The 72,089-nt window shown below is 45.8% G+C and overlaps 3 protein-coding genes across 5 annotated transcripts in view; 1 reads left to right on the top strand and 2 right to left on the bottom strand.

Moving 5' to 3' along the window:
* Positions 1 to 23,948: 23,948 nt before the first annotated feature.
* Positions 23,949 to 61,908, bottom strand: TM9SF4 (transmembrane 9 superfamily protein member 4). 3 transcript variants are annotated; one of them, XM_070540217.1, is made up of 17 exons: positions 61,786 to 61,908; positions 57,336 to 57,603; positions 54,998 to 55,175; positions 53,757 to 53,859; positions 51,649 to 51,701; positions 50,340 to 50,381; positions 46,511 to 46,752; positions 44,819 to 44,889; positions 42,926 to 43,058; positions 41,722 to 41,803; positions 39,971 to 40,046; positions 37,016 to 37,099; positions 35,800 to 35,975; positions 32,388 to 32,451; positions 32,153 to 32,272; positions 29,986 to 30,075; positions 23,949 to 27,558 (listed from the first exon to the last, which is right to left on the bottom strand). In XM_070540217.1, exons 1-17 carry the CDS (start codon positions 61,810 to 61,812, stop codon positions 27,409 to 27,411), a joined length of 1,959 nt encoding a protein of 652 aa, XP_070396318.1. In that variant the 5' UTR covers positions 61,813 to 61,908; the 3' UTR covers positions 23,949 to 27,408. The 3 variants fall into 3 exon arrangements, with proteins under 3 accessions (XP_070396318.1, XP_070396319.1, XP_070396320.1); XM_070540218.1 differs by having other exon boundaries at positions 61,680 to 61,810; XM_070540219.1 differs by lacking the exon at positions 61,786 to 61,908 and adding an exon at positions 61,349 to 61,636.
* Positions 61,909 to 62,183: 275 nt separating this feature from the next.
* On the top strand, positions 62,184 to 67,283 carry RpS20 (ribosomal protein S20). The gene is made up of 4 exons (XM_070540220.1): positions 62,184 to 62,342; positions 62,541 to 62,643; positions 63,933 to 64,132; positions 67,164 to 67,283. Exons 1-4 carry the CDS (start codon positions 62,340 to 62,342, stop codon positions 67,218 to 67,220), a joined length of 363 nt encoding a protein of 120 aa, XP_070396321.1. The 5' UTR covers positions 62,184 to 62,339; the 3' UTR covers positions 67,221 to 67,283.
* A 1,423-nt stretch (positions 67,284 to 68,706) lies between these two features.
* Positions 68,707 to 72,089, bottom strand: part of LOC139060910 (uncharacterized) — a 138,024-nt gene continuing 134,641 nt past the window's right edge. The window contains exon 6 of the mRNA XM_070540216.1: positions 68,707 to 72,089. This exon is cut by the window's right edge and continues 1,076 nt beyond it. The gene's annotated coding sequence lies outside the window, so the exon portion shown is untranslated.

The raw sequence follows: 72,089 nt of genomic DNA, 5'->3' as shown, positions 1-72,089 counted from the left end.
AATCTTGCAATGCATAAGAACAACCAAATCATAGCGTTCTTTATAAAAAACTGTTCTTCGCTGCTGCGCAGCGTTATAGAAGTCTCGCTGATACATGCGCGCCATTCTGGCTGATATAAAAAGCTTCCATTAACTCCCACGCAAGCGTTACTCCTCTCTTACCCAAGTGTAGGACGTAGTTCTTTTTTTGTAACGTATTTAGTTAGTTGAATGCTGCATATCTGAACAGGCGCTATTGCAGACGCACCTGCCGAGGCATGTCGCGTCAGCTGTCGGCATCAAAGGGTCCACCGCGAAGGCGGGCCCACCGCAACATGCAACAAATCGACGGCTTAGGGCTGTGGGTCAGACTCGGGGACGGACATGACTCAAGATCAAGCCTCCATCAGGGGCCACGATGCATCAAAACGAATCTTGACGCCTACACGACGGATGGCTCACGCATCCATCCACGAAGGAGGGGGCTTCCGGCTTTGTTCGGTGAGGCCCCACTTGACTCTTGGCTGTCGGCTTGGCCTCCGAACATAAATCGATACTTCTCCCCGTCGTCATGTTCGTGACAGCTTGATCACGTGACTAATCCTCGTTTAACGAGGCGCCTGGATGTGGTCCGTGGGTTCTAATTAGACCGAGTCACGCCACCACACTGGCTCAAGCCGTTCGCTCCGCAATCGAACGAGGGGTGGAAGAAGCCAATTGACTTCCGCGACAGAATGGCAGCTAATTGCGCTTGCTTTAGGCTCTACCCTGTTCGTTAGCATAAATCGTGCATCGTGGTCTTAGTAGATTAATGCGTACTAGGCTACGCCTTGGGAAGAAAGCTTGAGCTGTGTTCTTCCAATGGACGAACGTATGAGGTCATTTTTCGATAACGGTTAGGTGTAATCAAATTGCTTGTGGATGCGAAGACGGCTAGCGCACCAGACGGCTAGTTTTGGCAGTCGTGAATGATTTCAGCCAGGTGGCATTCATCCTTCGCCGGTGCTAATGGAGCAAGATTTCCTGATGGCTCCGTATCGTGCGGCAGGCATGAAGTTGGCACGGACGTCTACCGGTTGCGCGAAGTACTTGGGTAGTCTGGTAAAACCAACAATATTTCATGACATCGGATATATTTGCGCACTATTTTCTAAAAGTGTTAAGTAAAAACACTGTCAGACTAGATAATTCACAGAACAAACGGCTTTTGAAACGGTTACAAGCTCATATTGTGTATCGGATGTTGATGGTGATTTTTTCCAGGCACTATGTCAGTCTTCGACGAATTTTGCAGTGTTTGACTATTCGTTTACTGTTCCTCACATTGACACTGCAGACGCAGTAGTCTAGCCGGCTGTGCAACCTCCGACGTCGTTTTGATCGAGCTGTTACTAATATGAATGTATATCAACTCGCCCAACTTTCCACTTTAATACAGGAATTCATATGTCGGATGTGACTTGATCGTATAGAAGGTCATAGCTGCCACCCTTGGGCCATGTAGATATATGTAACATGAAATGTAAAGCTATCGCGGAGGACTGGTATCCATCATATTTATAGTGAACGGAAATCCTGAATATTGGTTGCTAACTGAAGCTGTTCGAAAACTGCTATCATTAACTTTTCAGTGTTATCGATAACGATGGTCTGCACCTGCTGGATAAACTCTACCATCCGGAGCACGCCTCGCAGCTGGCGGTGGTTTTTGAAGACAAGGTTTTATCTGCTGACTTCTGCGTGTTTAGCGTATCTGTGACCTAGGTATCTTGTAACCACTTTCAATAAAAAGCTTCCTTTTCACGCCTCCAGAGCGTCGTAGCGAGTTACAACGTGTAGCAAAGTTTAGGCTCAACAAGAGACAAGAAGCGATAATTAGTCGCAGAGTACGTAAAGTTAACGGTACGAGCGCATTAGTAGCCAGTATGGGTGAAAATTAACATTGCACTATACCCTTGTAAAGGGTGCACCGCCGTAGGTATTGACGTGCTGAGGCAAAGCCACTGTACGGCATACTTTTCGAAAATTACGTGAGTTTGTTTGGACTAAGCAGGGCTCGAGCAAAGGAATAATGTCTGGAAGGCGGCTTCCGCGGTGCCTTTGAAAAAGCGAGAATTAGTCGCAGATTAGGTAAAATTAGGATGTAATTAGCGTCAATATAGCCTAAAGTTAACCACATTGTTCCATAGACTGCACTATCTCCGGGATCGAGCCACCTGGCGTCATGGTCAAAAAAGAACGGGTAAACCAAGTGTTGATGCTAAAGAAGACGAGCTCGACGTAATTGCCAGTGATATACGATACGAATAATATTAGAAATTAGTGGACAATGAACATGAAGAAGAGCCAGAATAGAGACATAATCAGCGTTTAATCAGCGAAACATTTGAAACACCATGTGCGTCGACCTTGTGTGCTTTAGCGTCAACACTTGGTTCACACTTTCTCTTTTAGTCGAAAGCCAATATTCCTAACTAGTATCTGTTGCAAGACGCTTGAACATGTTCTTTGCACTAATATATATTTTTTTCACCTTCAGGATAATAACTTTGTCGATTTTCAGCATGACTTTCGTTCAGGTCATTCCTGTGTAACACAGTTCCTTGGATTTACCCGTGTTAGTCTTCTGGTTATTCGACAGCGGCTTACAAATCGACTGTTCACTACTTCAATTACCATAGTCGAAGCCATTCAAAAATCGCACTGCCCGTTTCCTGACTGCGAACTATTTCGCGCCAAGCAGTATCGCTGCCGTGAAACGGTGCCTGAATTGGTCTGAGCTCACCGCTCGTCGAAAACACTTTCGCGCCACAATTTTTTTTTACTAGTATTTTGCTTGATCGCACCGTCCTCAATGAAGATAAATATTTGCAGCCGTCAACTTACTCGTCAAAATGTTACGACCAGCCCTTCAAGATAAAGTATTTCCTTTTTTTTTTTTTTGCACGTGCGCTACTACATACCGGGAGTCTTTTTTTCTTCGTGCGCTATCGCATTATGAATTCATTGCCCACCGAATTCGTGCAGGCTGTATCGAAGGACACATTATCGGATCTTCTGCGTCCCCGTTTGTAGACTAATAAAGTGTTAACTTGGGCCGGTTGGTACAAGTCTGACAAAAAAAAAAAAGCTAATAACGGCTTATAAGCAACGAGACGTGCAAACTTAGACAGACGAAGCGCTGTGTCGAGTAGACTGAAAGTTTGGCCTGTAAGTGTTTTCTTTATTTCACCGGCTTCCAACGTAAATGTTATCTATGACTCTGTACTGTATACTATAATCAGTTTAGACGTGTTCTCGTTTTGCAATTCACCAGTGTTTCGTTCGTTGTGCTGTTGTACCTTTGTTTGCCTAGGCACCTCTTGTATACGCTTCATATTCCATTTCTTTCTTTTTACCTGTCACTAAGCTGTATATGATGACAGGATGTATATATACTGCATGTTTCTGCGAAGACTATAAGCTACCTTTGAAAAATTCCGTGGGCCAGATAGCACAATTCTAGTCCTTGAGCTGGTCTCTACTTAAAGAGGCGGACATTATTACTTGTACGAGAAACCGAAATACATAATCGACTCAATAACGAAAATTCAATGATTAGGTTTTTAGCTAATTTCCTTACGGTACATATTGCAATTTACAAATTGTATCTGGGAAGTTAGCAAGGCGGACCAACTATGAACGAATCCTCAGGATGGCATCAGTTTCGAGATATTAATTCCCGGACTTTTCAAAGATACAGGTGTATTACATTGGCGGTTTTTCGACGAAACGACGTTAAAGAAAAGTAACTGGAACGACAGTGCATTTTTACCACAAGTTCGAAGGCACATATCTCGAAAAGTGGTGTCACCCGCACAATTATTTTTCAAGTGGACGGGACTTGCAGGCTCACCGGTTACAATTTGTAAGTTGCATTACGTGCCGTAAGTTTGTTAATTAAAAGCTTAATTTGTGATATTTTAATTAGTCGATTATGCTTTTTCCCTTTCTCGTGCAGGTAATGTCCACCTCCTACAGTTGACCAGTTCAGGGACTAGAATTGTGCTATCTGACAAGGCGATATTTCAAAACTGCCTAAAGTCTTCGCAGAGACACCTGGTAGATCATTGATGTTGTTGTCGTGGCCAGTGTTCATCCATATATTAGGTGCATACTTCGAGTTACATCATTAAGTAACTCCCCCCTCCCCCCCTCCCCCCCCCTATCGCTACTGTAATGCCCGTGTGGGCGAAATATATACCTATACTAATGAAAATAAATAAAATTGCCCTCACCGCAGCTTACTTTCAATTTATGGCGCCCTGCACAGCCCTGCGCAGCCGCGGCCGTGCTAGAGGAGGAGACGCTCATTGCACCGATCCGTAGCCCCGAGCCAGCAGCGTTGCCACATAGCCACTGCGGTATACACGCGAACGCAAAAGGACGGGATATAATTATATTCAGTCCGCCTAAAAGGGGCACTATATAAATAAAAACACTATGCCAGATTAGACTGTTAAGGTATATTCTTTCAAAACTCCATTTAAGTTCATTTCTGAGCAACATGTTGATTATTAGGAGAGAAAATTGAAACTCGCTTTGCTGTTTCTTTCTGGATTTCGTACCGAAATCCCAGCGCTAATGCGTCGGTGTTGACGCCACGGATTTCAAAGTATTCTTTTCGTATATGGCCCGGTGCGGCGCAGTAAAAGGTCTCGAAGCTTTACGTTTGCTCCTTTATAGTACAAATAGTACGTTTGCTCCTTTATAGTACGCCGTCGAAATTCATGACGTCAAGGTGAGCTGGTGCGGGAACTTCGAGGCGGCGGCGCCACCAGTCCTTTCTCGCTTACCAAGCCTCTCCTCGCATTAAGAGTGAACTTTTTGGCGTTGCGCAAGGGTTACCTATAATACAGCTCAGATTGCTTTTCTTTCTTATGGAGGAACTGGACGATAGTCCAGAATAACACCCAAACGAGAGAGAGAGTGAGAGAGAGAGAGAGTTTAAGGCGTCAGTATTAGGAGTGTCAAAGCAGAAAAAAAGTGTACGGGTGTGAAAAAAATTAATTCTGGAGGTTTTGCTTGCCAACACCGCCATCTGATTACGAGACGCGCCGTAGTGGGCGTCTCCGGAAATTTCGACCACCTGGGGTTCTTTTAACGTGACCTAAATCTATGTACACGGGTGTTTTCGCCCCCGTCGAAATGGGGCCTCCGTGGCCGGGATTCGATCCCGCACCTCGTGCTCAGCAGCCTAACACCATAGCCACTGAGCAACCACGGCGGGTGAAGTGTGGGAAGCCGGTCACATCGTACAGAGGCAATATATGTATATATACATATAATGCAACTGACGGTGGTGTGCTAGGAAACACTTTCCGCTGCAATTGGCAGGCAGGACGTTTGTCGAGTGCGCTCCCGAACACTTTGCAATGCGGTGAACGCGGCTTAAATCACGGATTCGTACGCAATGCTAACGCATTTCTCTCATCGCCGCCGAATGTTTTGCATGTCAGCCTGCGCGCTGCCTCGAAACAAGTGCGCAGGTGCGAGTGGTTCTCGCGCGCGCACCGATGTCGACCACGGCCGACCGCAAACATCGACGTGCACCGCTTCGAGTGGACGGGCGAGTTCACACTGCAGCCAACACTGTGAAATAGACTCGCGCTGGCTCTCGGCTTAATCCTAGGCTAGCGACCGCCGTTCTCGGGCTTTTGGGGCCAACAGGCGGGCACCTCTCGGTCACGATTCGGCAATTAGGCCTTCGCAATTAACGCTGTTTCGGAGGGGGTGAGCGAGCACCTCACGTCAAGGCTCTCTCTCTCTCTCTCTCTGTCTCCCTTTCTACGCGTTGCTTGGAGTGAGCACCTGTATTCTTCACCAAGCGATCACGTGATCAGGTCGTAACTTGGGCGAAAGGGGGGAGAGGGGGGTTGTAAAACGTGCTGCAGGATTCTCAGGCTCCGTCGCACACGCAGCTGCGCGATGAGCTTTTAGCTTGTTCATGAGCGGCATTTCCGCTATCACATTACCGTAATGGCCACGGATGATTTCGGGGAACCGCTGAAGCGTCGCTGTCACGCACTGTTAACACGCGCGCCTCCTGAGACTGTAATTATACCGACGCGCGCGGTATCCCGGTGGCTCATTCTCGAGCGTCGGAAGGGCTTCGGTTTCTGGAGCGTTGGAATCGCGTCGGACGTTCGGAGATTCGCGTGCGCTGCGTTTTGACGTCTGTCGTCGGTAACGCATAACGAAAACGTGCTGGCTTCCAGCCCAGTGACGGAGCAACCCTCTAGACAACAAAAGGCATGGCACCGATTGTCAGTTAATTAAATTAAATTGCGAGTTTTAGCGCTGCGAACATAAACAGCGGGCTATAAGGGGACGCCGTAGTGGACTGTCGCCGGATTAATTTTCACCGCCTGAGGTTCTTTAACGCGCACCCAACGCGCAGTACACAGACGCTTTTGCATTTCATCCCCTCAACGAAATGCGGCCACCGCGGCCGGAATTCGGTTTCGCATCCTCGGGCTCAGCAGTGCAACGCCAAAAGTCACTACGCCACCTCGGCGGGTCGGGTCAAGACTTGGACGTTAAGAAAAATAAGTCCATGACGACACATCCGAACTCAAGTTCACCGGCGCCGTCTGTCGTACGACACGTCTCAGGCGCCCTCCCATTAACTCATTGTGCAAGAGGGAACGTAGCGATGGCGTAATTTTGATGCGAAAACATCAAATGTGAGCGAAAAAGCCGACGTCTGTAGCAGCGAAACGGCACCTAAATTCCCATTGGCTGCGAGGCCACGTCACGTGCGCGCCTTGACGAAGCAGAGTGGGCGAAAGGGCTAGAGCCCTTTCGCCCACTCTGCGACTCAACCGACTCAACCGAAGCAGAGCGGGCGAAAGGGCTAGAGCCCTCTCGCCCACTCTGCTTCGGTTGAGTCGTTCTACTTGGTTGAGTCGTTGGGCAAACGTCTCAACCAATGTCTCCGAGATAGCACAGAGGCCGGTGCACTTCGATCCATGACGTCATGGTACCTTGCCCGACTGCCATATAATCTAATGGGGACGCTCCCGGAGTAAGCCGCGGTGATTTTGACGTCACAGCTTTCGTCACGCCGGGCTTGGCAATGGAAATTTCGGTCCGAGTAGCATGATGTCGTAAAGCAGAGTGCACAGGCCAGCTATCCAGGTGGTGCTGTCTCAGCGCGCTCGCTTGCCCCCCGCGAGGAATTCACAACCCCAAGGACCGCTCAGCGGCGTTCAGTTGAAGATTAATGCTTTCGCATTTACAACTCATAAGAAGTGCTTAGGTGTCCTCAGATTTTTCATTCTTGATATATTGCTCGCATGCATACAGTCAGAAAGTAAAAACAAAAGTACGGGCGAATATCTGAAGTATTGAATGCGATTCGAATATTACAAGCTAGCCATTCATTTTCGTATTCGAAAATGGACTAATTGGTATTTTCGAATATTGTGAGAGGTTACTTTCCTCCGTCTGCTAAACAAGGTATCGCCAATTGGCAGAAGTGAAACAACGACAAATGTTTTCGGAGCAATGTGGCACGCAGCTAATTGACGCAAAGTGAGTAGCCATGAACCTTACGGGACTATGAGTCATTGCATTTTTTGTTTGCTTAAGGGGGTATGAGCCATTGCTAACGGGGGTATGAGCAATTCACGATGAAGGTTTTCTACACGCTGTTATGTGTGTTGTATGCGTGATTAGAAAGAATTTAAGCGCTGTTCGCTTCACTTTGCTGAGCGCATGTAGCCTCTGCCTTACGGGGCTATGAGCCATTACATTTTTTGCTTGCTTACGGGAGCATGAATGCTTAAGGGGGTATGAGCCATTGCGGGTGACAGTTTTTGTTCACGGAGTACGAAAATGCCCGGAACCCTAGCCATATACAGCTTCGCTGTAAACGTTTCTGACTGCGCCACTGCCACTTGATATGCGCAGCTCTTCAAAGAACCTCTTTCACGCCAACTTGCATCGCTTGGTATGTGCCACCGGGTATGCGCCTCTCTTAAACGAATTTCTTTGACGCCAACGGGGTCACGGCTATGTCAACGTCAATACGATTAGCATTAGTGTGCATTGAGCGAGGAGCGTTCAGCTATAGAGAAATTCAGAAGATGTCGGTAACAGAAAATTGAAGTAGTCGGCGACGCAGAAGTGAAGAATTTGGCAATAAAGTGTGTCACTTCAACGCTAAGCGCACCATGCATCGTGTGGTGGGTGTTGGAAGAATTTTTTTTTTTGCATTTGTTTCACTCTTCCCCAAAATGTCCATTGTTTTAGCAATACCTAAACGTCTTTTCCAATGCCACCCAGCTCTTGACCTATCTCCAGTCTTCTATTATATGTTATTCAAATCATGCACCAACAAGCCCAAAAAGCTACGCTGCTGCATTACATCTCCACGGAGGGTGTGCGCCATTAGTAAAGGAAAACCCCTCTAAACCAAAGCAGAAGAAGAAGCGCGCTCGTTGGAGGCATAAGAAGAAGAAGAAGCAGGTCCGCGGACGCTCACCGCTTTGCCTACGAGCGCCGCGTAACACAGGGTCGTCTTCGGCTCGCCACAGCAGCCGCGGCCATACTCGCGGCTCCCACTGTAACGGCAGACCGGACGCCATGGCCGAAGCGTTCGCCTTCCGCGGCAAGGCCGCGAGCCCCGAAAGCACGGCACGCAGCCCCTTCGGCAGGCGGACCTGGCTCGTCGTCGGGCTTATGACCTCTGCCATGCTGCTAATGTGTGCTTCGGTGGCGTTGTTCCAGCGGCGCTTCGACCTGGCCAGCTACTTCCGCCGCCAGCCCGTAGCCGCAGCCCCGGCCGACGAAGACTGGGGCCGGAACGTGTCGGTCAACGGGACGAAGGGCAAGATCCACGAGGAGCTCAAACGGGAACCGCGAAGTGACGCCCACAGCACCGTTGCTGTTTCGGAAATCAAGACGCGCGAGCCACTGCAGACGAAGACCAAGCGAAAGGCTCGCACGAAGTCCGCGTCGCGGCAGGGAGCCGAGAACGGTTCTCAGAGTAAAGTCACTGCGGTTCGTAAGGCGTCTACGACGAGAGGCGCGCAGCGGCTTCGAGACGGCACCACGGTCGTTGACGTCGACCGAGAGCTCGAGCTCCTGCGGCTACCCTTCGCCGATAGACCCGCGGCAACGGACGACGCTTCGCCGACGATCAACGGTGGCGACAGGCCGGACACGAAGAAGGCACTGCCCGTCCCGGGGACTGAAGGGACCGCACCGAAGTCCGAGGCTCGCTTCGGTTCTTCCGTGGGAAGCAAGTCCGCAGAAGCCTCGCGCAGCACTCAACCTAGTAGCGGCAACATCACAGAGTCTCCAGACTCCCGTAAGAAAAACGAAGAGTCAATTCCTAATCACCCTCCGGCGGACCTCGCGATTTCTTCGGCCGACAGCAACCACGGCTTCCCTGTGCCGCACAAAGGCTTCCGCATGGTGAAGAGAAGGCGGAAGCTCAGGAGGCTCGTCACACTTCCGGCCTCGACGTCAAGCACTAACTCGCTAAGCAGCTTGGCGGTTCCGGCTGGAAACGTGACTGGTGCAGGACCGCACACTGATAATACAGAGGAAGCTCGCGCGGAGGAGGAGGTCGTCATAAAGAAAAGAGAGCACCAGGATGCTCTGAACAACCAGGTGAATTCAGTTTCCAAACTGGCGACGGGGCTAAGCTCTGAGGGCCCGACGACAAGTATGGGACGCGCGGCAGTTACTGATGTCGGCAGTTCCAAAGCTTCCAGGGGCAATATAAGTTCAAACAGTACTACTGCACAAGTATACTCATCTAGCCCGTCTGTAAACACTGCCACATTGAGCACAGCACGTGACTTCACAGGAACATTAGTAAGTAAAAAGCCAGCGTCTTCAAAGGGAACTGTAGTTGGCTTCATCGGGTCCACAGCAAGTCTTGCTGTTGCTGACACAGCAAGCTCGTCCTCCAAAAACAAGTCAAGCAAACCGGAGAGCAGTTCCATAACCACTAGAAGTAATAACGGGACAGTTAACAGCGCGTCGAACAAACACGATTTAACCATTGGAACATCAAACGCTTCGCTCGGTGAATTTGTTTCTAGCGCGAAATCATCATCACAGCAACGGACCTCGCTTTCGACTCGAAGCGCTCTCCTCAGCACCGAGAATACGCAAACGACACGGGTGGACACGACGCCAGCCGATGCGAACCTCGTCGACATCGTGGCTGAAGGGGTCAACAAATCCGCGGAGGAGGTCCTCAAGAAGATTTTTGATAAAGCAACGAAAGACGAACGAAACAACTCCGGGAAGTTACCAAAAGGTGCCGCAGGGACGGTCGAAACTTCGGGAGGCGTCGTTGTCGGACGCGTGACGTGGGCGAACGGAGGAGGTGACGCCAGTTCATCGGTCGCGGAAGCAAGCGCGTACAGTCGGCCTGCTTCTCAGTCTGCAGAACTGACTCGAGTTCCCAGTGCGTCTTCGATAGATCAGAATCAATCAAAATCGACAGGAGTCGCGGAAGGTAGGGCCTTTTTGTCGGCAAGGACGACTGCACGGCATCAGTCATCGACGCAGTCTTCAACTGCAGCACCTTCGACTACGCAGCTCTTCACTATACAACCGTCTGAGGAGGGTTTCACGACTCGGATGGCGGCAAAAGAGTTCGCTGCGAAGCGGCAACCCATGGAGGGCTCTCCGGAGGGGCCGAAGTCGGCGGCCAGTACATCGCTGCGAACGTCTACAACAACGGCTTCCACTTCAGAAGAGACAGCTGAAGAGGTTGTCGTATCAACAGAGACCAGCTCAGCAGCCCCTCCTGACGAGATCATCCCCGAAACGGAAGCGCCATCCACTACGTCCTCCACCGAAGAGACGTCCTCTCCAGAGACGACGACTGTAACGATTTCCTACTACACCGGGCAGGACGAGTGGATTCCGGAAGCCAGCGGTGGTTACATGAACACGCTTGGCGGCTATCCTAATAGGCTGAACATTCGACGCCGAGGCAAGGCACCGCCCGTGCACGTTACGCCGGCGAAGAAGAAGGCGCCGGCGAAGAAGAAGAAGGAAAAGACGCTTTCCGGCGACCGCTCGAGTCACCAAACCAGGCGTGGCGCAGCCACTAGTTTCGGCAGGATGATTGGCGAACCTGAGCGTCCGGAAACGCGAAAAATAACATCAGCTGAAGCACTTCCTAGAGTTCAGCATCAGGCCGCGAAGGCCTACGTGAAAGCCGAAATGCGCGATCTTTACTCCTCGCTGAACGCGGCGATACAGGAGGAAAGCAAACATGACTTGGCACAGAGCAACCAAGAAATGCTCGACTACGGCGTCGTGCCGCACGACGTGCCCGTAAGCAGCGTGGCCGCGGAAACTCGGCATGACTCTCTGAGAGCGCAGAATGCTTTTAGCGTGCCAAGGCTGGGGCCCGACGTCAGAAACGGGCCGAGGGAGACGGGTACAGTGACGCCATTGGAGCACCGACGCGGTTCTGTCAGTATAAAGGTGGTCACGCATCCACGCAATGAAAACCGCTCTGCCGGGTGGAACAAGTCGACGAACGCGAATCCCGGGCCTTTCGCGATCAACACCGCCGATGAAAGCGTCCAGGCGCGCACGTTCAAGACACGTTCTACGAATGCGAAGCAGGGCACGTCAAAAATAGGCATAACATTGGTTGTTATGAACAGGAACAACGAGGGAAAGCAATCTAAAAGGATGAACGCTTTACCATCGACGCGGCACTCTCTTGTGGCCGAGTTAACGACAAGATCTCCAAGTCCCGCGGCCGAAATCCTGGGAAAAGACAACTTTTCGTTTTCTCATACCACCAGCAGGGAGACAAATAGGGCCCGTACTGGCTACACAGTTTCCTACACTGAGAAACGCAAGCTGGAGCGCAGTAGTCAATTACCTCCTAATCCACTAGACATCGAGACAGATTTACAAGAAACTGAATCACCGAGCGGTCGAGACAAACCCGACGCTCGCCCCTTGGCTGACGATTACGCTAGTGCTCCTACCGATGGTAGCACGAAAAGCAGCGCCACTCCTTGGTACGTCCAAACCAGTACCGATATCAAAGACGGCAACTCGGAAAAACCTCGTCGACACTCACCTTCCGGACACCTGGCCGAAGAGGCAATGGAAAACGCAGACAACCCGATTCCGACGCGTACTCCACAAGCGACCGAAGCGACGACTCTGCACTCCGTCGTGGGAATCCACGAGGTCGTAACCACGGCAAGAGGAATCGAACGTAAAACGAGGTCCTCCGTACCCAACGTCAAGAGACCAGGGGTCGTGTGCGTGTACAGGAAGAATCATGCCGGCTGGGTGACCGGAAACACGTCGTACGGCCTCGAGTCTCTGCCCTACGAGTACTGCGCTTCGGTGGTGTACTGCTGCTTGAGTATGCGCGAGGATTTCGCGATCGAAGGCCTCGGAAACCACAATGACTTCAAACAGCTGGCCCAGATGAAGAGCCTGAACCCTGGCCTAGAGACTTTCGTGGTCATCGAAGCGAACGAATCAACTGCGCCATCGTTCAAGCGCTTAATATCCAAGACAGTACATCAGGACATCTTCCTGTTGCTCGCGGTGCACTGGATGAGGACCAGGGTTATCGACGGAGCCTACCTTTACTGGCCTCAGATGGAAGACAAAGACGGGGACGGAATGGTGAACGCCTTCCGTTACCTTCTCGACAGCTTCGCCAAGTCCAATCTCAAGTTCGGCCTCATCCTGCCCGCTGGAACTCGGTACCTCGCCAAGACGTCCGCTCTGAAAGCCCTGACCGAGGGCCTAGACGGCTCCTACGCCGCCATCTTGCTGTCTCCATTGGAAATGGACGACTCGGCGTTCACGGGAACACTTTCCAGCCCCACAAAAGCGCTAGCCGAGGAGTACAAGAAGTACCCCGACGACATCGTCTCCACTGCTTCTGTCTGCCCGATGATACCTTTCTGGGGCAAGACCTTCAAGATGCAGGCGGTGCTCCAGGACACCGGTCTGGCACTCAGGCCCGTCGGTCGCGGAGGAGCGAGGCAGACCAGCCGGGAACCAGGCAAGCTGGCCTTCTTCGAGTTCTGCCGCGAGCTCGGCAAGAGCCTGTTCGTGTTCCCCAGTCGGGAGAACGCCATGATCGGCGACGAGTACGTGACGTTCCTGACACCGGCGTCGCTGGAGAAGGCCCTGTCGTCCACCGCGTCGCGCACCTCCTGGCGATGCTTCGGATCCTGGGGCCCCGAGTGGGACGACTTCGACGGTCACTGCGGAATGGGGCGCTACCCGCTGCTGAAGACGTTGTATGAGTTCCAGATGAAGCACGCAGTAAATGTGCCGGCAGGATTCGGCGAGGCTGGTCAAAGTTGAAGAAGCAAAAGGAGTCGGTGTCTTTTTGTGGACGGCACATACAGAGCTGCGTTTAGCACTGCATGGTAACTTATACAGACCCAAACTAGAGTAAACACAACTCTAACGTAAATCACCCGACTAGGAGCGCAATCATGAGCTTGCACGTGCCGCAGGACCACGTGTCCAGGAACGGCGCGCCCCTCGGCGCCTTGGCGTCGTTTCTCATAGTCCTTGGCCGGCCTTCATAGATCGGTCTCGCATGCCAGATCATGCCTCGTATAGCTTCCACTTAAGTGAAACTATAGCCTCTGGGATCTTAGCGCGCACGGGGTAACAAGGCTTGTACTGAAAATCGCGCGGGTCGTGGTGAAATGGTCCATTGGGTTCGTTGCATGACATCGGCGCGGCGAGCGCCCCCTTTAGCGCTGTCACGGTTGCATACACACCAGCTGATAGCAACGGCATTGTGTAACTCAAGGTTATCTCTTTTTCGCCGATCACGACATACGTAATGCGTCCTGGGGGGCATTCGCACTCAAGTAAGAGAACATTATGGAGTTTAGAAATAACGCGCCCAAGTGTCTTTGCGTGCCCAAAGGCCCACTACAGCTTACTTGCATTAGTAAAAAAAAAAAAAAAACAAGCGCCGGCGTCTTAGGGCTAGAACCACAATTTCACTATGAGGCACGCCGTAGTGGGGATAATCCCTGGATCTATTTTAATGAAATTCGTTGCATTTGAGAGAGAAAGCTAAATTATAGTGACTGTTGGAAGCGGAATTTCGATTTGGGGCCTGAATTTTGTAAAAAAATTTCAAAAATCGAAAGGTCGGAAGAAATAGACGCACAAAGTTTACAAATTAATAGCTCTGCATCAAGAACAGATATCGCGGTTCTGTAAGCGGCAACCATTAGATCATTGAAAGCGGACAAATTCGCTATGTCAATTTAAATCTTGCATGAATTCGTTAGGTTGTGTACAAGGGCTCTGCAAAAGCTGTATTTCCATATTACTAAATTTTTTAGATTAATGTGTAACATATCAATTTTGTCCGCTTTAGATGTACTATTAGACGAAATTCGCCGAATTGTGATATCATTTTTCATTGCTGAGCTCCAGAGTTGCAAACTTGAAAGTTTCGTTCTCTAAATTTTTTTTTGCCAATTTTTAATAAAATATTGACAACCTAAAAGAAAAATTCGAAACCAACAGTCACTACAATTAAAGTTTTTCTTTAAAATCCAACATACCTCGTCAAATTTGGTGCAGTGGTTGCCGAGAACAACGAATTCTCGTTTTACATGTTTTTAGATTGGAGCACCCGAGATAAAGCTTCCTCTTAAGGTGATAACTTAGAGAAGTCCTCCTGCTTTCGCATTCAAATCACGTAAGGATAATTAGGTGACTGTCAATTTTTGTTCAAGCGCCGGCCGTAGCGGACGGCACAAGGCAACCACGTGGCGGCAGTGAGCATTTGTGAAACTTTACTGCAACTAAATAATTTCCGTTGTCGAAAAACAGAACAGCTAGCAGGAGCGCGCACGTATGTACTATGTACGTGTGCATGTGTTTAACATATATTCGGAAGCCTGAATATAGGCACGAGATGAAGGAATTACTCCTGCCCTGTGTTTGTTTTTCTCTTATCTCATGATTCATAGCCACTCGGCGGGATTGGCCAAAGATAAGCTGGATAAGGCATACGACCATAAAGTTCCCCTCTAAACGGCTGTCCCATGATTAGATCGTGGTTTTGACACGTAAAACCCAGACATTTTTGTTAGTTTTTAATTTTAAAGAGGTCGTATAGATAGTTTTCATGTGACGTCACGGACGCACCTCTCACTGCGCTAGTACCCAAAGATGACGGCCACGATGACGTCGATGCACTGTATTATCACGCGCGCATCGTTTTGCTTATTGACGGTGACTATTTTTCACCGGTTTATCACTGTTATCGCTTTGTCTTTCGGCATAAGATGGGCCCATCGGGCTGTCATGCTGTCACATTATTTTATTACACTCCTTCCCGACGTGCTAGTACCTAAAGATGGCGTTGGCGATGACGTCTGTGCAAACTATCTATAGTATCGCTCCGCGAAGAAAGACGGCGAAAATCGCTTGTTTACGGGAGCATTGCTGGAATGTCGAAACCCTCTCCACGTTTTCTTTTTCTTCTTCTTTTTTTTTTCGAGAGCTCGCCCATCAGCGCCACCAGCTCGACCGGGAGAGTGCTACAGCCACGGTACGCGCATTGCAGCTCCTAATGAACGCGATAGTAGAACCTTAGAAAAACTACTGCCAAACGCCGCGGAGGAGCACCCCAAACACTGCACTACTGGTGTGGCAAACCACTGCACTACTTGGTGTGGCAAACCTAGTCCGGTGGACGCGCTGTGACGTCATGATACACCGGCTATAGCTCAAGTACCTGCGGCTGCCGCACACGAGCACAGACAGGGTGAACGCGCCCACCACTCTTGTTTATTATTTTTTTTTTCAATGAACAACGTCACGATACGTGGCTTTCTTGCTACAGGACGTCACCAAACTTTGTTCTCTATCACGACGTCACGATCGGTGCCAATGACGCCAAGTGAGGCACCTCGAGACCAACTTTTGTATTAAATTAAGATATCCTGTGTGTTTCCCGACCTTCGTACTCGGGGTCATTCTTTTTTTACATGTAGACGCAAGTTGTAGAAGAGCGTCTGCAATTTCGAAAGCGCACGTCGGTATACTTCATCGATAGACACGCGGCGGTTCATCTTCACGTCAGGTTCAATCTGGCGGAGTAACGGGCGGCCTGGCTTGTCAGCGGGCGCGAATCAACGCACAAATATCCCCACCGCCGCTTCAGTACAAGAGACGCGCCTTGTAGGCGACAACACGCCAACGTCCGATGGATGGATGGATGTTATGAGCGTCCCCTTTGGAACGGGGCGGTGGGTTGCGCCACCAAGCTCTTGCTATTATACTGCCTAATGTTCTACCTGGGTTAAAAAAGAAAGAAATAAAAAAAACAATATGAACTCCCATAACCAAATTTTCTGACCAACTACTGCGAACTTTGCTTTTGTACGCCACCGTTTTCTATCGTTTCCCCACTTTTCTTCCGCCTGTTTTCCAATCGCCTGTTACTAATCTCTATTGCGGACATGTTTACTTTTCCCCTGCTCTCGATGAACCGAAGGGCTTCAAGGAGGCCAGTCGGCGCGGATTCGTAAGCGCCTCCACGCGCGTAACGATTTAAGCGTTCGCGAAAGCTGGCTTCTCCACAACGCGAGGCTTCTTGCGGGGTAGCCCGCTTTATTATTAAATTTATTAGTTTCGCAGGTCCTAAGCGCTGTGACAATCGCAAGAAGGACGTCAGTCATGATCGAACCCCGGTCCATCGCAACTTGCGAGGCTGGCGTTCAACCAAGGAGGTTTAATCAAGTTCTCGTTCCACCAAGAGCACCGTCAAGTGCTATAGGTTGCACCGCATGTGGTTGCAGCGGCATTAGGCGGAACGCATTTCAGGCGCACATTTGCAGCGCAGCACCTTTCGGCATTGGCACGTCCGTCTTCAGTTGCGCTGTCAAATCACTGTCGCAGTCGAAATGCTGTTCGCGTTGTTTCCTGGCAAGAAAAATATTCTCTAAAAACCATCGCCAATGATCATCAGACAGCGGGATTTTCTATTTTTTTTTTACAGCGAAGTTGTTTATGGCTAGGGCTCCATGGGTTTTTCGTGTCCGTCAACAAATCTGCGGGTGCGAAAACTCAGCTACCGAATTTGATGCAAACTCGCTTCATTCTGTGCAAAAGCTTGTACGTCTCATCAGTCGGATGTGCATTTTCAGTAGATTAGTTGTCAATAGGCACCATTTTTAATATCAGTAGACTCTTTGGCAGAGAGAGAGAGAGAGAATTAAGTTTTATTTAAGTAACCGGCAGATCGGCATGAGGGGGGAGGGGAGGCAACCTGATAGATAATACTTCAAAGGCGAAAGCTTTAGATCTCTAAAAATTAAATTATGGGATTTTACGTGAGTGACAAAACCACGATCTCATCACGAGGCATACCGTAGTGGGGGACTCCGGAAATGTGGACCACCTGGGGCTCTTTAACGTGCACCTAAATCTAAGTACACGGTTTTTTTTTCGCATTTCACCCCCATCGAAATGCGCCCGCCGTGGACTGGATTCGATCCCTCAACCTTATTATGCTAAGCATCCCAACACCATAGCCAAGATCGTGCCACTGCTCGCGCGTTCGTCTTCTTTCACATCGATGCCACTAATCATTCAAAGAAAAAGGCACAGTCAATATACCTAATCAAGGCACTCGAACCCACGACCTATGGTGTTAATTAGGGCCAAGTTGATTAAGACACAGTTAATTAATGTGGCCTTAATTAAGACAGTCGAACCTACGACCTTTAATGGGAGAAAACATGCAATAACTAACAACGCATTCGAACGAGAATGTCAAGTACTTTAATTGACCTCTCATGAGCGCGCAGGGTTTCGCCTTCACCCTGTTTGGCGTATGCTAAAGTGACTGTCAATTTTTTTGCTTCCTTACGGGAGTATGAGCCCTTCATTGCCTTACGTGACGGACGAATTTCTCGTTGGGTAGGCATAGAAATGCTTACGCATTTAATAGGAGGCGATACGAGATGTGTACACGTGCGTACCTATCGTCACGATTACCACCGATCAGGGCAATGAATGCGTTCGTGCCTTTGCTCAAAATTCCGTCACCTCTGTGTCGTGTGCTAAACACTTCGCTGGTCATCAACCTTCACGGAGAGGAACGGCTCACGATTCTTATTTTTTATAGTTTGCGACTTCAGCACGCAACTTTCTGTCGCTTCCCCCCCACCGACTCCTGCTCACTGTCATCCTCTCACGCAATATTTCAGAACTTGCGCCCCATACCCCTCAAAATTCGTTTACAGGTGCGATCGGCCCATTTTTCATTGCACCATCTTCGGGATATCGTCCCAGTTTGGTCGGCGAGAAACAAACCTCTCAGACGCGCCATAACACGGGGATGAAGCCAAAGCTTCGCTTGACTAAAGGAATCATACGCTCGAAGTCGTCTATTGGTTGCAGTAGGGATAATTATGTACCATTTATTGTTTCACTGCGTAGTTCGACAGAGAACAGAGCCGGTCACCGGCACACCTTTAAGGGTAGCACATATGAAAGCCGGTTTGTTATAATGTGTTGTTGCGACGATTCCTCCAACAGTCCTTCCCCCTTCACCCTGCTCCTCTTACTGTTTATTGCGACGGTAATTATATGAACACTCCAGGCTCATTCATTTCCGCCGTCGCCGTAATGTTCCGCATAAAGTCTAAGTGCGATAACATCGGGGCGGCGCGCTGTATGCTGTATTTGCGAGTGAAAGCTTGCGAGGTTGAGCCGAGGATGGTGGCTAGAGCTCGCGCGCGGAAGGAACGGAGTCAGGGAGGAAGCGCACCGTCTTCCATCGCGAGCGACACATCGGAGGAGGGGAGGGACTTTCTACGCCCGCGGCGCCTGCGAATGGCGCGGCCGAGTGCGGGTCGTATTTTCAAAGCGACCTGTCATGGAGACAGTATATCTGCGCGCAGCGCGCGCAAGGGAGGGAGGCGGGGAGGAAGCGCGCTGTCTTCCATCGCGAGTGAGACACCGGAGGTGGGGAGAGGCCTTCTACGCCGGCGGCGCCTGCGAATGGTGCGGCCGAGTGCGGGTCGTATTTTGAAAGCGATCTGCCATGGAGACAGTATAGCTGCGCGCGAGGGAAGCGGGGAGGAAGCGCACCGTCTTCCATCGCGAGCGAAACACCTGAGGAGGGGAGGGACCTTCTATGCCAGCGGCGCCTGAGAATGGCGCGGCTGAGTGCGGGTCGTATATTGAAAGCGATCTGCCATGGAGACAGTATAGCTGCGAGAGGGAGGGCGGCGGAAAGCGCGCCGTCTTCCATCGCGAGCGACACACCGCCGGAGGAGGGGGGACGTTCTACGCCGGCGGCGCCTGCGAATGGCGCGGCCGAGTGCGGGTCGTATATTAACGCGATAGCGTTAAGGAGCTCGTGTCGCAGAAAAGCCGGTGTCGTCGGCGTCGGTGTCGGCGGCGTTGACCGTGAGCGATAAATCACGGCAGGCGCTTCATAAATAAAAAGCAACTTCCAAGATTGGCCCGGTGGGAATCGAACCCGGGTCTCCGGAGTGTGAGACGGAGACGCTACCACTCAGCCACGAGTTCGATGCTTCCAAGCGGTGCAAACGCGCCTCTAGTGAATGCGGTGTTGCCTTCGAAACGAGCCGTGGAAAGTTATACTGCGGTGTATATCGGTAATTATGAACATGTAACGTACAGAAGTCACAATTACACGAGTTGCGAAGTGCGTTTCCGCTGCATTTCTTCTGCGCTTTCCGCACACGCAGAGCCATCTTGCGGCAAACACAGAAGACCCCCTCCTCTCAATGTACGGCGCTGCCCCGACAGGAAGCGCGCCGCGCGCGCATTGGGACCGCTGCCAGGCGCGTCGCGGGACTCCCTCTCCCCTGACGACGCTTCGCCGTGCTCCCGGTTTAATTACTATCTATCTCTCTGCCCGTGCCGATCACGACGTTTGGCTGGCGTAGATCGTTTCCTCTCCGAGACACCGAGTTCTTTGGTTCGTTTCGTTCGCTCAGGCGCACGTTTCGTTGCCGCGCCGAACGCTGCGTTGCTCGACGCTCACCGCGTGATAGGTGGGCGCTAAGTCCGATGCGGGGCGCATCGTAAGTGATTGCTGTGCCGTAGCGCATTGTCTTATACCCCTTGGCGGGTCGACGGGAACGCTGTCGCGTCCCACTCTTGAAGGCGAAGCTTAAGCGTCCTCCAATTTTTTGAAAGCGATCTGCCATGGAGACAGTATCGCTGCGCGAAAGGAAGGAAGCGCACCGTTTTCCATCGCGACTGACACGCCAGCGGCGCCTGTGAATGGCGCGGCTGAGTGCGGGTCGTATTTTGAAAGCGATCTGCCATGGAGACAGTAAGCTGCGCGCAAAGGAGGGAGGCGGGGAGGAAGCGCACCGTCTTCTATCGCGAGCGACACACCGAATGTGGGGACCTTCTACGCCGGCGGCGCCTGCGAATGGCGCGGCCGAGTGCGGGTCGTATTTTGAAAGCGCTCCGTCATGGAGACAGCATAGCTGCGCGCTGCGCGCGCGAGGGAGGCGGGAGGAAGCGCGCCGTCTTCCATCGCGAGCGAGACACCGGAGGTGGGGAGGGGTCTTCTACGCCGGCGGCGCCTGCGAATGGCGCGGCTGAGTGCGGGTCGTATATTGAAAGCGATCTGCCATGGAGACAGTATGGCTGCGAGAGGGAGGGCGGCGGAAAGCGCGCCGTCTTCCATCGCGAGCGACACACCGCCGGAGGAGGGGGGACGTTCTACGCCGGCGGCGCCTGCGAATGGCGCGGCCGAGTGCGGGTCGTATATTGAAAGCGATCTGCCATGGAGACAGTATCGCTGCGCGAAAGGAAGGAAGCGCACCGTTTTCCATCGCGACTGACACGCCAGCGGCGCCTGTGAATGGCGCGGCTGAGTGCGGGTCGTATTTTGAAAGCGATCTGCCATGGAGACAGTAAGCTGCGCGCAAAGGAGGGAGGCGGGGAGGAAGCGCACCGTCTTCTATCGCGAGCGACACACCGAATGTGGGGACCTTCTACGCCGGCGGCGCCTGCGAATGGCGCGGCCGAGTGCGGGTCGTATTTTGAAAGCGCTCCGTCATGGAGACAGTATAGCTGCGCGCGCGAGGGAGGCGGGAGGAAGCGCGCCGTCTTCCATCGCGAGCGAGACACCGGAGGTGGGGAGGGGTCTTCTACGCCGGCGGCGCCTGCGAATGGCGCGGCTGAGTGCGGGTCGTATTTTGTAAGCGATCTGCCATGGAGACAGTATGGCTGGCGCGCAAGGGAGGAAGCGCACCATCTTCCATCGCGACACACCGGAGGCGGGCCTTCTACGCAGACGGCGCCTGCGCGGCTGAGCGCGGGTGCTATTTTGAAAGCGATCTGCCATGGAGACAGTATAGGTTAGTCCACCGCTTAGTTCGTGTTGGAGCGAGAGGCTGCTGGGAGGTCGATTCACTTGGTGCCGCTGCCACGCCTTCTCACGCAAGCGTTTTGACAGCAAGTGCCCGTGGTCATCGAGCGAGACGTGTTCCGAACTGGTGCGAAATAGATGTGCTACAACCACGCTTTCCTTCCGTGGTTGCTGTGCGTCTACTTCGCACCAGTTATGTACCAAGTAGCCCAGCAGCAAGTTTCACTAAGATGTGTTTACGTTTGTGTGTAGGTGCGTGACACCATGCTTAACTTAGTAAGCGAGCGTTCACAAGTTTATGAGGACGATTAAACCACTACCTTTACTTCGTATAGCTGTCTAATAATTTGCTATCGCAATTGATGCTTCGCCTTTTGGCCGAAACTGTGACTTGTTCAACGACGTCCTTCACCACATCTCTTTTACGCCACCGTCAGCACCTCGGCACATTTAACATGCAGCCTTTCGAAGCAACGGTTCATTGACTAAAGGATTGGATCGCCGCAGTTTGCAAACCACACCGCTCTTGTCGTGCTTTTCTAGAAGGGGTTGGTACAACGCTATGCAAGTATACCAGCTGTACCAGCTAATACGGAGCACCGTTTACAATAAAGCAGCCTTTTGGGTGGATGTGACCACCTGTATATTATTAGCAATCGCCTAAAGAAGACATATTTGGAAGAAAAGGCCTTCTTAGCTGACTTCACAAAGGTAAGGCGTATCTAGGGTATCTTGTAAGCACTTCTAGAAAACACACACACACATTTAGCGCGTCTCGATCGTCGTAGAGAATCGGAAGAGGTATCAAAATGTAGGTGTCAACGAGGCAAGCGATAATTAGTCGCAGAGTAAGCGAAACTAATGGCACTGAAGTAAATATCGCGAGTATAGTAAACATTAACTACTCTGTATTCCACTACTGTAAAGGGTGCACCGCCGTAAATATAGAGACGTCAAAGACGCCCTATGGCACACTTTTCGGAAATGAAGTGAGCTCGCTTGGACTAAGCAGGGCTTGTGCAAGGCAACCGTCTGGAAGACGGCTTCAGCGTTGCCCACAAGAAGCGAGAATTAGTCGCAGAGTAGGTAAAATGAACGATACAAGTGTAATTAGTGCCAATATAATTAAAAATTAACCCAATTGCACCAAAAACTGCTCCATCTCCGGGATCGGCTCACCTGGCTTATTGAGTTAAAGAAGAAGCAAACAAGTATTCACGCTAAGAAAGAGGTAGACACAATTGCACGTGAAATACAATACAAATAAGATACGAAATGAACGAATAATGAACATGCAAAAGAGATAGAAAGCGATAGAATAATGAGGTATAATCAACGTTTAAACATAGAATCATTTGAACCTCCACGCAAGTCGACCTCGTCTTCTTCAGCTTCGACCCTTTCCTTTAGTATGCGTGTTGTGTTGAGTAATAAATAGCCATCATATTTACGACCACAATGTCAATCATGGTTTGCAGAGCACTTTCATCTGTTAGCGAAGTGTTTGCGCAGCTCCTTTTGATGCACTTAAGCCGCTGTGGCACACAAGCAGTGGCTTTTTAAAGGTTTTGGTGGTTTCCCTTGAAGCGCAGAGAGAGCTACGCAAACGGTAAATCGTCGCGAACAATTTAAAGCGCTGTTTTCAAATGTAGACTTTTTATTGACATTGTGGCAAGGAAATTAATTGGAGAATTGTTAATCATTATTAATTACTAAATTAAAAACGAGAATGGAGGCTTCTTGGGAGGTTGCTTATAGTTGGCCTCATCTGCAGAGAAAGCTTCACTTTCTTTTTTTTAAACTTGCTGGGTAGGGACTACACATTACAGAAGATCCAGCTTACTAGCCTACGCTTGCTGACAGGCAAAGAAGGACATGCTGCAGTGGGGCAGCAAGCACCACAGACACGTAACACTTCCTGAACGCAACGTCGCGAAACCACCAAGCAGCTGCAACTGTCGAGGTCACCACTCCAAGATGCATGGGCTGATCTCGGAGTCTGTGCAATACAGGGCTGCCTCACAGCAATTATAATTGCTTTATTACAATGCGAAGTGATGTGAAGCTTTCTGATGCTTCAGAATGCGGATGGTCTTATTCTAGGTTTCTTTGTGTACGTGTTGGATACCCGGCGATGCCCAAGCCTGAAGAGGCTGTCTCCAGAGGTACATTCAATGTGGTTGCCACTCAACTCCTGACGGCGGAAAATGCTGAGTGATCATCGACAATTGTAGTGCTGCGCGGAGAAACAGTGAGGTGAAATGCACGCTTCCCGCACATTTTCTGCCCATTTCTAAGTGCTCGTTACATTACACTCATCAACATGCGGCGTTGAAATCTCTCCCTGAGGTCACCACTGTCAGTTTGTAATAGTACGCTTCACGAAACTCACTGCAGAGTGCAGCGCCATGTGCCCCCTTGTTCATTCCCTCTCTGCAATGATGTACTCTACTGCCCACCATGCAATCGCTGTACCTGGGTCAGTCCTCTTTACTCAGTTGACAGGTCTTATTGCTCTTTCAAATGAACTATTGAGGCGTCACAATCCATATCATGTTTGGTGCTGCCACTTTAGCCAAAGAACATTCCTCAAACACACCCCTGTGAGATAGAATCAAGTTCTCCACATCTGTGCGACATGCTAGGAATGAGCAACGCTTGACAACAAAAAACGCTTGTTCTGAAAACTGGAAACATTGTCGTCATTGCAAAGAAGGCTGACATGAAACGGCTGTAACCATGGTGACCACAGCGGTCAAAAGTTAGAAGACACCTGCCTCGAGGCTCAAACTTTCTTGGCATGGTGATTGCATGAAAACTTTCTTTGCCATGGCGTTGCATGAAACTGAAGTGAAACATTCTTGCTATGGTGACTGCATACAATTGACCTTGCATGTGAAACAAATAGACAGTTCTCATCGAGTTCATGGCACACTGGTGAGCATAGCAAGCGGAAGCACTTTCAAGAAAGTCATGTAATGGTTGCCTTGATTTCAGAAGTAGTAGTGTGTTTAATATTCAATACATGTTTCAAAGATTGCTTACCCTCAAGGCATGTACACTAACATGAGAAATTGATGCTTTGGTTGTGTGGAATTCCACAAACTTCCGGGGCTTTTGCCTTACCCGACATAAGTGCCATAAGTTATAGAAGTGGAGCATGCAATGAAAGCATACAATCTTAGTCAAAAGTTTCGAAGCCACTTCATGAGTTATCACGAAGTTCTGTTGCTGCCCACTTGTCACACAGCCAATGCTCTAAAGCTCAATAATTGCCACTCAGTCTCTGGGATTTTGAGCGGCAAAATTTCTGAGATCCCTCTGGGTGGACAGACCATAGGTCTGGTCATGTACACATTGGCTTCTAAACTTTTGACAAAAACTTCCCATGATAACATCATTAGGATAATTCGCTCCCACATTTTTAAGCGACAAGTGATCTGTTGTATGGCTTAGAGAAGTAACAAAACTCACAAGGGAATCAGAAGTTCTCCTTGATACAAAGCAATATGTACATCATAAATTACAAAGTACAGAAGTCGATGCGTGTGAATGGTAATGAGGTTCCACAAGTAAGCAGGACCAGGGACAAACACGCTGACTAAATCTGCAAAATAATGGACAATTGGAAAATATACACCAATAGTGCATTGAAGATTTTCTTGACAAGATGTTTGGAGATTAAAGGTTGCTTACTGTACCTGGGATTTAGTTCAGAGACCAATGCCGTTAGGTCACCGATTACTACAGCTTGCTGGAAATAGCTCCAAGCACCTTGCAATCTTATCAGAAGTGTGCCAGAACTGAATTCTGGGCATCAAACTAAAAGCCATGCTACATCTTGAGTCCTTTGACAGCTGTACTCTGCTCAAGCACTTTCTTTGGCCCATGGAGCTGCTCAAAGTTCTCAGCATTACGTCATCATGTCCTAAGCCGAGACGAACCATCTCAAGACACCCACATGTTGCTAAGGGTGCATACTCATTTACCCTACAGATAGGCACTTGAAAGCAAAAACAACAAAAGTACCTAACTTATGACCACACAAGTCCCCGCAACTCACAGTATAAACATGCAGTTTCAAACACTAGGGCACTACGAACAGTGCGTGAAAAGAGACACTAGCAGACTAAGCACAGAAGTGCAGATAACTATTTTGGTAGAAATGCCATTCAGAATAATATAGTGCTGCTTTCCCAGATGGGCACAAGAATCAATAAGAATGCACACTTTTTCATGGTTACTTTTCAGTTAATGCAGTCGCACAACGAGTTACAGGCAAGTTCGAGCCTGGAAATGTTGATGACAGAAACAACACAACTTGGTAAAATGGATTCAATGACAGAATAAAACATGCTCAACCATGACAACTTGGGAAGTGGCATGGTGCATAAGAAACAGCAGGCAATGTTCACTGCCCTGCAAGTTTACAATTGCCTAAAGTGTAACAGGACCTGGGAATGACCAAAGCAAGGGTAACAGTACAAACTACATTTCATCTATGATGTTGGGGCCATGAATGTGTGCGACATCACTTGGACCTTTTTTGGGGCGAATTTAGTATTAAACTGAACAATCAATTCGTCCATATTCAGCTGCATCAGATACGTCCATTGAATCCTGGCCACAGAGTTGTGTTTTCAGTTATCAACTCACTAGCTGCCAAAAACACATTCAATTGCAACAACGCGGGAAACAATATCAAACAGTGAAGTGTCAAGTCTAGCAGTAAAATTCCACAGAGAATAAACTGCAGTTAGGTCGCACCTGAATGAAGGTGGCAGCTGGCAACATTGTAAATGCTGCTGACTTGAGGTCAGACACAAGTTATGAGCTAATTTGGCAAGAGAAAACTCATCTCAAAGATGGTTAATGACAGTCTTGTCACAATGAACTAGTCTATAAAGCATAACTAGTGCAAACTAACTATGTGAAAGCTGTCAAGCACAAACCTAATGGCAGTGAAACGGCAGCCATTTTTTTTTACGGCCTTCTTGTGCATCAATCGAGTCTCCAAAGCTGCATCTGGGAAAGCAGGAATCAGACACTACAGCAAACCGACAGAACATTCCAGGTGAGGCATCCTGTGGCACCATCAACAGGAACATCCATATCACTGCCCACATATGCATCCTCCCTAAAGCAGAACACAGATCCCTTAATTATGTAAAGCCATGCGTGCTCAAAGTCCATCCACTAGTGCGTTCATTATTAGACACTTGCATGTTCTCCAAAGGAAGAAATAATAATAAAGACAGATGGTGAGATATGCTATGCTCCCTGCTGCTTTACAGCTGTTTCATGCTGCCCTGGGGACCCAGTGCGCAGTTTGACGTGGAGCATGAATCCAAAACAAGCCATCAGAAGTACACACAGCCAAGAGCTTCTTGCTGTTCTTGCTGACTAGCGGCTAGCAGCTGGAATCGGCGGCCAATGGTCAGACAAACGCTATGTTGATGATTCCTGTCGGTCCCACAAAAGTAAAACCATTTGAAAAAAAACTAAACATAATCACCAAGGAGTAGAGGAGAAATGTGGAGGTGGCAGTAAAAATAAGCTACAACTCATATTTTGCCTCGTTCTCTTGCCCTATCGCTCCAACGACATCTACATGTGAAACAGAAACAAGCAAAAACAAGCAAACACACAATCATACAAAAAAAAAAGAGTGGAAGGCAGAGAAAAACTGCACACTTCCCTGACCCACACGAAGTGCTTGTCACACAGCCTATTCTTCTTACTGCTCAATGCTGACGGTAGTCGCATCTTCTGGTCACCTCTTGTCCTTCACACACATACACACAAACACACAGACAGACACGCACCAAATCAGCATTTCCCTTCCCAGTCCCAGAGTACATTCTTCTGCGTCTTCCACCTCCACCCATTTCTCAGAAGCGCAGAGAATTCAGTCGGTCGATTCATGCGCCCTGCGCGACGCTGTCGCAGCCGCTGCTCCCAGTGATGCAGCTATGCGGCAGCGGCGGACAAAGGCATGCTAGCTGCATGGCTCAGTCGATTTTGACAGCAGCGTAGATCTTGCAGAGGAAGAAGTATGCAGCGTAGAAACCAATCGTTCCCGTCAGAAGCCAGAAAGTCAGCACCATGATGCATGTGTAGCCGAAGTACAGAAGAGTTGGAATGAACTCTGTGATCTCCAGCTGAAAGGGAGGCAAAGAAGGAACTTACCCCTTGTGGGAAGTTTGACATGGCATTAGGTGCCAGTATTACTGAATATTTCAAGCCAATGAGCTATATCTAGTACACCTCCTCTTATCTGTTAGCAAAACTAGACAAGTGCATCATGGAAAGATGGAAACTTGAACTGACCAACTGTTAGTGACAGGAAGTCTCAGCCAGGAAGTTACATTTCGACATGGAACTTTGTAACAACTGTTATAGTTGGCAGAGTTTATCTAGCTCCCTCTTCTAAAGAAGTTTATGTTTATAAGTTCCCTTGTGTAGAGAGGGCTACACTCTTTAAAAAAATTTGCACCCTTTGGGCTTATCTTGTCCCACAAAAATAATCATTATCTGTCTTGCCTGCATTTCCTTTCTTTAACACTTAACACTGCAAGCCCAGTACTTCGAAGTCACGAACAGCACGCGCGTTATCAGCGTGACATAGCACTCTTGACAAGAAAATAGTGAGCGCAGCATTTTCAAGAAAGGAAATGCAAACAAGGCAGATCACGATTATAGTTGTGGGACAAATATACACCCCAAAGGGTGCAACTGTTTTAAGAGTGTACATAAACTGAAAGGTGTTTACCAACTCCTTTGAGTAATGGGAGCTAAAAAATCCCAAGGGAGTTACTGAGAGAGAGAGAGAGAGATAAAACATCTTTATTGAAAAGTTCCTGCTGGGTTCGAAAGGGGAACGGAGAGGCTGGGAGGCTAACTACCTAAAGCGCCCCTATCCATCAGATGCAGGCCAGGCCTTGAACCGTAAGGGCGTCCTTCGCCAACCGGACAGGCCAAAGCTGGTTTTCTGGGCATTCGCTGAGCAGTACAACCTCCCACGGCTCAGAGGTATATATTTTAGCATTGTGGTTTATGCTGTGTCTGATAATGTTTGGAGCTGATGGGCATGCCCATATAATGTGATGGAGGTCTGTACGTGGTGCAATGCATGTCTTACAGTGTGATGAGTATGCTTCTGGGTGTGTTCGGGAGTTACTGAACTTCGTTGGGTTGAGAGAGCTATACAAGTCCACCTGCGTTTACACTAACTCCCTTAGGTATACAGGTTGTTTTCTCTTTATTATATATATATATATATATATATATATATATATATATATATATATATATATATATATATATATATATATATATATATATATATATGTATATATATATTAACAGGATTAATAAAAGCATTGTCACATAAGCAGCCATGATGCTGTTCAAGTGGATGTCACTAAGGATCTATGTTATCCATTTGTACTGAGATAGGAGTGCTGAATGGCATATGGGGAATTGAAGCAAAAGAAAGTAAGTTCACATCATTCAAGTCAAGGAAACATACTCGATAGTAACGTTTCAAGGATTATATGACTAAATACCGCGGTCGTTGCAGCATTTCTATATAATCTTTCTTCTATCTATTTCTGAGCACAAAAGACAACACTGGTGAGCTTAGTAGGTCAGACTTATGCAACGTTCAGGCCAGCAATTACTAGTACCTAATCTACATTAATGCGGCAACCACATGCATGCAATATTCAAGTGAAAGCGACAAGTGACATGAAAGGCAGACCCTATTGCGTTGTCGCAGCGCAGTGTGAGGCAAACATATGAATGTGACATTGCGAAAAAGAAAAATAGCAACAAATTTTTCAATTGTAAGCAATCACAAATACAATCATTTACCCATGAAAAAATCCCCAATGTTTTATGAGGCTAATGTTTTCACCCATATTTATTAGATTGTTTTATTACGCTGTCATCACCAGTAGTGATGCGCCCCAGGTGGCCAGCTTGAAATACTGTGACACCATCCGGAAGGCAAAAATCAAAACACTTCCATGGCTCTCGGTGGCATCTCAGGCCTAACAGCATTAAAACAAGTGATCTCAGTAATAGCAAGAAAAAATTGCCGATAATTTGTTCTCGGCGAGAAATGAGATGAAGCAGTGACCGATTTTACCATTTACTTTTTGCAATGCCGGCGGAGAGCAAGTAACAAGAGCGAATTCGGATCGAAACGGGCGGACAGGTTGCTGCCGTGTTATTGCGCAATTGCGTGGTAACCGGCGGAAGGCTCCACATGAACTTTGGGCAACAAGCAAACTTTTCTGGCTGGCCACAAACTGGCGACACGACAAGCGACAACGACAGATCACCCTTCGCGATGGCAAAACTTGTCGCCGTCACGTGTAGCTCGAAAATCGCGTGCATGTGGTCACGCCTTAAGTCTATACAATGCGCCTAGGTTTTTGGCTGTAAGCCTCATCTGATTTTAACTTTCGTATTTGCCAATTTAATCAGTGAGGTTAAGCTATAAATGTCTTATCTGACAGCAGTCACTGATTGAAGCATAGTTTGCAAGAAAGAATGGGGTTGGAAAAAAAATGGGACGGTACCTTGGTGACGAAGTAGAAGATGGCATAGGCAAACACATACAGTGCAGATCCTCCTGAGACTATCAGCGATCGCCACCACCAGTGGTAGTTCTAAGATGAGGCACGAGACCACATGTGCAGACACCCCATCCAAGGAAAGAAAAGAAAAAGAGAGAATAAGAAATATAAGCACCTAATGTATCACCCAGAAGACTACCTGGTATGTCTGCTTGACATCTCCATTTCAGGCTGCTGTTCATTTCTCAACTCTAGTATGTAGTTTTGCAACTACAGTAAAACCTCGTTAATTTGGATTTCATGGGACCGAAGAAAGTGTCCAAATTAACCAAATGTCAATTTATCGAGGGTATCCACAAAACAATCGGCAAATGCTTACTACAGCAGCATGCTTTTATTTGGTGAATAAATGAGCAAAGCCTGTTGCGATTTTGCACAAAAGCAATGCGGAAGCTGCAATTCTTGTCATCTCATGACTCCCTGGCTCCTGCAATGGTGAGCGAGGCCACGTGACTTTCTTCGCAGCATGGCCACGGCGCACACCTTCATTTGCAACACGGTTTGCACTACCGCGTGCACATTCCGATTATTTTTTCACCAGTGCACTGATTGCCAACAGATCGTCCATTCGTTGTGATGCAGCTGGGACTATTCATCCTCAACATCTTTGCACAGAGTCAAAACAACTGTTTGACATAACTGCTGTGGAGGAAACCGTGGCCGCTATTGACGTGGTTATGAATGGTGACTTTGTGTTGCTGAAGGCACATGGTCGACGAATGCACTGAAATGGAATGAAACTACCATTCACTGCCACAAATGCAGACAAAACTGCCGTCATTATCGATGCGATCATGGATGGCGACTATGCAGTTTTTCAGGCAAGCGGCTAAGGTGGCTAGAAAGGGCCGACGAAACTACTGTTTGCTGAAACCGCTGCACAAGAAACCGCAGCTGCTACCAACGTGATCATGGATGGCAACTACGCAAATATGAAAGCACGTGGCAAACATGGTGTTATGCACGGTGGTAAACACAAGAGTAAAGGCTTTAAAGGCACAAATAGGCACACAGTGTTCCGGCACTGCTGTCATTTGCGTACAATTTCCACTGATGACTATGGCGATGCGGACTCCGCCACTCTGCTTCGGTTGGATGCTAGCGCCATTGTTGCTCTTTTGCATCGACATTTGCGGAGCCCCTCACTCGCCGAGCTCCGAAAGCTTTCCGAACTAACCGACAGGCGGCCCAATACATCTGAATTAACGAGAGTTCGGTTACACTGAATAATGCATATGCCTGGTGGGTGCAGAGTACGAGTCTGAATTATCCGATTTTGCCAACTAACAAGGGTTGAACTAACGAGGTTTTACTGTACAGTCAAACTTCATTATAGTGAACATGGATAAAGAAGCAAAGCTAAATTGGTTCTTGTTGATATCAGCATGTAACAAACACATGGTTGAATGAATATTGAAAACAACAAAGGTATTTCCAAGTCAGCCGTGATGTCATTATAAATAGCTTCGACTGTAATAACCGCAAGACTGCAACTGTTCTATTCTAAAGCACCGTCGCATCAAAGGATAGGTGAGTGGCTTACCCAGGCTACCTAGCATTTGCTAAGCTTTGGCTTATGCATTTATTTATCGCTACTAGTACGTATTACCCTTTTTTGGGAGGACGATGCAGGGTGGTTTCAATAACAAGAGAAAAGCTAAAATAATGTAACATGAATATGTGTACCTTGACATGCTTTGACATACAAAGAAGAAACACTTCATTATACGAAAAGCAAAAAGCAGCACACAGTAACTTCGGAGCACATTCACTAATCAAAAATAATTCTATTTTCTTTTGCAGCCATCATGCACTGCATAAATTGCCATTTGACATACTATAGGGATATGTTGCTATATGAGAATCCAGAAATAAAAGGAAAAAGAAAAACCAATAAATAAAAGCAAGCATTACACAACTGATGTATAACTGCACAAATACTAGTAGGGAAAACAAAAATTCCAATCCTAAACCTATGCTATCCTCACTGTTGATCGTTTTACCTATACTACAACCTAAAGCTCACTAGTGGCAAGAAAATGCTAATCAAAATGCAAAGAAAACCTAATCCAGGGACGATGCCAGGCAAACAGCATTAACAATGACTCACCTCACCGCAGAGTTGAAAATAAACCATTACAATGGAAATCTGCGAGCAGGAGATTATGAGGATGATGAAAACGAGAAAGAGGAAACCAAACAAGTAGTAGAACTGGTTCTCCCACAGGGCCTGAAAAATAAAGAGGGAGGCAAGGAAGAGCACACATTGAAAGGCAAACCCGGAAGCCAAGAAAAGCAAAACCAAGCAAGTCCGTCTGCTGTGCTGACACATTGGTCATACTCACGGAAAAGATGAAGAAGAGCTCAATAAACATGGCCCCAAAAGGAAGGATCCCTGCCATCAGTGTGCTGAAAAAGATAATTTAAAAAAAAAAAACGATGATTATGATACTCCCCAATGCGAAATTTCAGCGCAGCTCTATATGTGTTTTCATTTCGTTATATATTGGCTGGCGCAGACAATATGTCTTCTGCAGCACGTTGCAAACGGAGCAAAGCGTTGCAAAACAAGAAACACTCAAGCACAACGATAGTGGAAAGCAGAGTCAGCGATCATCAAAAATCTGATATGTGGATCAAGCATGCTGACTTCTACACACGACTTGTCAAAGGTTCCAGTGTAATCACTGGTGCCCACATGGCTTCCAGAAAGTACTAAACAATTTGCATTGTGCATACAATCAGATTAATAATACTTTGGCGCAGTCTTGTAGACTGATGCGGCACTCTGCTTTCCTCCGCACTCTTTCGACATACTCTCCTCCTCCGCTTTCTGCCACATGCTTTCCACTGTAGCCTCCTCCTCTGCCTTCCCCCTCGCGCTCTCTTCTTTCATCTCCCGCTGCACTCTACGTTTGCTTTCATCTTTCGCTGCGCTCGTTTGCTTGGTTACGCCGAGGGACAACGTCGACGCTCACCGCATGAATGGGTGCCTAAGAGCTGTGCTCTAAAAAAAAAAGCCAACAAAAGAGAAATGAAGGTCCTATACAGGTGGCTACTAAGTAGGTTCACAATTTTAAGGCAGCCAGCCAGCTTCCCACAGTGTTGATTTCGAAAATATCGCAGATGGCTTAGAAAGTGAGAGGTACCACTGCAACAATAGCCTAATAGGAGCAGTCAAACAGCTTTTTCGCGTAGCCATGAACATCACACTCGCCCCGGCAGGCCATTGTCCACCTTCACCGCGAAGGCCTCACCTTGCAGAATATAACTGATTGGCTCCACGTTCAGCGAAGAACTGTTTTCAGGATAGCGTAACTGCACAAGGAGGAATTAGACATCAAGGGGAAGCTAAAAAGCACCTGCGAAGTGTCAACGTTCCAAGGACCAGGAATATAATTCGGGATAGGATTTGGCAAAATGACGCCATTAGCCTTAACAAGATTGCTTCTGACTTGAAGATTACCCATTTCATTTCATTTATTATCACCTTGAAGACCCGAAGGCATTACACAATGTGTAAATACAAAGATGTGTAAAAGTGGTTACGTACAAATACAGCTAACAACCACACAAATAAAACATTGCTGATCTTGTACAATTTGAAACAAGCAAACAAAAATTTAAAGAAGGAACACAGCATACAGAAGTGAAAAAAGTACGCTAGGTGGAAGGGTTGACAAAGATAGGCTATTGAGAGTAGTTTATGATGGATTCTAAATGATGAACACTAGGAACAGAAAGTTATTTAAAGTGATTTATCAGGTATTCATTTTCAGATAATGAAGTGGTCAGAGAGCACATTTCAGAAAGTGATTGCCCAGCATAGTATCCAGAAGATTGTGCAAAACAACTTTGGGCTTCATTTATATTGTCTCCTGCAAGGACATTTGCTAAAAGATACCGCCATGGAGAAGAGGCTGAGATTTGTCAAGAAATTTCTGGCACACTTCAAGGTGACGCGCATCGCGGACTTGCTAATCAATGATGTCAAGGCTTAAACCGTGGAAGGCCCGCAAAACAGCCAGAACTCTTGTCAACTGCTGTCAACCGCAGAAAGGATATCAGGACAGCCGAAGGTTCATACTTGACTCTTTCCCTAAGGTACGTCATAGTTTGGGATGGTATCTCCACTGCCGGCAAGACATCGCCCATGTTTGTTGACAAAGGCATGAAGACAAATGTGTCCTGCTATCAACAAGGGATTCTGAAGAATATAGTGTGTCCCTGGAGCTCCCACAACTTTCGTGATAGTGGAATGATCCTCTAAGATAAAGTGAAAACAAGACCATAGAGCGAACAAGACCATCGAGCAAAAACAGTGTTGAAGCTGTGTGAACGGTTGTTCCCAGGACATCTGTCAAAGGATTTCTGTCCCTCAGACTCACCTGACCTCAATTCTTTGGACTTTTCAGTCTGGAGTGCATTGGAGCAGAAGGTCTCAGCTACTACCTGACAGAGTTTGGATTCCCTGAAGTCTGCCTTGACCAAGGTTTGGGACGAACTTGACAAAGACTACCTGCGCGTCACTGTAGCCTCCATAAAGAGGCATCGCGAAGCTTGCGTGAAAGCTAAAAGAACACTTTGAGAAATTCCTTGTTTAGTCATTACATTGTTCTTGTTTTTGTTAGAAAACAAACATTGCTTGAACATAACATGTTTTCCCTTTGAACAAAACAGCTCTGAACTTGTGCACATACTTGGCAGCCATTATGCAAATTGTGAAACAGGCCTATGCAACTTTTTATTTCTTCACGCCAGGTAATGACTAGCTCTGCCCCTCACCATAAGTCAGCACACTCACTCACACTGACACTCATTACTTAGGCGTGTGTGTGAATGAATGTTTGAAAGGCAGCTACTTCTTTCCAGTTTACTATTTTCCTTGAATCAATGTGAGTGAGTGAGCACCTGTGAGAATGCTAATGTGGGTGAGCGATAATGAGTCTGAATGGACATTGCTGCAAGTGCAAGTGAGTGTCCACTACTTCTGACAACCTACCAATCTCACAGTTTCAGTCATTTAAACACATTACGCAAGTGTTTCTGGCTCATGACAGCATTGCCTTGCAGTGCATTTTTCCTATATCTTCCGTAAAGAAAGAAAAGTGCATTCACTGAACAAGGTGAGGGCCTCGCATGAAGTACAAGGCTCATAATACGAGGGGCTTTTACTTTTGAGGTACACACAGAAAGGGGACAGCATCAGCAGTGAGCATACCAATGTCAGCTGTTACTGTAAAGAAACTAAAGGTTCTTCACACAAAACAGTGACTGAAAGGACTCACAAAAGCAAGTTCAGGTCTCACACATGGTAGCGCTAACATGCGTGCTCTTGGTCATCAAACACTACTTCACTTGCACATTGACAAACTTGTACTAGCAAGGTATAAGTACTACATGCCTTGGTGAAACCTGTCTGCAGTGGCACGGTATAGTGGCGTCATCCAGCATGCAGATGGCAAGTGACAAGTGTTGACTCCAAGATTTTGGCGCACAGCTTTGCGTCTCTCTTGCATTTTCTTTTTTCGTGGTTAAACATGACTCATGAGAGGCTCCAGAGAAGACGACACAAACCAGTGCAAGCACTAAGTGAACTTGCCAACCCAATAAAAGTCAGCTTGTTTACACACATCTCGGAGGCCCATATGACACGCAAGAGGCTTCAGATAAGAGGTTTTACAAACCAGTTCAAACACTAATATCACGCTATCACAAGTAAAAACGCTGTGAAAGGGCACGGTAAGCAGTGCTCACCAGAGGGCTGGGTTCATGTACCAGACCTGCTCAGGCACCTGCCTGGGGATCTGGTTCGTGCGAACCGGGTGCTCGTAGGGCTTCTTGCGGTACCCGAAGAAGTACCCCAGGAACACCAGGGGCACCGAGATGCCAAACCAGAGGCATAGCAGTGCCACCATAGTGGCAAAGGGAACCTGCACCACAAACCACAGATTGAAAATTGAAGTCTGGACTTTTACGAGCCGAAACCATGAGCTGATTGTGATGCATGCGGTAGTCAGGGGCTCTGGATTAACTTCGACCTCCTGGTGTGCATCAATGTGCACTGAACGCATGATGCATGGTACACAAGCGCTTTTACACACAGCCAAGTTTAGACTTTTATGGTGCACTAGTGTTACAATCACAGCAAGGCCCCACGATGAGAAAAAAAGACAATTTTACTGTGAAATACACTGCATGACATGAACCGTTGGCAGCGTCAGGAACACTAAAACGAAAAAGGATGTTCAAGTGTAGGGTCTCTTGTTCGGAGCAGATAAGAGAGGCACAAAACCACTAAACATATTCATCAAGCTACCGATGCTAAGAATGCCTTATTGGCACAGTGTCCGTAATTTGGATAACCTAGCTCCCAGAGAAGTTGGTTGTGGTTCTCGCTAAGTTTGAGCTGTGTAGCCCTGATCTAGAAACTTTGAAGGTGATGTCGTGAATTGTCAAAAAAGAACAAGAAAAATGACAAATGAAGTTGCCCAGAGTGGGAAATAAGTGCAATATGGTTCGCGCTTAAAGGAAACACCTCGCTGGTAACAAAGCCAATAAGTATAACTGAAATACATCTACACCACCAAAAGAAAAACAAAAGGCTGAGAGGCTGAGCTGATATTTATACACTAAAAAACATTCCGCATGACTTCATGCCACAATTCAGCTATACTTTATAGCCAAATACTAATTGTATGTTTCTTTTAAAAGCGAACTATACCATACAAAAAAGGACACTTGTTGGTGTTGCATTAGATGGCGTTGCTACTTTTCAAGCTAGCGCACCAGCTAATATTGCCATGTGCCTGCTTATACCATGACAACATGAATAGAAAAACAATCTAGGCATGCCATGAAAGCAAGGCAGTCACATTAAGGAATAGAAATGTTAATGAAAACCTTTACTCAGACTCTAGATGCCAACGCAAGACACAAACAGGTGTCAAGATAATTCGGCGATCTAACTCACCGCTCCCGAAGAGTGCTTTCCCCAAATGAAGAAGTTGAGGAAAAAACATGTTCCAAATACTATGCCTGGGTAGAGGACCGACGTCTGCATGAAAAATGAAAAAGATTGTATGAATCTCTTGCAACTTATCAATGACAGTAAATTGCAACAAGTCACATCAACAGGCCCCAATATGGCTGATGGCAAAATACACACATAAATGGGAAGTGAAGGAATTTCTGCAGGCCTTACTTAGGTACCTAAAAACACCCCAATGTCCGAACACCATTTTACACCACGGAGGATCAGAATGACCTGTTGAGCTTTGTATCTTGCCTTGGAGTTGTTAGTTGGTGAGTTAAGTAAAAATTAGGATGGCAAATAATTTATCAGCAATTAGCTTCCTCAACTAACCACAACTGAAGACATGCTCCAGAGCATCAAAAACGCCATCTATGGGCTTTGTGTTAAGATTCCCCTGCTTTAATCAGAATTTGGAGGAAATATGCGAAAAATTATATTTTGGGCTTTGTGGTGTTAAAGGGGACACGACACAATATTTTCTCAGTGCAACTGTTCTCAATGAGTTTCGATCAGGCTGTGAAATACTGTATAGGGGAATTTCATGGCTTTGATGTTTTTAAAACCATTTTTTTTTTCCATCTACTCGCGAACGCCTTAATAGTTTGGCAAGTTGTGCATTCGCGACTCTTGCTGTCATAAGCCTTGGTTCACTCTCAGGATCACCTACTGTAGTGGCATGCTGACAATTCTCAGCTCTATAGCTGCTGCAAAGGTGACGCCACTGACTTTGCTTGACTTGAAGCACAACTGCAGCCACTTCACTGAAAATAAATGTGTTAACTCAGCAATGCCAAAAAATTTACGCAACTGTTTACTCATATCACCCCAGAGAAGCACCTGTGAGGTGCGAACAGATGAAACCGACAACAGTAATGAAATGCTAACAATGCGGGCACTGTCCTTTGGATGCACTGCCTGTGGTGTAAAAAACAGTTTACTTCAAGCAATCATGACCTCGACTAAAATGAAAAAGGGGTTGTGTACATTAGAATTGGTTAATGTGCACACAGAGGCAACAACTTCACATACGCAAACACAGGGGCCACAATAGGCCTAACCTCCATTTGATGACATAGCGCAACAGAGATGACATTGCCATAGTGATGACACAGTGCAACAAAGATGACATCGGCAAAAACGTGCCCATATGCGGCTGACAAGTATAGGCATTTGCATGTTTGAGTTTTAAGGGGGGATGGCAGGCACAAACGGGACGCCGGAGAATTTCGCAGTTTTCTGAACTATGAAAATTTATTAAAATTTGCATGTTCTTTTAATGGCATTCCTCATTGTTCGTTCAGATCTCTGCCAGATCTGCCAGATCTCTGTGTTATCATACATTTATGTTTCATAGAAGTTTAGCTAGATGGCGCACCCCCCTTCTGTCATGTGATGAGCTGGGACAATCCGGAGGTGTCATCTGGCATGTGAAGTCCTTTTTAGTAATAAACGGCCGTGAGCCGGCTCAGTCTTTGTTCCGGTTTTCATCAGGAGCAGTTAGCTCCGTGTCATCCTTCTCTGCGTTGGCGCTCGCCGCGCGTTCGCTGGGCGCAGGCCCCCACTTGCCTGCCGCTGCCGACACAACACCAAATTTTTTTTTTGTTTTAAGTTATAGGAAACTTTGGAATTGTAATGTTTTATATCTGTCCATCTTTGTACTTTGTAAAGGAACATTAAAAAAATAACTAATGCAATCAGAAAGCTGAAATTTCTGTCAAATGTTCACAACGTGGGGTTCTGACTGAACTAAAACAATAACACTCACATTGTAATTCATTTCAAAATAAAATTTTCAGCATTGGCATCCCAATAGAGGGCAATTTGGCAAGCAAAATGTTTTATTTGAAAAACTTCTACTGGAGGTAACGCAATTGAATAACATCTCGCAGTAGAATGTTTGTTTGTTGTGGGAGACTGTTCTTTTTGTGAGCAAAAAGAATGTTTTCCAAAAATTTCAATTAAATGGTCAGTTGTGAACCATCAAGCCTAAAATACACCAGAGACATAATTTACATCATTTACAAGTCACACCGTTGCAAAATCCTTTCTTGCAATTATTGTAGTTTTTCTATTTGGGTTACTTTAGGGTAATTGAGTGAGACATCAGCGAATTTTGGTAGGCTTGCCCTCCTGAGCATGGCTTCACCACGTTGTTCATGCAGGGAAGCATATCTGTTTAGAAAGAATCTATGCTTTCTTCTTCACGTTAGGTGAAAAACGAGGCATACTTGTCTCCCAAGTGTAGCATGTGAACAGGACAAATCTGTTCGTGTAAAAATTTAGAGAAACTCAACTAACAAATGAAATCGCTGATGTACAAACAAGTGCACTGCCACAAATGATCAGCAATGTTATTTTGGTGAATATTCAAAATCCTCAGAACCTAAAACCAGTTTTCTAGCTGCATATTCAATTGCAATAGCAAAAAAAAAGTCTTCCTTTTCATATTTCTAGCTCTTTTGAAGGAGGACTTCCCAAATCACCATCCAGCAAAGGCAATTTTTATGGTTAGATGGTAATTTAGCCGTTCCATTTGAAGCACTTCTAGTGCTTGTTTTGCCACGAAATTTGGAGGACATATTTGTCACGAACTGAAGTATTTCAAAATTGAAAAAAAAAAAAGACGCCTTTTTTGAAGGTAATTGCCTACCATCCCCAATTAAGAGCTTGCTTTCACTTACTTTGAGCGCAAGTAGATACAAGTGCTGGCAACCTGAGAGAGTTTATGTTCATTGTGAAGTTTTGACTCAGTGGCCAATGTTCCCGGCAACAGCGGTCTTTCAACATCTGCAGTTCAGTGAACACATCGAAATGGCTCCCTGCCCCACAACACCCTTCTAACAGAATCCTCTTAGGGCAAGCAACAATTTGACGATGAAGCAAGCGTCTTACCAGGAAGGCCGCTTTCCGCCACTGGACACCACGCAAGGTCTTGTACAAGCGGGCCGAGAAGTAGCCGGCAAACAGGCTGTCAGGCAAAGAGTCACAAGTTATGAAACAGTCAACTTTTACACTTTACAACATAACAAGACATAGCCATAGTTTAATTAATCAATGGATCAATCAATCAATCAATCAATCAAAATTTAATTTCTCTCAAGGAAAGAAGGGGGGTAATGGGAAATAGTTGCCAAGCTACAGTCTGACGAAAATAAGCCATCTAAGAACAGTTTGGCAGCATGCCACTTGGTAAAGTTTAGAGGCACACACACACAAAGTTGTCCGCACTTAAAGGAGACACTTCATTAGAATTCAAGTGCTGATAGCAGCTTCAATTTGGCACGAAATGCAGCCGACTACAATAATTGATTAGCTTTTCAAGTTCCATGCCTGCTAATACTCATCTGGTCGCCGATGCACACCCCTGGCCATGCCAGAGTAAGGGCATGTCAGACTCTCTGCACGCTACCTACTCTTCCCTAGATTATCCACAAATGTGAAACACCTATAGAATGGTTGCATCACCATATACACAGGAGCTGACCAAACTATAACTGTACGGCAGGTTTTGTTTTTGTACGAAAGATGGTGTGACAAAGCTTAAGTTATCGGTCACTGTTTCTCGCATCTCATTGCTAGAAGCAGTGGACTGGCGTAAAAACCCAAATGTGTTTTGAACTATCTAGAAAGATAGGAACATTCTGAATTATGATTGAGAGGACTCTGATACTGGTTAAAGAGGCGTGTTCAAGCGATAATGACTGTGATGAAAAGGCCGTGTTTATTATTGAACACAAATTATCCTTATTGTCATTAATTAGCATGTCTTAATTTTCATTAAAATTTTCAGGTTAAGGCAACTTTGTAGAATCTTCAGCAACACATCAACATTTGAAATCGAAGCCTGCTAATGCATTACTTAGAAATTGAATTTCTTTCAATTTGGAAAAAACATCGAGCACACAGCAGGCAGAAATGGCCAAAATGCGTACATCAGGTTTTGTATAAGGCACATTTATAAGTATGAGGTAGAAGAGATACTAGTAGACTTATACTCAAATACTAAGAAAATGTTTTTGCCAAGCGCAGGCGACCCTGTACAAGCTAGCTTGAGATAAATCTAAGCACTACACAGAGAACACAAAAGTGACAAAAGAGTAAATACATAGCAAACATAATAGCAAAATGTAGAGTGTGACACAAGATACCAAAAAGTGATACTGGCCTAGAAGGAATACAATGGCTAAAAAGTACATGTAGACTAAATATCGTGAGCCATTCCACTCTGTGATGGTGGATGACCAGCGGAGCTGTTTAGCACGTGACACAGAGGTGACACAGAATTTTGAACAAAGGTACGAACTCATTTTCTGTGATTTTTATATACATTTACATGGACGATGCGACCGCCATTCTAAGGAGAAGAATACACACATCCGAATTAACCATTCCTCCAAGTAAGTCTTTTGAGATGCATTCGTTCGTATTTCAAGAGTAAAACTTTCGCATGGAGGTTGCTTTGTCTCTGAGCTACCAGAAACTAAGCTTGTTACGATGCAGTCCAGAAATGTTGGCCCATAAAGTGGTATAGTAGTATAAGGACGGTATAATGCAGCCTTTATGTTCAAGTGGAGTCGCAAAAAGACTACTTTTGCCTAGATATGGTAGCATAGACACATTAGGCCTGTCATTCTCCAACTCACCCCATGAAGACGTAGAGGAAGATGGCAGCGGTCATGAGGGCCCCCCGGGAGGCAGGTGACAACATGCCCAGCATGGCAAAGACTAAAAACAAGAGGAAGCACAACATGCAGTAGTGAAAAAAAAAAAAAAAAAACGTTTACTTTGTGCACTCTGGGTCTCCCGAGCTAAACTGCTCAAAAAGTTTGGGCCGCATTATGCCAGGCCACTGGCTTTGGGCAACAGCCTCTTGGACACTCACCGCCATGTTATTTGCACTGCACAACCTAATCATCGTACACATGACTTCCAAGTTTTTTCATATTTTGAGGATTGCCATAAAGAAACTGTGCATCAAACAGCATGTCCAAAAATATGTGCAACTTAATGAAAGAATGTTTATTTATAACTCGAGAGATTAGCAGAATGAAAGGCTGTGTCCTTGGCAGCAGCAGTGCATATCTTGTATGATAATAACGAAAAAAAAATAAAAGCACAAATGATAGCTCAGAAATGAAGGCAAAACGAATTTTTCAGAGACACCTACAATATCGTAACGTTTTTGCACACTATACTGTGTGTCCTGCCACATCCTTGTGGAACACATTAAGGCTTGTTCTAATGTTTGACCATACACTATTGATCTTAATAACATTTTAAAGTGCAACGAAAAGACGAGACACAAGAACCAACAGGACAAGACACTTAGATCATGCTGCAATACATTATTCTTTTATAAGGGCTGTACATTTCTTTTTTTTTAAGAAGTTTAGGCCTGAATTTCTTGAGTAAGGTTCATAGATGAGTAAAAAAAGTAAATCAATTTGTACCAGTATAGTAAAACTGACATGCTTGTTGCCGTGTGAGACATCATTAGGAAGCTATTATTTGAGCTTACTTCTTTCTTTTTCATCGTGTGTGTATAACCATACTGGCCTCTCTACTCTCAGTTGCAAGAATAAAAGGAGAATAGTTGGCCAACCTTCTCACCGCATCTCGGGGGTAGCGTTTCACTTAAAGCAGAATTTTGCTATTTGTACAGTTTCCCTCAATACGTGAGCTTATGTGCTTTCTGGCAGCAAGTCTAAAGCTACTATGACACCATTTTCTTTAAGTGCCACAAAATGAACAGCTGTGGAATACCGAAACAACTCTGCGTGTCCTTGCTTATCTTTAAACAAAATGGCTCATGGGAAGCAGGACAGGCCGCATTCCCTTGGTACTCACATATTGTGATGAACATCATGAAGAAGATCTGAATCCCGCTGCCCACAACGGCAACGAAGAGCTTGGGGTACTGCGGCGGCCGGAAGACGTCACCGTGGACCAATTTCCAGCCAGTCTCCTCCATCGCGTCTTCCTAAGAAAAAAGAAGTTGGGGGGCAAAAGAAAAAGGAAAAAGTTGGCCAAATCGTTTGTAATTGTTGGCGTAATCGATGGTCGCAGTTGTTGGCATAGTACAGCAACAACCTTCTGAGCAGTTTATCTCACAGGACCTAAGTGCAAAATATTGCGTCTTTTTTTTTCATTGGCCTCGCTCAACGTAAACTTGCGGCGCTAAAACACTGCGGACACGTCCGGCAGAAACCAGCGTTTATTACACACACTACACACACAAAGCCGAACTCGGTGGGGATGGCCACGACGGCATGACGACGACGGTACAGGGGAAAGTCTGATTTAAGCGCATGAAACTTACTGCACAGCCTGGCGTAGCTTTTTTGATAATCTGGGAAGTTCTCAGTGCTGGATAGTTCAGTAAACCAACTACTAGTTAATGACTTACTATGCTAATCTCTAACTCAGATAACATTGCATGCTTTTCTTTATATATATAAATGTACCCTCCAGGGCCAGAAATAAATGTGAACAGCTCTCTCAAATATTCCTTGATGTAGGACTGTGTTCCGGCAATACAAGATTAGGATGTACAAGTGCGATGTTCACTCCTAGAAATTTTGCCTAGTCACTACGCTCCACGGTGCCGCCAAGTGATAAAACTGCCAGCCAACACCAGAAGTGCTGAATGCGGGTGTAGGCCTAAGGAAGCACACAAGCATAGTAACTTGGAAAGTAAAAAACGGGTCCAGCCAACACATAGCCACCACAGACAGCTCACTTAAGTGTATCTCACCTTTCATACCCCATTTCCCCTTTCCCATTACGGTCACCAACTTGCTATTCAGCCAGCTTCACGACGCTACCACTAGCCCCATAGCTGTAATGTATAAGGACGATCAATGTTTCGGATTTTGTACAGGGCCATTCGATAATTCGGACTGCACCTGTATGACCGTGTACTAATTCAGCCGCTGGGACAAGCAGAAAGAGGGACGTTCTTGTTTTCATACATTGCCAATGCCTCCTCATAACCGAAAGTGGCAATAGCCTAGTCAATCCAGCAGTCGCCGACCACGCATAAACCATAGAACAAACCAAGCCTCTAAGTTAAAGCTGCATTTGCATGTTTTGTCGTGAGTATCCCACACACCCAGCGTTTGCTCTTTTATGCGTTGAATAGTGGCACGGCCTCAGGCAACTTTGTTGTCTACTGCTCTGAATTTTTGCCACTCAGAATTGTCAAGCAGGTTCAAATGCCACCAACTCCACCCTCCATGTCAAGCTGACCTGGATGGCAATAAAGCAAGAGAAGTGGCAGACTGCTGCAAGGAAACCTGCACAGTCATTTGACTGTTGAAGCACAGTTTGCCTCTGTTTAAGTTGCCATGGAATGTAAATTCACAAAATGCACTGATCTTGCTCTTATAAAGTAACATTTGTTGCAACAAGACAACAATGGTAGAAATACAGATTGACCAGGTTGCATGCAAGCATTTGTGCGTCCAGCAACGTGCTGACAAGCTTTTCTCACCACTTGTGAATAAAGACGCTCACTTCTTACGAATCAGTTACTCCAAACTCCCGAGTATTCAGACTTTCAAAGAGTACAAATTATGCGTCAGCGACTGTACAGGGTAGCCAACCGGTGATATACTCCAGTTTAAACTCCCCGTCTTTCTTTTCCTTATTGTCATGCCTCTCTCAGACATGGCTTGTGCTGGACTGGAGCCCAACCACCACTGCGTTATGTTTGAATAGCAAGAGAAACCAGGCACTCACCGAGTCTTCGTCTTTGTTGTAGCGCGCAATGTCCCTCCGAAGTGTTCTAACGATGATCATAGTCAGCATACCTGAGCCAAATATAAAGGAGAATAAGCCTACAATGGAGCATGGCGTTCTCTACAAAACCTACAAGAGGGCATTAGTGCTTATGGGAGCAGAACGTATGGCGGTTCAGCCAGCATGGAAATGGTAGCTGGTACATGGATTTGCCTAAACTTTGTCCCTCTGACTTCAAACAGCTTTGCTACTTTGCAAATCGATCATTTGCAGCAAAATATTGCGCAGAGACTGATTGACTTGCTGCGCTTAGAAAACTAAGGTTGCATGGAAATTTCTAATGATAAAGTGCAGCAAATAAAATCACAAGAACGTTTGAGGCCACAAGCACAGACATTAGACAGATCCATGAACTAAACGTCATTTGCATGGCAGATGAACAATTGCAACGCCAGAGTTCCCTCAAGTAATTTTTGTAGGGAAGCTCAGTGCAATCAAGGACGTAGAGACAATCTGAGCTATATTCGGCCACCACACATATAGGGGTGAATGCCAACCAGTGATGAATGCAAATGAGTGTACTGAGACTAACCAGAGACAAAATTTTACTAAGTCAACAATTCATTCACACACACCAGTGGACAATGTTACAAGAACCGCGAAAAGATTGATTTGGACGCGAAGTGTGCTGTCTTGCATATGTCACGTTAAAACCATATAACAAGTGACTGCCTAATGTACATTTTCACGCTAATTTTGTGCTCATAAGTGCTAAACTGAATGGGAATATGTGTTTCATTGTGTCGAAGGAGCACACAGGTTAGGAGAGGTGTCGTAGTGGAGGGCCCCAGGTTCATTTCGACCACCTGGTCTTCTTTTACATGCATCCAAATTCAAGAACACATGTGCTTTTGCACTCTGCCCCATCGGAACACAGCAACTGTGGTCGGGAATCAAACCTGTGACCTTGTGCTCAGCAGTGGCATGCTGCAGCCACTGGTGCTCATAAGTGTTGGAGTGTCACGCGAGTGATTTCTTTACATATGTTTAATTACTGTGGCTAGATAGCATTGTACTGAACTGCTAACTAATAACTTCGTGGCTTTTGGCCAAGATATTTTTGGTAGAGTTGAATTTAAGCATAACGAAGTCAAATTGGGCACAAAAATTCCTTTTGTTATATCCGATTCACTATAAGCTTACAAACAACAACAAAATGAAATTAAAAATCGCAATCAGGTCTATGCAAAAGGAAAGTCAGCGGGGTGGTTCCGACAGGCCACCAAAGGGTCTCCTGTGAGTTTTGACTAACTGTCCACATCTTGCCGTGCCGACACGAGGTGTGGGAAGAATAAATTAGACACACATCCTCTGCACTGGTGCAAATGAGCAACCACGTGATCGATGTTATCGTGCAGGATTGGCTTATTTGGTTGCCAACTGCGGTCCAACGAAGCCAAGCCGCTGGGAAAATTAAGCCCGCCACTGCCAGACTTTTCAGGCATGGACAGGACTGCACTCCAATCAATGCTCCTCTAATACAGCTGTCAGTCTAGCCAGTACGGCTGATGTAACGCTCGATCGCCAATGAAGCCGTCATTTTTGTTACCAATACCCATTTATTGATTTATAAACAATTCAAGGCCAAATTTCATTGAGCTTGGTTTTTAACACAGAAGGGGCTAGACTCACCCGACAGGAAAAAGACAACGATGACCGAGTTGACGATGGAGAACCAGTGGATCTGGACATCCGTCATGGCCAGGTAGGTGTCCCAGCGGGAGGCCCACCTGATGCTGCTCTGCCTCCATTCCACCTCGTAGCTGAAGTACAAGTCCGTGATGCCGTTCTCATTCACATCCTGCTTCTTCACTTGGCTCGAGTCAAACTCGCAGAAGCCACCCTTCAGGAACTTCATCGAGTCCTTGTGCACACTGCACGCAATGAGGAGGAAGAGAGGGGGGAGGACAGAGAACAGTTGTGAAAGCACTATAGACAACCTCACATCACGTTCCTCCACCCAAGCCAGTGCCCCTTACTGGAGCAAGGCAAATTTACACGGGTGTTCACGCCCGTCCGGTCTGCACATCGCTTCGTTAGCCGCACCCTGCTCACATTACACATGGCCGCTTTATTCAATTCACGCAAAAAGATCAACATTTGCTTGAAGAAGGGGTGTCTCTTGAGCCAGCCTTTCAACAATGGGGCTTGTCTTCATCGGGGCAACAACTGCCACGGATGCTTGATGAAAACACGCAGCCATGAAATTGCTAAAAGCGTGTGATGAGTGGGATGGCAGAAGTCAAAATTTTCAAATGTGACAGTGCTCAGTTGTGTTAGTGACGGAAGGGGGGGTACAGCTGATTCTTTCAAGCGGTAGTAAGAACACAAAATAGACAAGAATCTTCAAGTGTAAGCAGGCCCGATCAATTCCAGGGACCTACTTTTTCGTGAAAACAGGAAGAGATATACTGTTTTGGCAGTCAAAGAACCAGCAATAAGAAATTAGGAAAGAAAAAGTTAACAGAAAGTGAGTTGCATCAACAGACCTTAATACAAACTCATTGCTTTCATTTCACTTTTGGTCTACTTAGCCAAGTCGTGCTGCTTAGCACAAGGCCATGGGTTCAATTTCCAGCCATGGTGGCTACATTCTGATAGTGATTTAATGCAAAAACACTCATGTACTGTGCTCTGAGTGCACAGCTAAGAGCCGAATGTGGTCAAAATAAATCTAGAGGCCTCCGCTCTGGTGTCCCTCATAGTCAACTTTTCAGCTTCTGGATGTTAAACCCCACAATTTATTATAACCGAACACTTTTTCTTTGCTGCGCACTGAAAGAACAGCCCAGCTTTATGCATGTTTATCACATTACAGCTTTCCGGCATTGAAAACGTGGAACGTAAATTCCACAGAACGCACATAACATCAATAAATGCGCACAGTTGCAGCAGACTCCTGAGAGTGGACACAATCACTTGTTGACTCAATAAATTTTATTTTGAAGCAATAAATTACTCATAAGTGTTCATGTTCACCTTTATTTAAGCCACAATTGTAATTATTTCACTACACGACAACAACAAACAAAAATGAACTGACTGGATGCTAAGGGTTGTTTAGGTGGAAAATTACTTTATCAGAGCACATTTGGCCTCAGAGACTTTTATTTTATTTATTTATTTTTTATTATGTGGTTTTACGTGCCAAAACCACTTTGTGATTATGAGGCACGCCGTAGTGGAGGACTCCGGAAATTTCGACCATCTGGGGTTCTTTAACGTGCACCTAAATCTAAGCACACGGGTGTTTTCGCATTTTGCCCCCATCGAAATGCGACCGCCGTGGCCGGGATTCAATCCTGCGACCTCGTGCTCAGCAGCCCAACACCATAGCCACTGAGCAACCACAGCGGGTTCAGAGACTTTTAAATTGTGCTGAAATAATGAAGGCAAAAAAAAAGAAAAGGTCGGCACATGCATTTACTTTACACAAGAATTTTTTTTCTCATGACTTTCTCATGAGTTGTTGGCTTCGCAGCAGACCCTTGTGGCACTGTGGTTGTTTATAAAAAAAAAGAAAAAAATTATGGGGTTTTACGTGCCAAAACCACTCTCTGATTATGAGGCACGCCGTAGTGGAGGATTCGGAAATTTCGACCACCTGGGGTTCTTTGACGTGCACCTAAATCTAAGTACAAGGGTGTTTTCGCATTTGGCCCCCATCGAAATGTGGCCGCCGTGGCCGGGATTCGATCCCGCGACCTCGTGCTCAGCAGCCCAAGTGGTTGTTTATAGCCAAACCTTGTTACAACAAAGTTAGATAGCAAAGTTGAATATGGCACAAAAGCACCTTAACTACATTCAACATTCATAAGCACACATGCTTACACAGTGGAACTTTATTACATCTGGAACTTCATTGTTCTATATGCTGCCCCCAACATGAACAACACTAAATTACAAATTTGTGCTTCACACAATTGTTATTGACCGTGCAATTGATGTGATTCCATGGGATCGACACATTCGCTTGACAGCTGTAGACCAGCCCAGCCAAGAGCCGGCCAAAAATGCGCATGAGCGTCTACAATGTGCCGTTTCAAGTTGCTCTCGGTGACTATTCATATTTCTGCTACCAGAATACTCAAATGTAACGTGAGGGTCGGCTTTCCAGTCACACAAAATAAAAAACCTATATAACACGAGATGAACGAAAAAAATAAATGGTACCTTTATTCAGGGAATTGTCATTTGGAAACAAAGTTCTCTTCACTCATCATCTTCCCCTGAAGAGGAGACAGAGCTTTCTTTGGGAAGTATCCTCGGGCAATCACTTTCAAAGATAGTTTCACTTTTGTTAAATTTCGCGTGACTCAGCACCCAAAGCATCCCCGACAAGTTTTTCTGGCCCTGTCCCAAGCTCGTCATCTATTGACCATATACTTCAAGGGGTTCAGTGCCGGGACGATCTGAGTCTCGCAAAAGCAAAACTATCTCTGAAAGCAGTCGCATGAGAATCAAGTCATCTTCCGTGCCGTCGAGTTCATTTGAGATGAAGTACTTTTTGAGAGACTGTACAACCAACTCATTCGGGGACCGTACCAGGCCACTACCAGTTCCATGGAGCCCTTCCAATCAGCCTCACATTGAAAGAGGGCTTCCCGCTGGTCCCCCCATCTGAGAATCATCGAGTCGTTGACAGTGAGGCACCAAGGCGCAACAGTTTCCCAGCTCCTCGGCCATCAAAACTGCTTGTCTCAAAAGGAACAATCATATCAAACATGCTGCGTCGCCACGAATGAAGCGTCACGAATGAAGCGAGTCAAAGAGCAAAAGGACACAAGGTACTGCAGCACCATCACCAGTCACAAGCAGAGCGAGAATGGCGTCGATTTTAACGAAAAACATGTTTCGACTTCAGTCTGCTTGTCTATGGATTGGAACGAGACGTAACGGTACAGGTTGCCAACGTAACGCTAAAAACTGTGGGATTTAGAATATCTGTATTAAAACGGTCAATTGTGCCATTATTCGAATGTAATGCAATGATCGAGTTCAAGCAACGAAAATCTTGACACCAACTACGTTACAATGGAGTAAATCTGGTACCTGTTTTGAGCTGCTCAGCAAACGAACATTCATTTTGCTGTAACCAATATTGTATCAAATCTTGCATTTCTGGTTTCACGATAGCAGTAAAATACTCCTTCAAGTACAGCATGGCAAATCAAATTATATGCTTCTTTCATTATATCTGATCATTGGCTTTATCAGTGTTTGTTATTACTGCCGTTAAACTGAACTACTATCTCCACCTCATGTTTTGTGTTTCTTAGGCCCCGTTTTGAAACTTGCGTTTGGAGACCATTTTATGTTGGCTCTAACATTAAGAGTAATATAAAACGATTTGTAACAGCCTTGTGCATGACAAGAGCTTTTTCAGGGCCAATGACAATATAAAAGGAAAATGAACAAAAAAGAATGAAAGCCAGTAGGTTCGAATAACCAAAACACAAACCTCTTGGTGGCGACTTCGAAGCCAACGACCCTGAAGTGCTCACTGCAAAAGGAAACAGAATGGGGTAACGGGCATGTTAAGTAGAAAGCAGACATTATACAATCGACTTCTATTAATTCAATCCTGATGAGACCGACAAAACTGGTTGAATTAAACAAAAATCAGAAAGAACGCTGAAACATACCATTGATTCACTAGGCAGTCAATATCTTTAAAGTTAGCTTTGCCGCTGTAATGCAGTTGTCGTGTCGTGCGGTGAAGCATACCAAGTGGGGAGAAAAGCGCCACTGTTACGGAACATGGCACGTGTTCCTTAATTTGCACATGAACATGCGCCGTCTCCGGTCACAATACGAACACCGAGATGACTAACAAGTTTACTGGCAGGCCTTCAGAGTTTCAGAAAGAGCCCCGCTCTTTTGGTGGCATTAAACGTACCCGCAAATTTCTGAGTTTTTTCATTTTATTGCCTTCTTTTTCGCTAGCTTTCAAAGAACACAGATGGCTTTTCTGCGCTTCTAGGAGAAGACTCAATTGGCACAGCAACGTCAGAAACAGCTATGAATGGCTGCAAGTATGTTTATCGAGCATCTAGGCGCTTGTGCTGCGACCGGAGATGGCGCTTGTGCGCCTGTATAATTAAAAAAAAAAAAGAAAAATGCATACTACATCTAATGACAGTGGCCCCTTTCCATTCTTGATATGCCTCACCGCATAACACGGCTGTATTGCGACTAAGCTGACCAGTCAAGTTCAAATTATCTTGCGAAGGCCAATTTTGAGATCGAAATAACAGAAGTTTGGGCCCACGAAAATGTATGGGCGCTGGCCGGGACCTTCGGTCGGGATCGAATTAATCAGAGTCGAATTAACGGAAGTCTACTGTATCTTTATTTTAGAAAAAGTGAAGACCTGCAAAATACTGGCACGTGGTTTACTCTGACCTCAAATTGCGGAAATGCAAATGAAACTACCACGCAACTGAATCACGCTGCAGAGAGCACTTGGCCATTAATATATTTCATGCATTTTGGCAGAAAAGCCACTCCCCTGCTGAATACACACTTTCAAAAACTAACATGGAAAAAAATGATGCCAAAGCACAAAGCCTGCTTCAATTGCGTTTATACCAAAATTTCATGAAGCACAAGTCAGTCTAAAAATTAAATTGCAACTTTTAAGTTTTACAACTTGTCCAAGTATCAGGATGAACATCGTACAGCGTGATAAGATGAATGAAAAATTGACAAGAAAGTAAGTCACTAGTAAAAAAGCATTGCAAATGATGGTAGCATCTCAAAACACTTACTTGTCCTCAGTGTGGTAGTAGAGGATGAGTTTCAGGTGGTTGTTGATGTATGGCTGCAAAGCAAAACAGCAGTGGGCATCAGCCAATGCAGAGGCAGCTATTATGGTAGCAGAGTGCAACAATTTCTCAGCGTTGAGTAGCCGGCATAAAGTTTGTAGCATAAAACAAGGCAGAAGCACAGCCGACCCTCAATGCAATGAATGGGGATACAAGCAATTATCAGATGTAGTAGAGCAGGAATGTTTCACGCTGACTTCGGCGTGCAACAAACGTGAGCTTATAACGAATACATATAGGTTACAATGTGTCAGATGTGACTTTGTTATAGCGAGACTCGACGGTAGTAGCAGAAGTACACAGTATGACGTTGAAGATAGGTTGCTGGATGGTGCAACTCTTTTGTCTGCATGCCCATCCTTGGCACACTCCATTTGGGCCAAGCATTTGGTTGGGTAAGGCGACTTTCCCTAAGCTCACCAAAAATGTGCCACTGTGTGCATACAGTAAAAATGAGAAACGTGAAACTACATGGACTGTCGAAAGGAAGCCTACAGGACCATACTCTAGTCCATAAACACTGCATACGTACTGTCCACTTCAGCAAATGTCCTGACTGGGAGGCTTGGAAGCCAACTATCCTCGAATGACTTTTTTTTAATGAATGAATGGTTTATTTCATCATCAGTTCAGCATACATATCCAGTGGTACAGCGGGAAGGGGTGGCGAAAAGGCAACTGAATGCCTGACAATGCGCCAATCCCCGCCCAGACCACGACATTGCACAACACTCAGCGAGTCACTAGATAATACATCAAAGTAGTAAAAAAGGAAAAAAAGAAAAGAAAAACAATTATTGCAGTACACTCAGCCTGTAATACATAATACATAAATATATAACACTACATAATGACACATAATGTAACACTAATACATCATGTAATATGTACATAAATGCAGAAAAAAAGAACTAAGCTGTGGTTTTAATAAGTGAACTAGAACATAATTGATATGAACAGCTTATTGACAAGAAATTTTCATGGCTGAATTTTGAGGCACAATGCAGTTCTGGAAGAAAGCTTATACAATATAAGGAAGTTTTACAAGGAAGAGAAAGAGAAAAAAAATGTCATGTTTGAAGCGCCATTAGATAAGCATGTATCTTTTTTTGGAAATTGCTACTGATCGGCTTTCATTCACTATGCTCATGGCCGTCATGTTAGAGTTTAGAAATGAAGGTATAAGGTGCGTTAGTTTTTGCTTGTCGTAGTTGGTTCGAATCCTTTCACTGTAATACAAAACTCAAAGGGACAGTTTAATTTTGCTGTGGTAAAAGGAAAGATGATATTGAGCTCTGCTTTGAATGTTGCAACTTTTTTTCAGAAGGTAGTTGTTCCCATGCCAAAGTCATGCAATCGACAAAATGCAATCGTTCTGCAAAATTTGAGCTAGAACAGTGCAGCGATGAGCGCAAAATCTCTTTTTGAACACACGTAGCCAAATATACAGGACACTGTACATATACGTCTACTGCATGACCAGCTTCCCACACTTTACACACATGCTTGGACACTTTTTTCCACTTTGACACTCCTAATACTAACACATTAAAAATGTCACTGGCTGCCATAAATGCTGCCAACAGATTGCAGTTACGGGTGATGTGTTTAGTTTCATGCCTAGTTACTGCCCGGTGTCACCTATTGTTGATGTTCATTATTTTCCATTATTCAGTCAAGCACTGCTTGAACTTGCCTCATAACCTAAGCACCTAAATGCACAGGTGAAGTGGCAAGGGAGAGAAGCACCATGGTGAAAGCAGCCACCACATGCGTGCACTGGAAGTGCGTTGAAGTTGATGTATTTGTGGACTACTGGAATACACCCGCAAGACCCCGACAATACGCACAACTCCAAGTGGAAGCACTTAGTACATGGGTATTTGTCACACATAAACGCACGAGCAAACACAGACAACCCTCACGCGCGCCACACTTGCATGCAAGCAGGCCAGCAATGACACACAAACACCTACCAACACACACGCAAGAGAAATAGCTCTCTGCAAAAGGATAAAAAAAAAAGCAAACAAGAACAAGCGAAGTAATACCTTGTCATTCTCGACAAATCCAAGCCGATATCCATGTTCGTAAACCGGTTGACTGCTGTCAAACGATTCAAGGCGTACCGCACATGGCATGTTGTCGGCAAGCCTGCAGTGTGAACAAGGCAGAAGTGGCGAAAATAGTCTCCCGACTTTCTCATAAATGAAATTTTCGCATCGCTTTGCAACAGTACCTTTAGCCAGAATCACAAAGCCAAATAGCGCAGTGAGACAGCCCCTCCTTCCATCTGCACACGTTTGCTTGGCCACTGACTCACTTGAACCATCACATGTACTGAGTTCAGTGCTTTCAGTTTTCTTGTATAATTTTAAGCTTCGATGACACGGCCTTTGATGATTACCAAACTTTGATTACATTATTTCTCGGATTGGCCCAGCTTCCTTGGTCAAACAGCCGCCCAAGCAATGTCAGGGGTAGAGCCAAGGAAAACTTTGCTTCAGAAGAATACAAACACGGGCACCCTGGCAGAGACGACATTTCAGTAGATTTCAACAGCAGTTCTGAAGTGGGAGTGGTCAGACATCAAGTCAATGTAGGCGGTTAGATCGTTTCAGTCTTGGCCTGTGCGTAGAAAAAAGGAGTGCTGAAAAGTTATTGTGTGGGCTTGCTGAGGTTAAATGGCATCTGAGTGACGGTGGCAGAAAATGCAATGGGCTGGTCAGATGAAGCAGTTACCAGCTTAGCTTAGAGGGCACGAAATAATGTACAGTAAGGTAAAGGCGTGCTACCTTACAGTGAGAGGCTAAGGTTGGGAGACTTAATTGTGCCTTTAGTGCAGTTATGCAGACATTTTAGGAGTAACTGTAAAGGATGAATCTATTCGCATGGTTTTGAACTGATTTAAGTGTGCTGGTTAGGTTAGCTTGACACAATCCATGATAGACCTAACGTACTCTAGTTTCCGATGTATAAAGGTCTTGTAGGTGCAGAGTTCAACAGATCAGGGTGCTGGGATAAGCTTGTGAAGTCTGTAACTTGATTTATATGCAGGGTACATATTAGGACACGAGAAAAGTGAATGCCAAGGTACTCGACAGAGTTTGTGAGTGTTGTGGGGCAATCAAAAGCAATAGGTTGGAGTTGTGTAATTACGGTGGCGATAGAAAGAGATTGGCGAGGGCTTGTTAACATTAAGCGGCATAAGCCATTTATCGCAGTAAATAATAAATGCCGTAATAATCAAATAATAATAAATGCCTGTACGAGAAGTGCGCCAGCCACTCACAGGTGGACGAAATACTGGTGCCGGATGCGTAGGGCGGCAGTCTGGGAGTCCTCGAGCTGCCACGAGATGGGCGGCGGGTCGGTGTCCCTCATGTGACACAGCAACTTGCACTTCTGGTCCACTGCCATGTGAACCTCGTAGGGCGTGTTCACAATGCGGTCCCCACGGAGGACTTCCCCTGCAAGCCGGGCGGATGAATTGCGGAGAAGAGCGGTCACTCGCCGCTTGCATGCAAGTTTGCAGGGTTCCCAGGTTTGGCTACTTTGCACCAAACTGGCTACTTCTGGAGCTTCCTAGCCATAAATCTTTCGACTCATCTAATGCATGGCTAGTTTTCTGGTACTCTTCATGTCCCGACTCTATGACAGCAGAACTTTTGGTGGCCATCAAATCATGATTGACGAATACACTTGCATTTCGCATGTGATGCATGCTACAGTTAAAAGAGACCCTACATAGAAGCGCTGAATCCATTTGCACTGATACAGCATTCATTCAAAACACTACTTTTCAATAAGTTCATAGCAATAGGTTGATAGTTCAGAAGAGAAAAAAGAAAAATGGTTGGCCTTGGACAAGCACAGTAATGTGCTCACTGCAGCAATATGTGAGTGAATTTTGAGGCATTCTAGAGCACAACAGATTTCGTGTCACCTGTTTTCTTTGCCCACACTTTCTCAAAAATTCATTACCTCAAGCAACGCATTAAGTTCACTTCATTGCCTTGAGGTAGTGAATGCATTAGGCTTTGTATAGTTATACGTAAAGGAACCAAAAGTATTTTGTTAAATTGAAAGTTTGGTAAAATCAGTCTTTACTAAACTGAGGCATGAATGTACATACTTAGTGCCATTACATAGCTTTAGAGTAGCATATGTAAGCGAATGTAAAGTCCTTATATGCGAGAAGAAAATAACATTTCTGTCACAGCAAATGCTCTGTAAATTATAATTCCTTTCTTTTTGTGGCTTACTTGAAGGGACAGTAACAAAAAATGCTAAATTTATCGCCAGAATACTTTAACAGTTTGTACTGATAACGTATCTACAAAACGCTGTTTCAATTTCTTTTTACCTTAGAGGGTGATTATTACTATAGAAGAAATGGGATCCAAACTACTTCCCTTTTATTGAATTTCAACTCGACCTTTAAACTTGTACATTATTAGCTATGAGTATGCCTTAAAGGAACTACGTTTGGCTAGCTGATCACTTCACAGCAAAATGGCCCCTTTTGTTGCCCCGCAAAGTTAGGAGAGTGTCTCATACAATGGTAAAATTTTAAAATTTGTGTGACAGGGTAGTTGCTACGAAAAGTTGAACATGTGGTTATTACACAGGTCTACACATCCTGCATGCAAATACTGAGGGCATGGAGCTCACGGAGCTCCTACAAAAATTACTATAGTCGGATACAACTTTAGAAAAAAGGGGAGGCCCCGCCCAGATGACCGAAGCGGCGAAGTCACCGGCCGTCCGGCGCATGACGTCGGTCCAGAATGCGCGCCCATTGGTGCACCCGCCTCGGAGGAGTAAACGCCCCCTTTTTTCTAAAGTTGTATCCGACTATAGAGGGAATTGAAGTGCTAGTGTCTATTGGCGCATGGCAGTTTAGCCAGCGTTACTAAATGGGTTTGCCTAAACGTACTCCTGCTGGCTTCATGACTTTGCAAATTGATCATTCTCAACAAAAGATTGCGTTATGAATGCAGCAACTCTCTATGACTATACACATGCTCAGAGTCTTATCACCTCCTCTGTTTAGAAAAATATGTACGCTTGAAAATTGAGAAAAATGAAGCATATTATGTAAAGCCGCAAGAACATCTGAAGCTACAAGCCAGAAGATTACACAAATACAATATTCGTACGCTCGGCTGCAAAAACTTACGGACTGTGGGATTTTCGAAAACACTGAATATCTACGCAGTCACGAAATGCAGCCTTGTGTACTAATTTACAGCCTGTAATAGCATATATGCGAACAACATAGTGTTGTGTAAGGTTTTACTAACTACAGTCACAAAGTGCTTGGGAATTTGACGCTCTGTAAAATCCCCGGTTGGTAGACTTTTGTGGCTGAGTCTACTATCCCTCATTTCCATGGTTGCTGAACTTTTCCAGTGCCAAAGTTCCCTCTAGTAAGTTTTGTTCCAAACCCCATGATCGCTCAAACCACGGCACATTGTAAATATATTTGCGCGCGTGCATGCAGCATGCGTGTTGAGGCAGGGTGGCCTTGTCCGTGACCAAAAGTTTGAAACGTCACTATTACACGAGTCTACACGGCCTACATGCAGATAACTCTGAGGAGGCAAGGAGCTTGCTGTTCTGCTCACCGAGGTTCTCAGACTTGTAGGTGAGCGTGCCGTTCTTGGGCTTGCACAGGTTGAGCGAGTAGTAGGCGTACGGCAGCTGCGTCAGGGTGCTGGTCATCTTGACGGCCTTCACCTCGATCGGCTGGCCACGGCTAAACTCCACGGGTGCCACGCCGGGAACGTAGAATGTGTCCGCGCAGCCCGTGAATAAACTCATCAGCAGCCATAGGACCAGCAGCCTGCCGGACGGCAGGGGAACCCTGCAACGGCCAGCTCTCCCCATGGCCGCCTACAAATGGTTGACCCGTCGATTGATTGAGCGAAAGCTCTACACACTTGGGCTGAAATTAAAAATTAAATTATGGGGTTTTACATGCCAAAACCACTTTCTGATTATGAGGCACGCCGTAGTGGAGGACTCCGGAAATTTCGACCGCCTGGGGACCTTTGATGTGCACCTAAATCTAAGTACACTGGTGTTTTCGCATTTCACCCCCATCAAAATGCGGCCACCGGGGCCGGAATTCGATCCCACGACCTTGTGCTCAGCAGCCCAACACCATAGCCACTGAGCAACCATGGCGAGTACACACTTGGGCTGATAAAGGAGGGAAGCTGAGAAGGGTGCTTCACATTCTGAGAGAAGTGGATGCGGGGGGGGGGGGGGAGCTGTGTCGAATGCGGAGAAGTGCAGAATGAACGTGAAATGAATGGCCAACATAGCATGACGAGCTTTTCAGTGACACAACCACGGTGTGGCTCGTGACCGTTTTGCCTGGCCCACCTAGCTGTCTGACCCACACATTAGCGGTTTGTGAAAGCACGTGACAACTAAGTCCCAATTTTTTTTACTAAGGGGTGCTGCTCATAAATACACCTTATGCCAGGAAGCCACACTGCTCTTGGCATGCATTTTGAGCTGGTTACATTAAATTATAATATAATTAGCAATTTTTTTCGCATCTTGGGAATTATGACACCATACCATCATTATGGTGTCAACAGCTTATAATCAAGCAAGAAGCGAGATACAAAATTTTTCTGTCAGTATTCCGTCAAGAAATGAAACATGACGAGGCTTCTGCTACCTAAGCACCCTTTCTGTAGCCCTCACAGATGTACTGAGTTTTTTCGATTTAACGTGACAAAGCACTATTCATCACTACATGACAGGTAGGCCAACACAACTAAGTGACGCAAATGCCGCTGTCAGAAAACGTTGCTGGCAGGCATCACAGTAAAAACCCGGCATTTGTCCATAATCTTACGTCGGGCCATGTTAAATATGTTTATACTAGTTCTTTTACATATTCACTGGACATGACAAGTCTTGGGGGGTCTTACTTGGTCGGGTACACGTCTTGCTTTTACCTTAACAAAGAAACTTCTAGGGAGAAGTCGAGCTGCCTGTTTTGCTTTGGTCAGTTGATTCCACAGATCGCTTCTCTCAGTAGTGGATAGGTAAAGGCAACTGAGCTGTATGTGCTGCAGTGGAAGAACCACCATACAACAAACACAGATATCACAAAGTAAATCTAAAATTTTTCTCACAGATGTGATGAATATACACTTACGCAAGTTGGATATACCGAAGGCATTCTCATGTTGGACACAAGTGTGCTATGATGAAGTTCGACTGAATACAAATGGTGACAGTGTGCTTCATATTTCTTTGAAAATAACAGCCCAACAGGTCCACACATTTCAAATGTAGTTCATATTTTTTTTTTCCATGATCACTTGACTTATCAAGAACTAACATGCCAAGGTTGCACACGTTCATTATTCAAGGATATGAATACCTTGAAAAACAAAATCAGTGTTTTCTACTACTACTAACAATAATATTAATAGTAAGATATTAATAATAATAAAATGAGAATTTCATGATTCAATGCGCATAGATACACTATACAAAGAGCAGGGTTTCTGTACTTCCATAGCGGGCTTGTGTAAGAAAGCATAGCTGTTGATAGAGGGTGTAGAGTTGAAGCCTGAGGGCTGCAATATTACATTTGTCCACAAGCTAGGATAAAACATGCTGCTCATTTCTAAGCACAAGAAGATGCTCATATTCAAGTAATGGCACTGGATTGAACGACGTTTGGTATTTGTAATGAGCTATAAATTTGCCATTTCTTACATTTAATTCAGTGGGAGAGACATATGCAGGCAGGTAAAATGTGCAAAACGCTTAATTACTGTCGACATGGTGTGCACATTTGGAACATCTAGGTTTAACCACTGAAAAATTTTGTTTACGACCATAAATTAACTTTTAAACGCACTTTGCCCAAGCACCTTTTTTTCCTCTAAAACAACCCTGCCTCCTTTTGAAATATCCTTCTGCAATTCCTTCATGTTAGTGCCTGCAACACTTCTAAATTAAGAAACAATCCTATCGCCAACTGCCCTTACATAAAAGCAGCTGCCGACAAATCATTAACCACTTCTGAGCCTGAACAAAGTGCACTTTTCTTCAGATTGGTACCATCTCTATATTATTATTTGAAATTTTCATAATAAGCTATTCTATTATCAAAAACAATGTGCTCAAAACATTGACTTACAAAAATTGCGACGTTTAACATCCCGAAACTGCACAGAGGGTTATGAACGATGCCGAAGCACGGAACTTCGGATTAATTTCAGCCAGCCGTTTTTTGATGTGTACCCAAAGTATGGTACATGAACGTTTTCACATTCTGCCCCCAACAAAACACAACTACCATGATGCCACCCTGGAGGATGCAAAGCAATAAATAACCAGGAGTCCATGAAAGAAGTTGCAGACACCTCCTACAATTCTGAACAAGGTGTACTTATCTTCAGACTGCTGCCATTTGCAAGCATTTACTTCAGTTTTTGTCTTGTTTTTCGTCAACTGTATTATTCTAATACAAACTGGTCCCGGAACCTTTCCTCTAATGACCTTCAAGAAATAACAAAACAGAGATGATTCAACAAAGCCCAAGTAATGCAGCTTTCCAGGTGGCTACTGCAGCATCACGTGAGAAAAATAAAGCCAACAGCTGCATATGGAGAACATGCCAGTGACAACCCGGCAAGCACAGCAAATCCGCAGGGACAGCTGTGAATTGGCCATACAGACAATGGAACGTGACAAAGCTCGGCTACATGCACAGGTGTGACAAAGAGTGCAGCTCGAGTTATCCGAGCATGGTTTGCGTCTTCCTCAAGATGAAGTCGGCTTCAGCTACCGTGTAGCATGGTCTAACAAACGCTGAATGACACACATGGATGAAAACATGTTTGTTGTGATAGATGTGACATGTTTTTATACATTTAACCATTGCCTGTAAGGCCTTGAGCAGTTCACGTGGCCTTCGCACTGCTGATGTCAAGTGTAACAATCACTGCTGTAACCTAAGTTAAACTGAGTGAAACAGAATCTAGCAGGTAATTTACTCGCACTTCTTTTACGACACAACCCTGAAAGGCGGACCAATACGTACAATGTAAAAGTACGCACCTAGCAAACTGACTGTACAAGCAACTTTTGATGCATTCAGCAGAAATTGTGCCGAGTAATGTTAAGCAAGATGTCGTATATCAAAGTTTGCTTCGTTCTTGGCAAAGGCTCGAGGGCTGGAGTATACACTTAAACAGCGAAGTAAGTTGACGCCACGACTTTGCATCAACGGAGATTACAAAGGCGCAACATATTTACAAGATGTACAACCAATGATCGCATTCTTCGAGTCTTCGACAAGTGAGCCACGTTTTTGTAGCCAATCACGAGCCAGTGATGCGTTGCGAGTAGGTTGTTGACCAACACATGTAAACACTACACGTTCTGCGGCCGTTCCTGCATATTGCCTGAGTATATGTTACGGTAGCGTGAGGCGCTCTTTTATTCGTTACCGTCTAACAAAGGCAGCCGATCGCTTGTTTCGCTATTCGCACAGATGCAAGCAAAACAGGACACTCGCGATCATTTCGCAGCTGCCTTAACAACAGCGTCCAGTCAGTGCAAAGTGTCGTCGGGAAGTTGGCAAGCCTGTGAAACGTACGGTGGGCTGAAGAGCAGCTGCTCGTCGACGAGTGGCAAATTCCTCGGGTAGCACTCTTTTTTTCTGAGCTGCCGAGTTTCAGAAGACGGTGAACGGGCGCATAAAGATTGTACACAAGCGACTTTCACGAATTACCGGCTTCGACAGCACTTTTTGCTATGAGTTGAACCAGCCGGCGTCAACGTTGAGAAGTTCAGAGGGACTGAGAAAGCTGTTCAGGGCTTCGTCGCGCAACCACCCAGTAGACGCAGGCGGCTCACGGCCGAAAGCGACGCTCATACAAACGCAATCGCAGCCGCCTACACGCGGTGCGGCGGCTTACCGCACTTGCCTGAGCTTGGCGAAACTTAGATCCGGTCGCAGTTGCCGATTTACTGCTACCGTACGGTGCGTCACATGAGCATTAAAGCGTAGTTTTGGCAAAAAATTGCGCTCACCGATCGGCACAGCGTAGACGTCGCCATGCTGGGAAAGGAGGAAGTTACGTCATCGGCGATGGGAGCGCACACAGGTGATGCGTTGTGACAGTCGCGTAAAACTGCTGTAGTCAGTTGACTACGCTTAAAAGCTATTTATTTTGCCTTATTCAGTACGTGATGGATGTCGCCTAGCTTCTGTATAATGATAGGTTTGCTTGAGGAAGATAATGAAGTCATGTTACATAAACTGAGGCTAAGCGCAAGGTATAGACACGCAATAAAAAGCAGACGAATCTCCTTGCTCTTCACAAAGTATTGTAGTTACAATACAAATGCTACTATATAATCTTATTCTTATGCAAAAGTAACGTTATTTACAGTAATTTGTATTTAGCTTTGCACCTTCTTAACGTAGCGTGCGTTTGGTGGCAGCGCGATCGCTAGTGTCGACTCTCTTTCCTACCACGTTCGTGTAGCGTGTAGACGCGAAGTCCCTGGCTCACCGCTGTTCAAGTGTTTCGACGTGAAATAACTTGATTAAGTCGGCCAGAGGAGTGTTTCTTTAGGTCGTCATGGTAAGCTACCCTTGCTCGATCGTCGATTTCTTTAATTTTGATTCGTAGTAATTGCGCGATAGTCGTACTTTCTCGCGTGCGCTAGGCCTAGTGCCGGGCAACGTGCAACTGGTGTCTCGATTAAGCGTGCCGTGTTTGCATCGTGTTTGACAAAGAGTGCTGAGCAGATCGTTTGTCCTTTTGGTTTTCTGCCTACAGTCTGCGTACAAGGATTCGAAGCCCGTCGATGACTCGCAAGCCTGGCCCGTCCACCGGATCAGGATCACGTTGACGAGTCGTAATGTGGCCAGCTTGGAGAAGGGTGAGCAAAAACTGGCGTGCTGGTAACGACGTTGTACTATAGCTTTGCGATGCGGTTGCGAAGGTTCTTTTAGTGATGTATTGTCACGGTACAGGCAGGAGTTTGTCGATTCTGCCGTTTACTTCTCGCGTTGCTAATTACCACATTTGTCATTGGCGAATTCACACAATCTAAAATGCTGTCGCCGATTGGTTGGCTAAGGGCGCACTTTTATGAAAGCTGACAAGGTGGCAGTTTGTGCACGTAGCATTCCTTCGGGGCTACTAAAGAAGCGCAACCTATTCAGGCTTAGGTTTTGGCTCTTTTCTGTGTCCAGTTCTCGCGTCTTTAGTCGTTCTTATTGAATGAATGCTAGTGTGCCCTAACTGCCACCCTTCTTGAACGTGGTCTTTGGCTTTAAGAGACCTCGCATAATTATCACCATGTTCCATCTGAAGGACGGGTAGAAGTTGCCGAAAGTTAACTGCGGCATCAGTTTGGTTTGCATCTCGTGTCATTGACACATACATATGACAGCACTATTGATGTGTGTTGTACCGTGTGCACCTACGCGCCGCTAATCTAGCAGAAAAGCTTAGTGTGTCACGGCTGCGCAGCACCCCCTCATCCCCCCCCCCTTTTTTTTTTCACCCTTGTGATTTCACTGCATCGCACGATTCTCTAGTTCTGTTAGCACGGATCCATGGTAAGCACGCTCGGCATGCCTGTGCGATTGTTTCCAGACCTTGACGCACGCTTGTGCAAGATTGAAGGCTTGTGGGCACATTCGAGCTGTTCGTCACAGCTTTTGGTTAAAGGACCCTCGGCGAACTTGTTGCAGTATTTCTGCCTGTCAAATTCACTGCTATTCAAGTGCACTTAACAATTACACTTAGCATTTGCTGTGCAACTCCACCTGGAGGAATCGTGTTTTTGCTACTCTTATACAGGCTTTATATGTCAAAGTGATTGCTAGGGACCATGAGCGGAGTTCTGTAGCAGCATTTTATGATTTTTGAAGCAACGGCATTGTTTATTTTTGAGGAATATGATGACTTGATCCTTTGTAACGTCTTCCACTATGTACAGGTTGCAATAACTGAGTGCAAAACAATGGGTGAGCTGATATGTTAAGTAGAGTTCCATGGAACAGCCTAGCATACGACACTAGAATGCAGCTCTGTGAACAATGCGTGAATGCTCGCGTGATATTATTAATATATTTGGAAGTTGGACTTGGAGCCCATTGCTTCTGTTGTTTACAAGAGGTTGGAGCCACATGGTTGATAGACCTTGCGTTTCCTCTGCAGTGTGCGCTGACCTCATCAAGGGCGCCAAGGACAAGGAGCTTCGGGTGAAGGGACCCGTGCGGATGCCCACCAAGACCTTGCGCATCACCACCCGCAAGACCCCCTGTGGCGAGGGTTCCAAGACCTGGGATCGCTACCAGATGCGCATCTACAAGCGTGTCATTGACCTGCACTCGCCCTCGGAGATTGTCAAGCAGATCGTATCCTTTTCGTCGACGAGCTGAAGTTGTGTGTTTGAGTGGAGACTTGTGGCATTTTGCGTGCACGTCGCAGTACATTTGGGTGGTTCCTGTTGTGCATTGATGCATAGCTTGCAATGAGATGGGGGCAGCATGCTGCGGAGGTGACTCACGTGCAAGCTGTAGCAGACAGCAGCACGTGAGTGCTACTTTTGCACTCCTTTGCAAACTTTCGTGCAAACAGTTGCGTCCTAATAAGTGCAGTACATTGATTCTCTTTAGTGCGGTGACCTGTAAATTGTATTGCAATAGTCATGAGTGCGCATGTGAGAATGCATGGTTTGCAAAGGCAGTGAATGCATGGTGTCTGGTACAAGGCGGCATACAGTAGCACGCAATGTGGCATCCCACTGAGTATTGATGGCACTGGCGCAGTGCACCGCCACACTCCACTTTGTGCTGAGGGCCCTTATGTCAGAAGTAGAGAAAGATTGCTTGCGCAAACCATTTTGCCACCTTCCAGAGCAGTTGAAGGCTGAAAGTGGCAACATGTCAGTACTTACTCTGTTGTTCTCATTAAATTAGCACACTCTCATGTACTACATATCATGAGCAGTATGAGCGGGACCACACGAACACAAGGCAAATAGCCAACAGGACTTGCCTCCTGTGCATTCAGCAAATGTCACGACACGTATTTGAGATGAATGAAGGGAAATGCACCTTGAGTGGTACATGAAGGGTGCAGGCATGAACATAATAGAGCATGTTTGGGCACATATGAAGGCTAACTTTTCCACGCTCTCCTTGGACTTGGCGATCGCTAATGAACTGTCGGAGGTATGCAAGAAGAGTGGAAACGTCTTCAACGTGACACAGCCTTCGTCGATGCTCTCTGTGGGTCTCTTCCAGAAAGAATAGAGGCCATCATTCGAGCCGGCGGAGCCATGACCTATTATTAGCCTACCAAATGTGCAAGAAAAGGGCAAGCTAATGCTGATATAACTGGGTACTTTATGTGCATTCAAAGTTTGTTACCATGTTGCAAGCGCCCCATACAAACGTTTCAACCGACTGCTACGTGCAACATCTCTCAGTTCACAAGTACCAGGATGCAGTAAAATAGGTATAAAACAATACTGTTTTTTTTTTTTTTTTCGCATGAATGCTATTACAGGCTGTATAGTATCGAGCCGGTATCACTGCCGGACGTTCAGTGCATGTCAGAGAGAGAGAGAGAGAGCGGGGCATTTTGCGCAGAACTATAACAGGGTTCGTGCGGGTCTTTGAAACCCTTGAAAACCCTTGAATTTGAAAAGATCATATTCAAGGCCTTGAAAGTCCTGAAACTTTCGGAGATACTTGAAAATCCTTGAATATAATAAATTTTTATTTTTCATAAACTTCCAGTGATCGCATTCGAGAAAATTTTAACCCTCCTGAATTCCCGCTGTGATCTTGTTTTAAAAGAAAAAAAAAACGGGAATTCTCAGGCATTTTGAATTGTCTGGTAAAACTCGGGGAATTCGTGCTTCAATCAGGGAAAATTGGCTGTAATTTTATTGAAAGGGAACGAAAGTCGCCCTACTGCTGGCTCGAGTAAAAGAGAGGACTCATAACGAATTGTCTTTGACGCCGTGTCGTTGGCTGGAGGAGTTGCCTGTGTGCAGTCAACAATCGATTTTCCGGACGCCCGATTTTTGTGAAATGCCCGATAGCACGGACGGCTTTGTGGCTCCACCACGCGCCCCATAGAGTCAATTTATAAGAACGTGTGTAATTTCACACACAAGAACCCTTTGCTATCCCATTTTCCGGAGTTTTTGCCGCTGCCGCAGGTCCCAAATGGTGTCAATCAAAGCCATAACCGCAGTTTTGATTATCTCGCCGCCTCGAGCCAGCGCTCTCGCCCGCCGATCCGCCGGCAGCCGTAGCTACCACCGCGGCCACACTAGGCTTCACTGCTTCGACGTTCGCTATTAAGGTTCTTGCCGTTCGGTGCCGTGTTTTCCATTGATAGAATTCACTGCTGTCAGTAATCGCACCAACTCCGCCTCCGTAATCCTCGCGTATGGCTTCAAAGCTTAGAAAGCATGATGCGTTGCATAATGCTGGTTCCCGAAAGGCAGCTGCGCCTCAGCACATCGATTTTATGCCGTGAAGCGTACGTAAAGTATTGCGGTGAAGCTTAACAAGCATGAGAAGGGGCAATAGTCACAGGACACAGTACGTATTCCATAATTATACACGCGTGCACCCTCCTTGAAAAGGGGGGTGCCCGCATGTATAATTATGGCCCTGTGTGTGCTCCTTGAAAATCCACACACAAAACCTTGAAAGTCCTTAAAAACCCTTGAATTTTTGTCATATACACCAGCATGAACCCTGTATAGGCAACACATTACCAACCCCTCTGTACTATAACCACCTTATCATTCCTAGCAAGACAGTAGTGCAAATTTTGGGCAGCGCCATCCATGTATCGCGCTAACTTGGTTTCAAGACTGTTTGCCACGCATTTGCATGGTCCTGTTCATATTGCTCACGACAGTACATCTGAAGTTATCCTGGAAAGGGATTCATGAGAAACACGACCTCTGATTTGACTATTTGCTGCACAACCTAGCCTACACGATGTGAATTGCCTTATGTCATTTACATTGTAACTTGGAAGAGGCCTCATTTGTTGCAACTTGTTCAATTTTAATTCTTAACACATAGCATTGCATTTTATGACAGGAGCAAAGTGACCTTTGATGTGTTAATTAATTATGGGGTTTAACGTGCCAAAACCACTTTCTGATCATGAGGCACGCTGTAGTGGAGGACTCCGGAAATTTCGACCACCTGGGGTTCTTTAACGTGCATGTAAATCTAAGTACACGGGTGTTCTCGCATTTCGCCCCCATCGAAATGCGGCCGCCGTGGCCGGGATTCGATCCCGTGACCTCGTGCTCAGCAGCCGAACACCATAGCCACTGAGCAACCACGACGGGTCTTTGATGTGTTCCATTACAACATTGTGTGGCATTCCTTAACCTGATTTGCACAGACATCCATCAGCATCGAGCCTGGTGTTGAAGTTGAGGTCACCATCGCCGACTCTTAAGCTGGGTCCATATGCCACCATCGTGACAGAAAATAAAGACCTCTGACGTACTTTGTACAGTAACAGAGTTGCTTGTCTTATTGTAGAAGGGTGAGCTGTGTGCGGAGGAAGGAAAGAAGGGTGGGAACATAGCATGATAAATTGGTTGGCAAAGAAAGCCAGCCCAGTAAAGTGGTCATGTTGCCATTGGCTATAGTGTCACCCACCGTTACACTCGGCTTGTGGGCTTCCAGACGGTCACTGGGTTCAACAGTATTGCGCTGCTGCCGCACTTCGGGCATTGCAGTGAAGACGATAAATGTATTTGTTACAATAAACAATCAAAGTTGCACAAGCATGTTGGCAGCAAAAATATGCACGGAGCAGTTGGCAAGTCGCCCGATTAAGCTTGCATCGACTAAACCCCAGCGGGAACCACATAAACTGGGCCAAGTCGGCCAAATGCAACCAGTGCTGACTTCGCATGCTTTGCCGACTTATGGAGATAGAGAAGAGTGAAAAAGCTAAGGTGGAGGCATCACGGAACGGTCATTTACAGAGGCTGGCTCCACGATGTCATGCTCCTTCCTATGGTCGGTGGCAGGTAAGGAATGCAACAGCAAGTGTACCTCAATGGGAACATGTACACATTTGCCAGCAAATCACCTCGTATTACGGTAGTCCTTGTCACTTGTATTGGCCACTGTAGCTGTTCGCAGAAACCCCTCGCTCTGCTGGGGGAGCTTGTGTGTCATATGTGTGTGACGAGTCTCTGCAGGGATCACTTGATTCATGCTGCCTTTCCTGGTACATCACAGTGGTGCTCACCCTCCCTAAAAGGAGAGGGACAATTGCTGTCCATGTTTAAAGACGGCCAGAGCTTGTTGTCACCCGACTTGAGAGATTTCGGCACTTCACCTGTGTTGTGCATGACCATGGCGTGCTCATTGTTGCTGAGCAGCCAGGGCTCCCCTATTTAGTGCTGGTGGCATTTGTAAGGGAACTATTTCTAGGAAGTACAGGTGTACAAACGGCAGATGCATCATGCTCTTTTGGGAGGAGCCTATCCCACACTCTTGGGACTCTAGACCATTTTCTTGCTTACCAACAGACCATGGCAACGTTCTGGTGTTCCTCGCAGTGAATGAGAAGCTGGCTAGCCATGGTAGCGCAGTTTGCCAGTTTTCCTTTGCAGCTAATAACATTTGCAATTAAATTTTGCGTGGCGCGCATTTCCTTTTGAAGACAGCAGAGACGTGGGTTTGCGCAATCTTTAAAACAATGTTTGGCAGTATGTTAATTAGGCTCTTAATCCTGAACAAAGAGACCACAGGTTGACAAAATAAAAAATTAATGGATAACTAATCCAGACTTGCTCACAAATTATGTTTCTTGCTTATGGCACAATGACTCCGAATCTCCAAAATTATACACGTCCAGGCTTCACTTGGTTTTGCACGTCAAGGATCCATTCGAGCTCATTCAGACTTGACTTGTAGATCAGTCTGAGTAAGGCGACTCACGAGCGAGTTTGCCAACCTATGCGAGAGACCATCGTCAAGTCATTTGTTACCCATTTTATTCAACAGACAAGTGTAAATGGCATTTTTCTGCGTAGCAAAATGCAATTTGTTAGGACACTTCATCACAGTGGCATCTTCGTTGAAAACAAATTGCTGTACAGCAGCAACCCTCTGGACTTTTTTTTTTCAGCATTTCTTTTTTTATTTGCTTTCTGTAAGCGTGACAAGATTCCTCCTTGGCATCTCACCTCTTGTGCTCAAGAATAGTAATCGGGTAGTGGTCTTGTACTAAATGTAGTCCTTTTGAAGAATTTTGCAAGTAGCTTGGCATGGCTGTGAGCAAGTTCAGAGACTTGTGCTTGCAGTACTTCTTTCTGCAAGTACTATAGCTTTGCTTGGCATGCAAGTTTCACAGTTTCTGTTCTGGGCAGGCAAGTGAAATGCAATGATGTCATCGGTGGAAAAGTGGGGAACCGCGCTCTAACATGTGGATTTGATGTGCACAGGCTTTTGCAAGTCTCGGCTGCCTAGGAATGCAGCAGTGGCAGTGTGCGCTTAAGCAGGCAAAGGAAGAATACTTCATAAATGTGCGACCTTTGCAAGCTTGCAATATCCTGCCGTATGATGGGCAAGGCTTTCTTGTTTCATAGGAAAAGTGCTCCAGGCTATGCGACTGCTACAGCTGCGCACTCTGTAAGCTTGTACACCTGTCAAATGTATCGCGACAGTACTAATTTTCTTGCTCTGACAATTGTGTATATTAGGGACTTTGGGGAAAAATTCTCAAAGCATTCTTGCCACAAGTAGGTGTGCCTAATGTCATTATTCCTAGTTAGCGGCTGTATTCTGCTGACCTCGCCATCAGGCCACATGACCGTACTAGAAAACTTGCTTCGTACAACCTGAAGCCATGGCGCAGCTGTGAGCATACTCCTTGCAATTGCAACAGATACACATTTAAAGATGCACTGGGAAGAAATCGGACTACACGCATGAAGATGGGCTGATGGCTGCTTAAAACAAGCTTGTTTGTACATGGCTGTTAATGCAACTGTACAATTATCCTATGTGAATAAGTGGGCACATTCAGTTCTGTGGAGTTTATAGAAAAGCAAGCAGATTAACTGTGTGCAAAGTGAGTCTCTATGTTGCATTATAGTTGATGCACTGGCAATCAAATGTTCTGTGTTTAAATGCAAAAAAAAAAAAGGTATTATGAATACATGCCCCGTGACTTCCTCGTGCATGCTTGCAGTTAGCTGCAGACATTTGCAAGTGTTGCTTGCTGCAAGGTTTGAGTTTGCCTTAATTCTGTGGTATTATATCCTCAACTTGTGAGCTTAAATGTAGCAAGTTAATTCTACATGCACAAGATGGTCATGGTAGTTGCTGAGCCAGTAAGCAGTTGCTACTTTTGTCCTGTTATCTTGCAGTTGTTTAGCCATTAGTACTACAACACACATGAACTAGTAGGGTGCTGTGTGGCTCAAATGCAGGGCTAGCTATACGAAACGTTACTGCTGGTTGATTGCAAGCAGCATAGCTGCTGCAACGATCACTAACATGTCAGGTTTATTACAGCAACTTGTGTTAAGATTCGCTTCACTTTTGCTTTCCACTAAACCTCATTATCCATCGTAACACCCACACTTGTGTATGCTAGTGCCAGTGAGTGGAACTAGCTCTGTACCCTTGGAGGAACATCAATAGAAATAACCTAAGCAGCGGGTGAATAAACTTATTAAATCCCAACTCAATCTTGCCATCAGCAGATGCTCTGCAAGACAGAAAAGATGGGGGGGAAAAAAAGGACAGGTGGCAACCTTACAGGGAAGTTCCAGCACCAGTATGCATCTGCTGGGTGGGAGTCAAGTGCTTGGCTACAAAAAAACTGCATTTCCGAGAAGGTAAATGAACCTGTGAACGTTTGTGGCCTTAATCTGCACAAAAGAAACTCAAGTGCGTGGAAATGCCTTGTAATTCGTGACATCATCAATGTCACCTACAACAAACAGCTCAGGCTCAGAAAGCAAGAACTAAAGTTTGTCTTCCTGAATACTTTGCCTTTTCCACCAAGGAACGCCAACAAAATCTTGAATCTGCTAGCATACATAGATTTAGTGTCTTAATGCTTGCTTTGGACAGTTCTCGCATGCTCTTAAGGTACCAGCCACATGTTCGATATTGCTTGCTTTTCCACGAATTTAATTCATAAGGGATCTACTATATTGAACATCTCTGGGGCTTTCACTATTAACTGCATAATGCAAATATATTGATGATCACAAATGTAGAAATAGGACGTTTTGATTATGTGGAATTTTTGGGCTTCTTTCACACAAACTGCTGCTTTGAATGCATAACGAAATGGCATGGACCTAAATGTTGAATTACTGAAGCACAATTTTTCTTCTGAGCATTACAAAATATGTTATGTCCAAAATACAAGCAATATTCCAAAATGATATTGAATGGGGTTGAAACCAATGCATTTTGCATACAGTGATCTTGCAGTACAGCATCTTTGTGTAGAAATGTTAGCCTAAGCTGCAGTAGCATAAACTTGTCAAATCACAAATCAATCTTGCCATCAGCAGACTCTTTATAAGCCAGAAGCGATGGAAAAATGAGAGTCAGTTGAAATACTTAAGTTAGGTAACAGTTAAGTTCACTCAGCCACAAGTGATGTTAGAAGCAAAGGATGAGACATTGTTTTTTAAGTCCTTGTTTTCTTCATGTAGGTTGAGGTCGAGCATGTCGCACTAGTTCTCCCAAGTTATACTCTTGGTGAAGCCCTTTGTTACGAATGTTGTAAAGTAGTGAGCAAATATGTTGCTAAAATTTCAACAAACTAGGAGTGACTTATAGCGAATTCTAAGCTCCAAAAGAAATCTTCACTGTAAGCACAAGATTTGAAATCTAATGGTGCTGCCTATAGTAGACTTGGGGTCACCCTAAGGCACATTCGCTGTTGCGTGCAACACCCTTATTCTCGCATCTCTTCAGAAAATATCTGCAACTGCACGAACATACTCCTAGTATCAAAACAAACACGTGGTCCCAAATGTCACAATGCACATTGTGTGAAGTGCCCTTAGTATTCGTCGGCATCAGTCTTCATGCACCGGATGAAACACCTCTAAGAACTTGGAACAAGCGACTGTAGCTTTGCTCACTGCTAGTTTTCAGCACTTCACAAAATCATTTTACAGTCTATCGCTGGTGCTTGAATTCTTTGTGCTTGTGCCAAGCTGCCTAGCTCTTGTGGCACTTTGTCCTATTCACAGATCGTCCATGTGGCATGCCCTAACCTTCCAACCATGATGATGGCCACACTGCAGTTGCGCTCTACTCCACTATCGACTTG

The sequence above is a fragment of the Dermacentor albipictus genome, chromosome 6 (assembly GCF_038994185.2).
Source record: "Dermacentor albipictus isolate Rhodes 1998 colony chromosome 6, USDA_Dalb.pri_finalv2, whole genome shotgun sequence".
In the NCBI taxonomy this organism is placed as follows: Eukaryota; Metazoa; Arthropoda; class Arachnida; order Ixodida; family Ixodidae; genus Dermacentor; species Dermacentor albipictus.
Note: the sequence above shows the minus strand (reverse complement) of the source record. Positions and strands in the feature narration are given on the sequence as shown.

Coding starts and splice junctions, on each gene's coding strand:
- TM9SF4 (XM_070540217.1), bottom strand. CDS start 61,812: ATGGCGACGTCTACGCTGTGCCGATCG. Junction 35,976..37,015: donor GAAAGCACTCTTCGGGAGCG/GTGAGTTAGATC, acceptor TTTGTGGTGCAG/GTTCCCTTTGCCACTATGGT. Junction 27,559..29,985: donor TCTTCTACTTCGTCACCAAG/GTACCGTCCCAT, acceptor CCTCCCTTTCAG/CTGGAGATCACAGAGTTCAT.
- RpS20 (XM_070540220.1), top strand. Junction 62,644..63,932: donor TGTGGCCAGCTTGGAGAAGG/GTGAGCAAAAAC, acceptor TTTCCTCTGCAG/TGTGCGCTGACCTCATCAAG. Junction 64,133..67,163: donor CGGAGATTGTCAAGCAGATC/GTATCCTTTTCG, acceptor TGATTTGCACAG/ACATCCATCAGCATCGAGCC.